Genomic DNA, 72,089 nt, shown 5'->3' with positions numbered 1-72,089 from the left:
ATATCAACTTGAGGTTACTGCTGGGATAAATATTAAAATTGTCTAGGACAGATGGTTTTTCAGATACAGATGAAGGGGAACACTCAAAGAAGAACATAATTAATGCATAACATAAACCAGAGAAGCGGTTTTGCAGGTCTCTGGAAAAAAAAAAAAAGAAAGAAAGAAAGAAAAAAAAGAAAAAAGAAAGAAAGAAATGAAGGGACTGATGGTTAAATTCTTTTCCTGGCTTAATGAGATTATATAACATTTTTTGGCTTCTCTGCTGCCCCCTTCATGCTACAGGAGGGGGAATCATAAATATAAATAGCTGCAGAAAAAGAATATGTACCCCTATATAAAGGAGACAGACTGGGCGTTTGAGCAAGTCTTCTTTCCAGATATGAAATTTGTATAAGCATTTTTTTTCACAAATGAAGGCAAATGTACTTATCCCAGGATAATGTTGCAGGATCCAATCTGATCTTATACTGGAGCCAGAGATTTAGTCTTTCAGACAATGAAGAAGGACATACATACAATTTTGCAGCTACTAAGATTGTTGGATGAGCAGGTACACAAACAGCCAGCAGCTGTGAGCTCATAGAACACAGCCATATGAGTAGCCCTCCACACCATTGCCTATATCACCTTCCACTTTAATATAGATGACAAGTGCATGCACAGAAGGTCAAAGCAATGATGGGAAGATATAATAAATGCGGACATGAAAAATTCCCAGTTGGATCTGGATGCTACATTTGATCACACAAGATGGGGACTTGTTGACCTGAAAAGTGGAACCTTCACTTGTGGGAAAAATGCTAGGATGATGATGAGGAGGAGGAGGAGGAGGAAGAGGAGGAGGAGTAGTTGAGAAACCCCAGGAACACCACAAAGAAGTCAGCATGTGCTTCATTGATTATAGAAAGGCCTCCAGTGGCCAGCATCAAGCAGTGGACTGTGCTCTGAAAAGTGGAGCAACCTGCCCCCAGAAGTTGTGAATGCTCCAACACTGGAAGAGATTGGGCAACCATTTGTCTGAAATGGTATAGGTTCTCCTGCTTGAGCAGGGGGCTGGACTAGAACACCTCCAAGGTCCCTTCCAGCTCCATTCCGTTCTGTTCCGTTCCATTCTGTCACGCTGGATGGGGCGGAAGAGACAACAAGCAGTAATAATAATAAATAATAAACCTTTATTGTCAAAGTACAACATGTGTACATTGAGATTAGCTGAACCTCCCATGTGCTCTCTCCCCCCAACACACAGTGACAACAAACCCTCCATCCCACCACACTATGTGAACCAACTACACCACACACCGGCCTCCCAAGTCAATTCTGCATAAGATTATGTCCCATTTAAAAGCCTAACAGCCCACGGATAAAAGCTATTTTTCAGCCTGTTGGTACGGCTGGCTATACTCCTATATCTCCTACTGGATGGTAGGAGAGTAAAGAGATACCGTCCAGGGTGTGAGTCATCCCTGAGAATCTTCCTCACTCTTCCAAGGCAACGAGCCCTGGCGAGGTCATCCAGTGGTGTCAGGGAACAGCCCACAATGTCTTGTGCTGTGCTCACTACCCTCTGTAATACTTTCCTATCCGCGGCTGTCAGACTAGCATACCAAACCACAATACCATACGAGAGGACGCTCTCTATGGTAGACCGGTAAAAGAGGGTCATTAGCGGTTGTTCTACCCTGTTCTTCTGCAAGACCCTAAGAAAGTGAAGCCTCTGTTGGGCCTTTCTAGCCACCTGAGTTGTGTTAACTTTCCAGGTCAGATCTTCACAGAGGTAGACTCCCAGAAATTTAAAGGAGGAAACTCTCTCTACACAGTTCTCTCCAATGTGAAGTGGGGCAGGTTCCTCCTTTTTTCTCTGGAAGTCTAACACCATGGATGGATTTAATTACAGTGCTGTGAGCATAGACTGGAAGACCTGAAAGACAAAGTTAAGGCCAGACCATCATCTACAATATCTATGAATTAGCAGAAATGGCAAAACCGACCTGTTGGAATAAAACAATCAGTACTTTTAAAGAAGACAACAAACCTTTGATGGACTTTTTGTTAGAAAAAAAAGGAGATTTCTTGATTCCAATAAAGGAGAATATTTGTAGCCCAGGGTTGCAATGGGGGGTCCTTGGTGCTCTCTCAGCAAGCTTTTTTTATTTTCCAAAACACTGGTGATGTTACCTAGTTTGGGTAATGAAACTTCTGCAAGAAAGCAAGCAAGCTCAGATTTGCTGATTGAAAAAGGAATCTAATATGAGAGTTAAGGGATCTCTGTAATGTAATTTGAATCTGAGTGGAGGGATAACAATTTTACTTGTAACTTCTGAAAAGATCAGTAACGGTGTAATGTATTGGCCAAATATATATATATATATATATATTCTCACAAACGAAATGCGCAGTTATTTAAGGACAGTGTTCACTACTAGCCCTCATGTAAGTGAAAGAAGATTTCCGGGTGAAAAATTAACATTTATGGAAATTAGGTGCAGAATTTTAAATTAAAATCACCCAGTTTTCTAAGTTACATTTGGCTTATCGCATAAAATACGCTCTTCCAAGCTGTTCTCAAATGTTGTTGGTGAATTTCATACTCAGAATACTCATTAACTTGCCAGAAAGCAATAGGTAAATTACCGTGGTGTGTTTTTATTTTTATTTTTTTTATTTTTATTTTTCTAATACTACTATAGGGACGCGGTGGCTCAGTGGGTTAGGACGCTGAGCTTGTCGATCAGAAGGTCGGCAGTTTGGCGGGTCGAATCCCGAGTGCCGCGTAACAGAGTGAGCGCCTGTTACTCGTCCCAGCTTCTGCCCACCTAGCAGTTTGAAAGCACGTAAAAATGCAAGTAGAAAAATAGGGACCACTACGGTGGGAAGGTAACAGCGTTCCGTGCGCCTTTGGCATCTAGTCATGCCGGCCACATGACCACGGAGACGTCCTCGGACAAGCGCTGGCTCTTCGGCTATGAAACGGAGATGAGCACCGGCCCCTAGAGTCAGAAACGACTAGCACGCATGTGCGGGGGAACCTTTACCTTTACCTTTAATACTACTATACTTCGAGCCAATGCAATTTAATAGAGAGAGAGAGTGTGAAATATCGTATTTTATTCCTTGCTATATTTTTAATCTGTGACTTGGCAACTGGAAATGCAAATCTCTGGACCAATTATGTAAATACTCCAAATAGTAGAATTTTTATCTGGGGAGAGTTTGAAGCCGGAGGGAATATTCGACGGCAAAGAGTTCAGAACACCCTAGTCGTAAATCAAAGTAGAGTGCCCAATTTGTGCCTTGAAGATTTGGGTATAAACAATTATGCAGTATAATAATATAGTATAATAAACTCCACATGGCATGGGGGCCGGTTAAGGCAGGGGTCCCCAACGCCTGATTTCTAGACCGGCAGCAGGCCAAAAAATGGGCCACACAAACAGGCAGCTAACAAAACTACACCCCCTCCGGTCCGCCTTTCTTTATGAGATTGGTGGTCAATTGTAATAGAAAAGACACATTTAATTTATTTATTAAAGTTATATGCCATCCATCTTGCACTTTGGGGCAAATCTGGGTGGTTTAAGTTCTTGTTGAGACGCTACCATAGATAGAGTAAAACCAGACTGCTTGTTGGAAGCAAGAATAAGAATGAAGTTAAAGCAGGGGTCTTCAAGCTTGGCCCTTTGATGACTTGTGGACTTCAACTCCCAGAATTCCTCAGCCAGGCAGGCTGGCTGAGGAATTCTGGGAGTTGAAGTCCACAAGTCATAAAAGGGCCAAGTTTGAAGACCACTGAGTTAAAGACTCAACTAACGCATAAGTAAGAATCAAGACCTGGATGATTGGAGAAATCAAAGGCAACTGAAAGAAAAGCATGTGGGTGAGCAGCAAAATACTAAGTAGCTAATTGATGGCATGAAGATGTTTAGAAGAACTAAAAGAAACAGTGACAAATAGCCAGTTCTGGTGAAATAACATCTATTATGTCAGGAAGAGTCAGAAAAGACTCAAAATCATGGTTCTAGCCCAATGTTTTCTCACAATGCTGAAAGGAAAATAACAACAATGAATTAATGAAAAAAGAAACAATTCAGTAATATTATTATTATTTTTTCATTCAGAAAAACAAAACAACAGAGTTGGAAGGGACCTTGGAGGTCATCTAGTCCAACCCCCTGCTCAAGCAGGAGACCCTATACCATTTTGGACAAATGGCTGTCTAGTTTCTTCTTAAAAACTTCCAGTGATTGGAGCATTCACCGCTTCTGGAGGCAAGTTGTTCCACTGGTTAATTGTTCTAACTGTCAGAAAATTTCTCCTTAGTTCTAGGTTGCTTCTCTCCTTGACTAGTTTCCATCTGTTGCTTCTTGTCCTGCTTTCAGGTGCTTTGGAGAATAGCTTGACTCCCTCTTCTTTGGGGCAGCCCCTGAGATACTGAAACACTGCTACCCCTCGTCCTTCTCTTCATTAAACTACACATCCCCAATTCCAGCAACCGTTCCCTATATGTTTTAGCCTCCAGTCCCCCAATCATCTTCGTTGCTCTTCTCTGTACTCTTTCTAGAGTCTCGACATCTTTTTTACATCGTGGTGACCAAAACTGGATGCAGGATTCCAGGTGTGGCCTTACCAAGGCATTGTAAAGTGGTATTAGTACTAATAATATCACTGCTAATAAAAAATAATCAATGAGTTCCTAACGATAATAAAGTTGGAAGGGACCTTGGAGGTCATCTAGTCCAACCCCCTGCTCAGGCAGGAAACCCTATACCATTTCAGACAAATGGCTGTCTAGTTTCTTCTTAAAAACTTCCAGTGTTGGAGCATCCACAGTTTCTAGAGGCAGGTGGTTCCACTGGTTAATTGTTCTAACTGTCAGGAAGTTTCTCCTTAGTTCTAGGTTGCTTCTCTCCTTGGTTAGTTTCCGTCTGTTGCTTCTTGTCCTGCCTTCTGACACTTTGGACAATAGCTTGACTCCCTCTTCTTTGGGGCAGCCCTTTAAATATTGGCAGCTCCTCAGCCAAAAGTGCAATTGATCAATCTATTAATTGAACAAACCAAAATTATGGCAAGAATATCCACCAGAGTCAAGCTTATTCCAGAGTCCTGGAAAAATATGTTACAGAATATATATGGTAGATGCCTCAGAATCTTAATTTGTGGTTAAAGTGGACAATTCCCAAGCTAAATGATTTGGGGGAAAAAGGAACAGGTGATTAAATAACTTTCTGAGGAAATATCAATGCTTGTGGAATTCAACAGACGCTGCAGTTGATGAACATTGATGAGGAATTGACACACACACACACACACACACACACAAACAGACACACATACACACACACACACACAAACGAACAAAAACCTTTGCTGGTGGGTTCTTACCTTGTGCTTAGAACACAACCGACTTGAGATATTGTGTTCAACTTGCAAAGTTCATATTCTTCAGCTCTTTCATGGAATTGTGGCAAATGAATGGAGATCATAATGCAAAATTTAATACACTGGCAATGTCTCTTAAACAATAATTTATAAGGATGCTCACCAGGGTCTAATTGGAGATTTACTACTGTAATATTGTTAAGAAAAATAGAAACAATTTGCTCTGGAATACACAGTATATGTCTATCATCTGTATTTTTTTTATTAATTTATTTTCTTAAACTGATAAGATACACTAGAGCGCCATTTAGTTTTCTTGGCAAACATATAGAAGAGTTTTGTCACTGGAAATTGGAAAGAAAAATACAATCTTGGAAAGACAAATGGAACTTCATTGTGCTCTCCTATATTGTGAGATGCACAGTAGAGGTATTTAATACATTGTCATACAATTGTGAAATGACATCATGGGGTACACTGTATTACTTTCCCAAAATGTCACGTCTAAAGAGATGGTAACTCAAACAGATCCAGTGAAGAACAGTTGATGACTTCTCCGTTCTGCTATTGAACTGCTGTCTTACACTGTTTTCCTACATAAATTCATTATCCCATTATCTCCTCTAAATCAATATATAATTTAAATTTAAATAGTGAGTTTGTAAAAAAAAAACTACTTAAAGTGTTATACCATATTGACACATTCTTGGTTGGTCCCAACAAAATGAACTAATATTTAATTGCTAAAAACAACAACAACATTACATTCAGAAAGCCCTTGGCAGTCTTGCTACCTGGTCTTTCGCTGTTCTTTTTTTTTGTCTAAGAGTCAGTCCAAGGTTATCCTGAATAGCCAATATCTCAGAAGATAGGATCAAGATCCAGATGGATTTTTTTTTTAAAAAAAATCCATTTATATCCCGCCCTTCTCCGAAGACTCAGGGCGGCTTGCAAGCTTAGCAGTAGCCTTCATTCTATGTATATGCCTGCTTATTAGGGCTTTCACACACCCACCAAGCGGCATTATTACAAAGTCAGCTTAATTGCCCCCAACAATCTGGGTCCTCATTTTACCTACCTCGGAAGGATGGAAGGCTGAGTCAACCTTGAGCCTGGTGGGATGCGAACCTGCACTAATTGCAGGCAGCTGGTGTTCCTTAAGGAGGCATTAGCCCACTGCTCCAACAAGGCTCTTACCAAGAGCCACCAAGGATTTGAACAGATTTAAACACTAAAGGTAAAAGGTAAAGGTTCCCCCGCACATGCGTGCTAGTCGTTTCCGACTCTAGGGGCCGGTGCTCATCTCCGTTTCAAAGCCGAAGAGCCAGTGCTTGTCCGAGGACGTCTCTGTGGTCATGTGGCCAGCATGACTAGACACCAAAGGCGCATGGAACGCTGTTCCCTTCCCACCGTAGTGGTCCCTATTTTTTCTACTTGCATTTTTACGTGCTTTCGAACTGCTAGGTTGGCAGAAGCTGGGACAAGTAACAGGCACTCACTCTGTTACGTGGCACTCGGGATTCGACCCGCCAAACTGCCGACCTTCTGATCGACAAGCTCAGCGTCCTAACCCACTGAGCCACCGCATCCCTATTTTAAACACTAGAGTCTGGAAAGAGTGCAGAGAAGAGCAACAAACATGATTAGGGGGCTGGAGACTTAAACGTAGAAAAGAATGGCAAGAATTGGGTATGTCTACTCTAGTGAAGAGACGGACTAGGAAGAAGGACTATAGCACTGTTGAAATCTTTGAGGGGCTGCCAGAAAGAAAAGAGTGGTCAACCTATTCTCCAAAGCACTAGAAGGTAAGATTCAAAAAAAAAAAGGATGGAAACTTATCAAGGAGAGAAGGAACCTACAACTAAGGAGAAACTTCCTGACTATTCCAGTTCTATTCTCAGTTCCATATCCAGTTCCCTGTTCTAGTTCCAGCTCCAGCTCCAGTTCCATTCCAATTCTATTCTAATTTGTTCCAGTTCCAGTTCTCTGTTCTGTTCTAGCTCCAGTTCCAGTTCCAGTTGTTCCAGTTCCTATTCCATTCTATTCTTGGTTCCAGTTCCAGTTCTATTCCATTTTTATTCTACTCTAATTTGTTCTAGTTACAGCTCCAATTCCCTATTACGTTCTTTCTAGTTCTAGCTCCAGCTCCACTTCCCATTCCATTCCATTTCGTTCCATTGTTGGTTCCAGTTCCAGTTCCATTCTATTCCAGTTCCAGTTCCCATTCCATTCCAATTCCTTTTTATTTTGTTCCAGTTCCAGTTCCCTATTCTGTTCTAGTTCTAGTTCTAGTCTCAGTTCCAGTTCCAGTTCTATTCCAGTTCCAGTTCCCATTCCATTCCATTGTTAGTTCCAGTTCTTGTTCCATTTCATTCTAAATTCCAGTTCCTGTTCCAGTTCCAGTTCCCAGTCCATTCCAATTCCTATTTTATTTTGTTCCAGTTCCCTATTCTGTTCTAGTTCTATTTCTAGTCTCAGTTCCAGTTCCAGTTCTATTCCAGTTCCAGTTCCCATTCCATTCCATTGTTAGTTCCAGTTCTTGTTCCATTCAGTTCCAGTTCCCTATTCTGTTCTAGTTCTAGTCCCAGTCCCAGTTCCAGTTCTATTCCAGTTCCAGTTCCCATTCCATTCCATTCCATTCCATTCCATTCCATTGTTAGTTCCAGTTCCCTATTCTGTTCTAGTTCTAGTTCTAGTCCCAGTTCCAGTTCCAGTTCAGTTTCAGTTCCATTTCCATTCCATTCCATTGTTAGTTCCAGTTCCAGTTCCCATTCCATTCCATTCCAATTCCTATTTTATTTTGTTCCAGTTCCCTATTCTGTTCTAGTTCTAATTCTAGTCTCAGTTCCAGTTCCCGTTCCATTCCATTCCATTGTTAGTTCCAGTTCCAGTTCCATTCAGTTCCAGTTCCCTATTCTGTTCTAGTTCTAGTCCCAGTCCCAGTTCCAGTTCTATTCCAGTTCCAGTTCCCATTCCATTCCATTCCATTGTTAGTTCCCTATTCTCTTCTAGTTCTAGTTCTGGTTCTAGTCCCAGTTCCAGTTCCAGTTCAGTTTCAGTTCCATTTCCATTCCATTCCATTGTTAGTTCCAGTTCCAGTTCCCATTCCATTCCATTCCAATTCCTATTTTATTTTGTTCCAGTTCCCTATTCTGTTCTAGTTCTAATTCTAGTCTCAGTTCCAGTTCCCGTTCCATTCCATTCCATTGTTAGTTCCAGTTCCAGTTCCATTCAGTTCCAGTTCCCTATTCTGTTCTAGTTCTAGTTCCAGTCCCAGTCCCAGTTCCAGTTCAGTTTCATTTCCATTTCCATTTCCATTTCCATTTCCATTTCCATTTCATTCCATTGTTAGTTCCAGTTCCAGTTCCATTGTATTCCAGTTCCAGTTCCCACTCCATTTCAATTCCTATTTTATTTTGTTCCAGTTCCCTATTCTGTTCTAGTTCTAATTCTAGTTCTAGTCCCAGTCCCAGTTCCAGTTCAGTTTCAGTTCCATTTCCATTCCATTCCATTGTTAGTCCCAGTTCCTCTTCCATTCAGTTCCAGTTCCCTATTCTGTTCTCGTTTTAGTCCCAGTCCCAGTCCCAGTCCCAGTCCCAGTTCCAGTTCCAGTTCTATTCCAGTTCCAGTTCCAGTTCCCATTCCATTCCATTCCAATTCCAATTTTATTTTGTTCCAGTTCCATTCTCTATTCTATTCTAGTTCTAATTCTACTCTCAGTTTTCTGTGGAAGACAATGAGCTGGAATGGGACCCTATGGAGGTCGAGGGAGAGGTGTCTGTGGCTTCAGAGGAATGTGGGGAAGAGCAGGCCGAGGCAGGCCAGGGCCCTTCAGGATTGGAACAGGAGGAGCAGGAGAGACAAGAGTTCAGGCGATGAGCAAGGGCCACCCCCACCTGATCCTAGAGCACGGAGAGTGGAGAGAAGGAGGGAACAATGCAGGCAGGCTCAACTACTCAGGAGGAGAGTGTCCCGCCCCTCTCCACAAGGCCCACCTGGAGACTGAGATTTAAGGAGACGCCGTGGGGAGAGGCATTTGTCAGGAACAAATGCTGATTCCTTGGAGTTTTGTGTGTGTTGTTGCTGATCTCTTGTTCTGTGACTTCTGCTTGGAAACCCGGAAAACTCTGTCCATTGGACTGACTGACAACATTGCTTGGATGTTCAAAGACCTCGGACTGTATTTTGGCTTCCCTTCTGAAACTGCTCAGGGAAGCATGTATTCACACAGACTCATTAGGTTTATGATGTATGTGTCATTCCTTGTTATCTCTGTGGTCTTGAGTAAATTCCTCTTCTAATCAGACTGCATGTGAAACTACTTGCAGCCAGAGGCAGCTGAAGGTGTGTGTGTCTTCCTTTGTTTGGAGGCTTGCCAGAAATGTGGGAGCATTTGGGGAAAACTTGGAGCAATTAAAGGGCGGTTTGAATTGCCAGCTGACTGCATTGCCTCTGTGCTGTGCCCTGGGTCATCACAGGGAATTTCAATCAGATCAAATTAGGTACCCCTTTAGAACTGCTTTTAAACCACTGGCAATATTTGGAGAGAAGATGGAGAAACTTTATGAGGCTGAAGTGAAGTTCTGAAGGTTTTTCTTTTTTAAAAAAAACAAACAAAACAAAACTGTGTTTTGCTTCCACAAAGTAGCAGCCTGAGTGAATCCCAAGGGCATCTTTGGAAATTACAGTGTTTCGATCTCAGCCTGCTGAGTTATATCCCTTAGTGATCGAATCTGAGAAGACCTTGCCCCTTTTTCTTATATTTTGTGCTCGTTTAGGCTGACATGCAAGGCAAGTACTCCTGAATTGAACCGAGTCTATCCATCTCCTCTTTCCAATAATTTAATTTATAGGGGTTTTTTATTATTATTATTATTTCCCTGGAGTGATTCAATTTCAAAAACAACTGCACAAATGTTTTCCTAGCTGGAGGGAAGTGCCTGCTGCACAGGAAGGAAAGGAATGGTGTGTTTGTTTTCTCAGCACAGTGTGCTTGTGTACCACAACATTTGCTGCCTTTTCTTTTCCCCAGTTGGTCCCTCTTATCACTTGTAACTGAACCTCTCCAAGGCAAAATGCTAAGTCAACAGTCCCTAAACTTTTCAATCCGCTCTCATAAATTAAATTCAGGAAATGGTCATTGAAAGTTGTCATACGTTTTAAATGCATGCGTGCAAACAAGGGGGCCTCACCATGAACACTTATACTGAAAAAGCCAACACAGCGCTAGGCTGCAAGGCCTTGTTAAGGCCACACTTGGAATACGGCATCCAGTTTTGGTCACCGTGATGTGAAAAAGATGTTGAGACTCTAGAAGGAGTGCAGAGAAGAGCAACAAAGATGATCAGAGGGCTGAAGGCTAAAATATATAAAGAACGGTTGCTGGAATTGGGTGTACCTTGTTTAATGAAGAGAAGGATGAGGGGGTGACATGATAGCAGTCTTCCAATATCTCAGGGGTTGCCCCAAAGAAGAGGGAGTCAAGCTATTCTCCAAAGTGCCTGAAGGCAGAACAAGAAGCAACAGATGGAAACTAATCAAGGAGAGAAGCAACCTAGAACTAAGGAGAAACTTCCTGACAGTGAGAACAATTAACCAGTGAACAACCTGCCTCTAGAAGTTGTGAATGCTCCAACACTGGAAGTTTTTAAGAAGAGAATGGACAACCACTTGTCTGAAATTTAATTTAATTTAATTTAATAATATTTCTATACCGCCCTTCTCCCTGAGGACTCAGGGCGGTTCACAGGGAAAGAGTAAAATACAAAATACAAATATTAAAAAGAAATTAAATGATTGCCCAATTTTAAAACAATTGATATACAATTATAAAACCCCAAAGATAAAATTAAGAATACAAAAAATAACAAACCCCACCAATCCCCATCAGGCTAGGCCGGCTTGTACAAACAAAAACGTCTTGAGATCGCGACGAAAGGAGCGAAGATGGGGCGCCATCCGGAGCTCTACCGGTAACTGATTCCACAGCTCCAGAGCGCCCACAGAGAAGGCTCTCCCCCTGGGGGCCACCAATCGACATTCTCTGATCGGTGGCACCCTGAGGAGGCCCTCTCTGTGGGAACGCACAGGGCGCAGGGAGCTTGATGCCGGCAGCAGATGTTCCCTGAGGTACTCTGGCCCCCTGCCATGGAGGGCTTTGAACACCATTACTAGTACCTTGAATCTCACCCGGAAGGCAACTGGTAACCAATGCAGCTCACGGAGCAAAGGTGTAACGTGGGAGTATCGGGAGACTCCCAACACAACTCTCGCGGCTGCATTCTGTACCAGTTGGAGCTTCCGGGTGGTCCTCAAGGGCAGCCCCATGTAGAGAGCGTTGCAGTAGTCCAGACGAGAGGCCACGAGCGCATGAGTGACCATGCATAAATCATCCCGGCTTAGATAGGGCTGCAACTGGCGCACCAGGCGAACCTGGGCGAAAGCCCCCCTAGTCACAGCTCCTATATGGTCTTCCAAGGTGAGCCGTGAATCTAGGAGGACTCCCAAGTTGCGAGCCCTATCTACGGGGGGTAATAGTTCACCCCCCATAGCAAGAGGTGGAATGTCCGAATAAACCCGGGATGAAGGTATGCAAAGCCACTCAGTCTTGTCGGGGTTGAGTTGAAGTCTGTTCCTCCCCATCCAGACCCGAACCGCCTCCAGGCAACGGGACATCACGTTGAGGGCATCACTGGGGTGGTTTGGGGTCGAAAGGAAAAGCTGGGTATCATCAGCATACTGATGATACCCAACTCCAAAACCACGAATGATCAAGGTACCATGGTCGATGGTATCGAAAGCCGCTGAGAGGTCTAATAGGACTAGAACAGAGGAATGTCCCCTGTCCCGAGCCCTCCAGAGATCATTCACCAGCGCGACCAATGCCGTCGCATGAAATAGGATAGGTTCTCCTGCTTGAACAAGGGACTGAACTAGAAGACCTCCAAAGTCCCTTCCATTTCTTCTCTATTCCATCCCATCCCATCCCATCCCATCCCATCCCATTCCATCCCATCCAATATTCTATTCTATTCTATTCTATTCTATTCTATTCTATTCTATTCTATTCTATTCTATTCTATTCTATTCTATTCTATTCTATTCTATTCTATTCTATTCTATTCTATTCTATTCTATTCTATTCTATTCTATTCTATTCTATTTTCCAATAAGAGACTGATGGCTGTTACCACCGTTGTGGCATCCCCACGGTCATGTGATCAGATGCTTGGCAACTGGCTTGTATTTATGATAGTTGCAGCATCCCGGGGTCACGTGTTCATCTTTTCTGACAAGCGAAGTCAATGGGGAAACCCCGTTCACTTAAGCACCATGTGACTAACGTCATAACTGCAGTGATCCACTTAACAACTGTGGCAAGAAAGGTCATAAAATGGAACAAATCTCACTTAGCTGTCTTGCATAGCAATGGACATTTGGGGATCAACTGCATGGTCATAAATTGTGGATTATCTGTATATGAGTATTGCATGATTCCTATCAAGATTTCAAAAGAAATACTGTAGATGTGTTGTACGACAATGGTGCTCTACAAACTGGTAAGTCCATATAAGGTTTCTCCATCACCACCGTATCCCACCCAGTCAGTCTGGAATGAAATATCAGCAATTATTTTCATTGGTACTTCAATCAGCTTATCCACCTTGCCATCCTCATCCCTGCAACACATAGACAACCAGGGAGACAGGAAAAAGCCCCAAAGACAGAAAAAATACACTTTCTGCCTATTGCTAGCTAATAAACAATTCCACTTTCAGTGAGCTGGAAGAAAATAAAGCTTGGCTACCAAAGAGCAAAGCAAATTGCTAATAAAACCTCATAGCTGCTTGATATGGATGAACTGAACCTTTATGGAAAAATAGAAGCAGAACTCCTGCAAGGTATTTTAGCTACGGTAGCAGCAAAGCAAGGCAAAATCACTAAGAATAATGCAATTGAAATGCCAAATGGCCAAACCATCAGGAGTCATCAGTGTTGTGATTCAGGGTCAGCCTGTGGGTTCAGCAGTTGGGTCGGATGACTCAGAGGAGGAGGGGGGTGTTGAAGACCTTGCTGAGGGGGTTGAAGATCTTGCTGATGAGAGCCCTCAGCCAGGCCCCTCCCACTTGGTCACCACGGAGACCCAGCTGTGTGAGCCTGACAGCGTGGATGAAGATGACCCACAGCTGGCCCTGTTCAAGGACGCCCGACACAGGAGGCAGTCAATTAGGAGTAAACAGAGGAAGGCAATGGGGCTCCTCGGAAGGAGGCACAGAGAAGCCACGCCCTGAACTCTATATAAGGGGAATGTGTAGGAGGGCTGGTTTGCTGAAGGCAACTGCTTGGATAGTTCATGTTTCTTAAAGCTCCTGTTTCTTGGTTTGTCTTGTTCCATTTGTTTTTGTGGTAATAAATTTGGCAGGTGTAATTCCAGCCTCTTGCCTTCTTGTAAAAGGGGTTGTCCCTGCCTTTTCTGCAGGGCCGGTAGCAGGCTGGTACAGAACAATCAGGATGAAACTTACAAGTATCTTGCCATTTTAGAATAGAATAGAATAGAATAGAATAGAATAGAATAGAATAGAATAGAATAGAATAGAATAGAATAGAATAGAATAGAATAGAATAGAATAGAATAGAATAGAATAGAATAGAATAGAATAGAATAGAATAGACAAATGAAATAATTTCAGCTTTCTTTAATGTAAAGAGGGTCTTTTTTTCAAATCCAAATGATTTACAGCATGTGTATATCACACACACACACACACACACACACACACACACACACACACACACACACACCACTGCTCTGAAAATGAATATAATGTGGCCTGCCAATCTTTTCTTGTAAAAGGTTTTCATAATGAGGACCTTGTTCCCAAAGCACTAGACTCCAAACCATCATAATTTTAGTCTGTTCCCACTCCCTATAGTTTTCTGAACATAGTGATTTTGATTAATGGGCGAGAACTTCCAAACCTAGCATATTATTAAGGATAGAAAATGCAAGTCTTACCAATCTGGCTACATAAAGTTCTAAAGTTCTACAACTTCCCTTCAAAGCTTTTCTCAAAGATGTCAGGGTGACCCACTAGGTTTTGAATTGTAATGAAATGCTTTACTTTAATTCCAAGATTGTAGTGGCAGATCCTGGGGGTGGCATTAAAAGAGGGATCAGCCTAGAATCTCTATGTAGTCACAAGCAACTACAATTCAACCTCCCTTGAATTCCATTCACTCTTCTTCTAACCCTTAGTTGAGACGATTCCTGTGGATAGGCATGAGTAGCAATAAATCTGTTAGGTGGAACTTCACATGTGGATCTGATCTCTTGGGTAAGACAAACATTCACCAAAATTTGTATTCTTCCTTTTTTTGAGTATACAGTGACAATAAAAATGGATATGAATAAAAATATAAATCAGGGGAGAAAAGAAAGGGAAATATATGCAAATTGATAATCATTGCTCTGAAATTTTTGGGTCACCAATGTGTTATAATTTTACATGCTACTGTGTTTGATATAATTTTCATGTTTATATTATATGCTGTAAGGGACACGGTGGCTCAGTGGGTTAGGATGCTGAGCTTGTCGGTCAAATGGTCGGCAGTTTGGCGGGTCAAATCCTGAGTGCCGCATAACAGAGTGAGTGCCTGTTACTCGTCCCAGCTTCTGCCAAACTAGCAGTTCGAAATCACGTAAAAATGCAAGTAGAAAAATAGGGACCACTATGGTGGGAAGGTAACAGCGTTCCATGCACCTTTGGCGTCTAGTCATGCCGGCCACATGACCACGGAGACGTCCTCGGACAAGCGCTGGTTCTTTGGCTTTGAAACAGCCCCTAGAGTTGGAAACGACTAGCATGTATGTGCGGGGGAACCTTTACCTTTACCTTTATTATATGCTGCATCCTGACTTCATTTATGGATGCTGGTTAAATTGTTTTACCACTGCATTTTAACTTTATCTTGAACACTATTTTATTTATCATCTACTAAGATAGAATTCATATATTTATTTATTCATTTATTTATTCAACACAACCTTCCAATTTTGTCTAGAGCAGCTATAACTATTACCACAAAGATAAAACTCTTCAAGTGTGTTGTTATACCGACTGCAATGTATGCTCGTGAAACATGGAAGTGTACAATCTTAAATGTTTTCCAACAACCCTGTGTCAAGTTCCAGCTGAAAAGCCCAATGAAGTGAAACACTGGAGACATGGAGATCTCCAACGTAAAGTTTATTAGGCATAGCATACTGGTACAATAGAAGAAAATCTAGCTTTGGCAATATGGTGGGAAACACATAATTAAAAGAATCAAGCTTTCCCTCTCTCTCTGACAACTCAGGTCAAATTGTTCAATTAACCTTCCAGCAGTTGTTATGAGAAGAAAGCTTCGGTTCCCTAAAATATCTCTTCTGCGGCTTCGGCTCTCACACTAAAAGTGTCAACTCTACAATGAACCTGGCTGCAGCCATTTTGCTCATTCCAGGTTGCCACAAGAATGGGAGGAGGTGTGGAGGATTTTTACTAGTCTAAACATTTTACCGTCCCATGGGAACCAAGGTCATTTCTATCTGTTAGATGGGAGGGGCATGAGCATGTAGTTAGAAAGCCCGCCAAACTTTTCTATTGGGGAATGTAGCAGATAATTGATTGAAATATTTGGGTCTAAATTATATTGTTGTCTTATCCACAAAGATTAAATGTAGCAGAATTGAACTCACCTAGTCAACCAGAAGAAAACTGGCCCGAATTCGTTTCCTGCTAAATATTACGGAAGCCTTTCCAAACCTTCCATTGATTTTTTTTTAAAGCTTCACATCGCCATTTATTCTTTTTTAAAAAAAATACCTGAGAAAATAGAGAGTCCCGAAGTGTTGTCACTTCACAGTCTTCCTTTTCACCCTACTCCACCTCTTGAGATTCAAGCTTTCCCACTGACCTTGTTTGCCACAGGTCACTGAAATGTCATACACAACTTGAAAATTACCACCTGTCATCTCTTTGAGAAGGGGGGGGGGATTAAGATAAAAAGAAAGGATTCCAAATCTATAATTATAGATAAATCCACTGACCTTTCACTATTGCCACAGTTTAAATTCAGCCAGAGAATTAAACGGTGGGGTGGGGAAATGAAGAAAAAGAGATCCAATTAAAAGATTTCTACAGATTTAGCACTGGTAAAACATCCGAGAGTTTTCAGATTTCCCGTCTGTGTTTTAATCAAACAAAGGACTTTTCTACCTGTAAGTAAACTGTTAAGCCAGCTGAAGAAAACATTTACTAGATGGGTATTAGAAGATAGGTCAACATCTCAGTCAAGGCAAGCGTGCAACACTAAGGGTCTTTTTGAAAAGTTCTTCAGATGATTCAAATTGTTTTTCTTTGGGCTAGCCGGCACATTGTAACCATCACACCATACCTCAATTCTCCTGTTCCTTCTCCTGTTCCTCCTAATTTTCCTATTTCTACTTTCTCTTTTAATCTTGCTTTCTTCTGCTTCATCCTCCCCCATCCTGGGATTCCTGAATTCATCATTTCAGATATTCTGGCCTTCACACAGGCTTGAGAAAAACAGCCAAGATGCCCAGAAAACCAGCATGTGGCTTTAGCTATACTCAATAGATCATATATCTGAAAAAGGCTAAATCAGGGCAACTGGACCAAAGTTTAGTAGAACTGAGTCTTTTGACTTGGATGATTGAGTCTTCATTTGCATATTGCATGCCATTTGGGGGAGAAAATTTGCCTAACCAAATTTCCATTTTGATCGAAGGAGTTATTTGGATGAAGAAATGAAACATCTCAGTTTTAATAAGCTTTAGTCCAGTTGCCATGATTTAGACCAGGGGTGTCAAACTCAATTTCATTGAGGGCCGCATCAGCATTGCGGTTGCCCTCAGGGGGCCGGGTGGGTATGGCCTGGGTGGGCGTGGCCTACTGGGTGGGCGTGGCTAGAGTGCGTATGGCCTACTGGGTGGGCGTGGCCAGCTCTACATCGTTCGCATCAAGGGTGCCTATGGGGGCCTGGGCAGGAGTGGGACAGATCTGAGGGTCTCCGGCAGAAGGAGGGTCTCTGGGCCAGGGCCAAGGCAGTGGGGGCCGTTCCCTCACTGTTTCCAGGATGGCTTCACGGGCCGCATGAAACCACTTCGCAGGCCGGATCCGGCCCCCGGGCCTTGTGTTTGACATGTCTGATTTAGACATTTTTAGATGCTTCTGGCTTAGATGATTGAGTCTTCATTTACATATTCACCATACTACCACTACATACTACTTATCTGTCAACATGGAATCAGAATTGGAAGATGAATGTATGATAGGAAGTACAAAACAGACCCACGACAAAGTCGGAAGGTGACTTGGAGTTTTTCCTTAACTATAGTGGGCAGAGTGGACTTATTTGAAGTATTGTGGATTGGGATCATGAGTAACTTCTGACTTCCATTCAGATTCTCAAACTGTAGAAAAGATGTTGGGAAAACATGTAGATTTTAAACCTGAACTTTTATTAGGTATTGTGCCAGAAAAGATTGATAAACAAAGTCTGTATTTGATTTTACATGTGATAACAGTGGCAAGAATCATATTTGCACAATATTGGAAAAAGGAAGAGATACATCAGGAAGAAATAATTTTAAAAAAACCATTAGAATGTGTGGAAATGGAGAGACTTTCTCTGAGGTTGAAAGAAAGAGAAGAAAGAGAATACTGTCAGACTTGGGACTTGTTTTATCAATGGCTGGAGAAAAGAATAAAGGATTAGGAATTAAATTTGTATTAGTGAATGATAAACTCAGACAACACATTGTTGAGTTAGTACTATTGAATTGTATGGAAAAAAATAAGAAAAAAAATACAAAAAAATAAATAAAATAAAATTCTCAAATTGACCAGCTTCTATTTGAAATATATTCCATCAGTATAAAGTGGTTGAAATATATTCCATCAGTATAAAAGGTCTGGAAATAAAAAAAAATAAAAAAATCTTGGAGTCCTGGTGGTCTCCAAATATGAGCCAGCAGTGTGCTGCATCTGCCAAAAAAGCCAACACAGTCCTAGGCTGCATTAATAGATAGCATCAAGATCATGTGAAGTGTTGATGCCACTTTATAATGCCTTGGTAAGACCACATTTGGGATATTGCATCCAGTTGTGGTCACCACAATATATATAAAAAATGATTTGGAGACTCTAGAAAGAGTGTAAAGAAGAGCAACAAAGATGGTTAGGGGAATGCAGGCTAAAACATATGAAGAACGGTTGCGAGAATTGAGTATGACTAGTTTAATGAAAAGAAGAACTAGGGATGTCATGGCAGAAGTGTTCCAATGTCTCAGGGACTGACACAGTCAGTCCAAAGGACCTGAAGTGAGAACAAGAAGCAATGGATGGGAACTAACCAAAGAGAGAAGCAACCTAGAACTAAGGAGAAATTTCCTGATAGTTAAAGCAATTAACCAGTGGAACCACCTGCCTCCAGAAGCGGTGAATGCTCCAACATTGGAACTTTTAAAGAAGAGATTGGACACCCATTTGTCTGAAATGGTATAGGGTTTCCTGCTTGAACAGGAGGTTGGACTGGAAGACCTCCAAGGTCCCTTGCAACTCTGTTCTTCTGTTCTTCAAAATGCTTACCCTAATCTTCCCTTTGAAGATCACATGTTATCCAAGCATGCCTGAATAGACTGAGATAGCTTTGGATTTCTTGCCTTTGACTCCTATAATGGCTAGTTTCAAAAAGAAGTGGGATTGAAGTCTAAATCAAACACATTGGCTAGGGAGAACACATTGCTTTGTGAAGAAGTAGGTATTAGCTGGAGAAATTCGTACTCTAATTCAAGGAATTCTTGATTTAATCGAGATGGCAACTATTTAGCTTTCATCCAATCAAATCTCAGTAGCTTCACTAATGACAAAGTGCAGTATAGATAAGGATGCCACATTCAGTTCACCAAAAGCCAAACTGACAGTGCAATATTTGTGCTCACATGTGATTGGCAGAGTATTATTAAGTCTGCCACGATGAACAAACAAGGGTTGAATTTGGGAGGGTTTCTGAGGTGTCTTAAAACAAAACCAAATAAACCTTTGCTTAAAATTCAGCTCCATCTCAACTTGGTGTCAGATAATCCCCTGGAAATGATGACAATAATAGCTGCCACAGGGGATATACAAAGGCTGCAAAACAACTCTGCAGCATTTTATGTAATCTGATCGTTCTTCAGGCAGATAATTCTCCAAACCAAAGCCAAAACCTAACACTGTGTCAAAGTCTCCCTCACAATTTCTCAAGTTTTCTTCTGCTTTTCTACCTTATTCTCAAGGTACCAGAATCTTTCTTGAAAGCATTTTTTTTGGATGGAATTTTTGAGTGGGTTGCAGTGATGCTCCGTAGAGTTTTCTTTGTTGTTGTTGTTACACACCTTTCCATCACTCAAAATACTCCCCGGCTGTCCGCAGACTTACCCAATCCATCCATCCATCCATCCATCCATCCATCCATCCATCCATCCATCCATCATTATGCCTCCAAATACGAGTTAAAGGAGAAAAATGAGCACAGCTCCATCTCTTGCCATGGGGAGACCCTGGGGGCCACTGTAAAAAGCAAAATATTGGATAAGATGAAACTTGGTTTGACCCAGCAGGGCGATTATGTTCTTAATCTGAAAAAGACCCATATGGGTAATTTCATCTGGATGTTGTTTCCTGGAATTAAATGTATGCTTTGGAAGTCTGACGGAGAAAGGCTTGTTCAATAAAAGACAGATATTTCTCCCTATATGTCTCCCTTGTACAACTTTTCTTTAAAAAAATAATATTCCATTCATTGGCTTGTCTTTTGTGTAGGCAATTTGTGCAAGCAAGGAAAGTGTGTGACTAAGCTGAAACTGTGGTGCCTGATGAAGGAGGCACCTAAGCAGGCTGGACAAAAGGCAGGGATCTTGTCTAAAAGATGCCTTAAGGCAGTTAAAAGGCTCCTGTCAGGCATAAAGGATGAGGACCATCTGCTGAACTGCAGCACAGAAGATTTATTCAAGCTTATACATGCAGGAATCTAGTCAACTGAGGTTCAGCACTGAATTGGTGCCTGATAAGGGTCAATGGAATTCAGGAGACTTAGACCTTTTGTGGGAACATAATGAGTCTAGGCTGATGAGTCATTTAACTCTGTCCCTCAGCTCTGCCTGCTCTTCTCCTAGGGAACCAAGTCATTAAGGAAAGGAAGAAATGACAAAAGAAGTTGAAGCTGAGAATAATGGGAATCCTCCTCAAGTCTCTTCAACAACTACCAGACCAGGAAATAGCAAGGCAAGAACAATCGGAGGTTTTGTGAATCAACAATGCAAGGAATTTGAGGGATAAAAAAGGTACTGAAGTCTGTCCACTCTTTTAGATAGCATCTATCTATCTATCTATCTATCTATCTATCTATCTATCTATCTATCTATCTATCTATCTCTATCATCAATCTATCAATTTATCTCTATCAATCAATCAATCTATCTACCTATCTATCTAATCTATCTCTATCATCAAACTATCAATCTATCAATCTATCTATATCTATCATCTATCTATCTATCTATCTATCTATCTATCTATCTGTCTGTCTGTCTGTCTGTCTGTCTAATCTAATCTATCTCTATCATCAATGTATCAATCTGTCTCTATCAATCAATCAGTCTATCTACCTATCTATCTAATCTATATCATCAATCTATCAATCTATCTCTATCAATCAATCTATCTACCTATCTATCTAATCTATCTCTATCATCAATCAATCTATCTATCTATCTATCTATCTATCTATCTATCTATCTATCTCTATCTATCTATCTATCTATCTATCTATCTATCTATCTATCTATCTATCTATCTATCTATCTATCTATCTATCTACCTAGGCACCATCTACCTAGTGCCTGGCAACCGAGTTGAAAAGCCGCATACCGCTGAATCTGTACCTATGCATTTGGTTTTTCCTGACTAAGCTCAGGACCTGATGTTTCTTACCCTTGCACTGCATCTTGTACTCCAAAGCACCTGAAGGCAGGACAAGAATCAACATATGGAAACTAATCAAGGAGAGAAGCAACCTAGAATTAAGGAGAACTTCCTGACAGTGAGAACAATTCACTAGTGGAACAACTTGCCTCCAGATGTTTTGAATGCTGGAGGTTTTTAGAAAGAGACTGGACAATCATTTGTCTGAAATGGTAAGGTTTCCTTCCTGAGCAGGGGGTTGGACTAGAAGACCTCCAAGGTCCCTTCCAACTCTGTTATTCTATTCTATTCTATTCTATTCTATTCTATTCTATTCTATTCTATTCTATTCTATTCTATTCTATTCTATTCTATTCTATTCTATTCTATTCTACTCTACTCTACTCTACTCTACTCTACTCTACTCTACTCTACTCTACTCTACTCTACTCTACTCTACTCTATTCTATTCTATTCTATTCTATTCTATTCTATTCTATTCTATTCTATTCTATTCTATTCTATTCTATTCTATTCTTCATTCCATTATTCTATTCTATTCTATTCTATTCTATTCTATTCTATTCTATTCTATTCTATTCTATTCTATTCTATTCTATTCTATTCTATTCTATTCTATTCTATTCTATTCTATTCTATTCTATTCTATTCATCTTCATGAATGAAAACAAAAGTGACAAATGGAAAAACCTCCACACTGTCTCTTGACAGGCATGCAAGATGTCAGAACTAGGCCTCAAATAGAAAACAGTGTTTATTGTTCAGTTCAACTACCAATTATATATGACCATGAAAAACTGGAAAAAAAAACCAACCCTTCGGCAATGTAGTTCTCTGGACAGAAGAACAGGATGGAAGCATTGAAGTGGACAATGCTGACAGCCACGTAAGGTTGTTGACATCCTTCTCCTTTCGTGACAACTAAATATATTTCAGGTAGAATAGATGTATTGCCACGCATCACAACATACCAGTGAAAGGCAAGATAAACCAGGACAATGCAGGTTTTGACAACAAAAACACTCAGACAAATATAATGAAGGTAAGTATATAAGAAATATCAGGAAAACATAGTGAGTGGGTGGGTGGAGGAATCCATACCAGAGCAAAATCCTAGACAAATCATGAATTTTAAAAGACCTTAAATGGAATATCTCCATAAAGAGTTTTAAGCTATTTTAAAAAAAAAAAACAAAAACCTGGAGTTTATTTTCTCTCCTGACCTCCTTATGTTGGCTTTCAGTGTGCTGAAGTTGCCTCTGAAAAGTTTGATATTGATCCAGATGAAACATAAAACCGAATAATTCAAAATGGAACAACAACTTGAATTCCACCAGTGATCTTTGAGGAATTTTCCCCAGTATGGTTTGACAATTTATCATAGAGTGGCATTTTCAACCATTCCCAATTTGCTTATGCAAAATTATGCAGAGAAATAAAACTTGAAATGGAACTTGAAAGGTGCATTTAGGTTACTAGATTCAACCTCTTTGTTCAGTGCAGAAATCAAAGTGAAAGCATCACTGGGATTGGCTGATACATTAATTGTCCAAAACTAGGACAAATCAACCTGGTTTGAGGTCTATAGACTCATTGAACATTTAAGACTGCAAATAGATTGGGCAGCATTTTGGCATTCCTTCTAAACTCTACCTGAAAGTTTTAGTACTTGGATTTGCAATCTCCTACTCAGGAATCAAAAGCTTTATCATGAGGGGGGTGGGGAAAGATTTTTTTTAAAAAAAAATCCCGTTTATATCCCGCCCTTCTCCGAAGACTCAGAGTGGCTTACAATGTGCTTAGCAATAGCCTTCATTCTATGTATATACCTGCTTATTAGGGCTTTCGCCCCCCCCCCCCAAAAAAAAGTGGCATTATTACAAAGTCAGCTTATTGCCCCCAACAATCTGGGTCCTCATTTTACCTACCTCAGAAGGATGGAAGGCTGAGTCAACCTTGAGCCTGGTGGGATGCGAACCTGCACTAATTGCAGGCAGCTGGTGTTACTTAAGGAGGCATTAGCTGGTGTTACTTAAGGAGGCATTAGCCCACTGCTCCACCAAGGCTCTATTGAAAGTCAAAAGTTATTTAATTGGTTTTGTGCCTTCCATAAAATAGTTAGCTGAGCTGGACATTCAACAACTTTTGCTTTCTATCAATAATGAAGAAGCACTAATAGGTACTTTATCTTAGGCTTAACACAAGGCTTAATTGTTGGGTTCTTGACAGCCAAACCCAGAAACTATCTTTCCATAGACATTTCAACTGCGGTATAACACAGAACTACCAAAGAGAGGGGGGAAATCAAAATGTGGAATCAAAATGCAGAACCCAAAGCAAATAATCAAGGCTCATTTGCAATATTAGACCATATGTATTGGAGTGGGTCCCTTTCAGTAGAATAGTGGGAGACACCCCCCTGCAGACAAAGAGATAAAAATCATACTTATGCATTTCAGAAAGGAGGGGAAAATGAAATGTGCATACAGATTCATAATTCATAATGTAATAGTTCTCAGGTTATATCCTGTCCTTTTATTATCTACAGGGAACATTGATCTTGGCTAGGACAAACATTTACATCCTGAGCTTCAAGGGTTGCTATGAGAATGTTCCGATAAAACTTAAAACAGGCCCTGTGAATTGCAAGGTCACATTCCTTATATCTCAATTTGTCTATTAAACAATCATATTCCTATGAGGGTTGAAACTAAACATTAAGAAAACTGAGATCATGGCATCTGGCCCTCTCAATTCCTGGCAAATAGATGGGGAAGAAATGGAGGTAGTGACAGATTTTATTTTCCTGGGCTCCAAGATCACTGCAGATGGGGACTGTAGCCAAGAAATTAAAAGACGCTTGCTCCTCGGGAGGAAAGCCATGGCAAATCTAGACAGCACACTAAAAAGCAGAGACATCACCCTGCCAACAAAAGTGCATATAGTCAAGGCTATGGTCTTCCCAGTTGCGATGTATGGCAGTGAAAGTTGGACCATAAGAAAGGCTGAGCGCCAATGAATTGAGGCCTTTGAACTCTGGTGCTGGAGAAGACTCCTGCGAGTCCCTTGGACTGCAAGGCGATCAAACCCATCAGTCCTAGAGGAGATCAACCCTGACTGCTCTTTAGAAGGCCAGATCCTGAAGCTAAAACTCAAATACTTTGGCCACCTAATGAGAAGGAAGGACTCACTGGAGAAGAGCCTAATGTTGGGAAAGGTTGAGGGCAAGAGAAGAAGGGGACGACAGAGAATGAGGTGGCTGGATGGACTCACTGAAGCAATAGGCGTGAGCTTAAATGGACTCCAAAAGATGGTAGAGGGCAGGAAGGCCTGGAGGAAAGTTGTCCATGGGGTCGCGATGGGTCGGAGACGACTTCGCAACTAACAACAATAACAATAGTTGACTCCTTAAGTCTTGTCAATCATTTGGTCACCTTGAATGCACTACTATCGCCTCCTAACACATGCATAAACAAAATGAAAGACACACAGAGAGAAATACACACACACACACACACACACTCACACCTATTTGGGAGATGGACAGGTAAAATGACATTAAGACTGTAGAAAAAGTGCAGAGGAGAGCAACAAAGATGATTAGGAGACTGGAGGATAAGATTGAATGTTTGCAGGAATTGGGTATGTCTAATCTAATAAAGAGGACCCTCCAGAGGTTGTGTGTGCTCCATCACTGGAGGCTTTTAAGAAGAGATTGGACATCCATTTGCCCAAAATGGTATAGGGTCTCCTGTTTGAGCATTGCCATAATGGTTGGATTAGAAGACCTTCAGAGTCTCTTCCAACTCTGTTATACTGAATTGTTAAATGGAAGGGTCACGAGATGGGCAGCAAATAAATCTGATAAATAAATATAGGTAAATAAAATGGTGGTATTGCTGAGGTACAATTGCCACTACTGTGTTAAATCAACCTATACATACATATATATATATATATACCCTGGCCCACATACGTCTGAGACAAGTAGGCCACTGCAATCTCTTGACATCACTGTAGTGCATAAACCAATAATATTCTTCCAGGATACCTTAAGCAAACTCACAGAAATAGCTGCAATCTGCAATGCAAAGACTGTCAAATCCACTACGTCAGACAGAATATTGGCAGAACACCACCAGGGACCTCAATTGGCACTTCAAAGCCATGAAGACATTTCTCAACAAATACAGCCACAATTTCAATTAGGGCCCTGCTGAAATTTTGGAGAAAGTCAAATTGAAAATGCTAAGGGATTTCTGCCAATCTGTAAGGGGGAAGAAAAAAAAAATCTACCAGCCAACACGTAGATACCTTCCATACTTATTTATTTCGAAAGATAACTAATAGTCAAGGAAAGAAGCTAACAGCCCAAGGCACCTCTTCCCTAGCAACCAACACAAATAGAGTCAGGTAATGCTATAGAAACAACACCTTAATCAAGGAAGACCCTTAACGCAAAGTGGAAGGAACACCTTTTGAAAACTCCAGTCTACTGCGCATTGATAACACTATCTAGTCTGCTAAGGAAACTTCTGGTTAAAAACAACCAAGCTCAGAATGACAAGGACACCCCCCAACAACAACAACAACAACAATTACATTGTTACTGAAGAACACCTAACTACCTCGTGTTCTGTTCCAGCCTACAACTGGCCCTGTTCGAATGTCAGGGACAACCCCTTTTTTTATAAACAATAGGCTGGAACTAATCCAACCAAATTTATTTGCAAAAGCTAAACGAAAAAGTTCAAGCAAAATTTAAACAAATACAGAGCAAGACTTTATCAGAAGCTCTTCAAACAGTTGCCTTCAGCAACCAGCACCTCCCACACCTTCCCCTTTTAAACAGCAGTCTCAAGGCGTGGCTTCTCATTGCCTTCTCCCAAGTTGCCTCATTGCCTTCCTCTGTTCTGCTCTGCTAGATTGCCTCCTGCTCCTAGCGTCCCTGAACAGAGCCAGCTGTGGATCGTCTTCTTCCAATTCCTCGTACTCACATGGCTGAGTCTGATGAGGAACAAAATGGGAGGGGCCAGGCTGAGAGTCCTGCAGTGCATCAGAACCTTCCTCTGACATCAAAGGCTCTCCAAACCCCTCCTCCTCCTCTTCAAAATCATCCGACTCAGCTGCTGAAACCACAGGCTGACGCTGAATCACAACACCTAGGTAAGGGGTCAACAACACCTGGTCCACAACTTGGTACCGGTCTGTGGGAACCGGGCTGCACAAGCAGCGTGTGGGCATGCCAAGCCATCCCTTCTCCATTCTTCCTTTGCTGCTACTGCTGGTTCACACAGCCAGAAGGCTGGGGACCGCTGAGCTAAGTGAACTTGCTCTAATCCTATTTCGTGCCGTTCTCTACAACAGGACCAAAACCCACACACAATCCTGACGATTCTGCATAGCTTTATTGCTGTACGACTAGCGTCTCGATAAAAGCGAGGAACTGGGGTGACTAATTAGCCGGAGAACATTTTTAGACACAGCAAGTTCACAATACCATAACCTACCTTTTATGTTGCGCTGTGAAGACCCAAAAGCAGGAGACAGGCAGGATTCAGAGTCACAAGAAGAACCTGTCCAAGGTTGGAGAACCAAAGATGGCAACGACTGGTCCAAATGTCAAGTCCAAGGAGCAAAGTCAAATATCGCAATGACCGGTCCAAAAGTTGCACTAGCAGCACCACTTAGTCTTATATACCACTTCACAGGGCTTTTAGACACCTCTCTGAGCACTTAACAGCGTCAGCAAATTGCCCCCATCAATCTGGGTCCTCATTTTACTGACTTCAGAAGGATGGAAGGCTGAGTTAATCTTGAAATGGTCAGGATTGAACTGCTGACAGTCGGCAGAATTAGCCTGCAATACTGCATTCTAACCACTGTGCCACCATATCAAGTCCAAGGCGCCAATCCAAAGATGGCAATGATTGGTCCAAATGTCAAGTTGAAGGAACAAGGAGGACAGGAAAAAAGACCTGAAGCTTCATAGACTCATAGGGATGGAACGGACCTTGGAGGTCTTCAAGTCCAACCTCCTGCCCTGGACAGGACTTCTTACACCATCCTGGATAAATGGTTGTTCGATCTTTTCTTGAACACCTCCAGCGATGGAGCATCCCACAACTCTGAGAGACAAGCTATGCCATTAATTCATCATCTTCATTTTCCACCAAATTCCTCCTTATTTCCAGGTTGTATCTCCCTCTGAGGATCTTCCACTCATTGCATTTTGTCAAGTGCTCAGGTGCTACGGATAGTAAATCGGGGATCTCTCCCATGACACAGCCCTTCCAGTATTGGAAAAATGCTATCTGGTCTCTGCACAAGGCTAAACATAACTACTTCCCTTAACCAGTCATCATATGATTTAGCCTCCAGTCCCCTGATTGTCTTTGTTGCTCTTCTCTGCACTTTTTCTAGAGCCTCAGCACCTTTTCTTTTCTTTTTTGTATCACGGTGACCAAAACTGACTGATGAGAACAAATAAGTTTGAAATGATCATATCGGTCTCCCTTTATTCTTTGTTAGCAAGCAAAAAAAAATTACACAAATATGAGCTGCCACTGCTGTGGCTACTGCCTGTAGATGGCCTTGGACTAGGCTGAAACAGGAAATAAGATTTGTCCCGTGTATATATATATATATATATATATATATATATATATATATATATATATATATATATATATATATATATATATATATATATATATATATATGTGTGTGTGTGTGTGTGTGTGTGTGTGTGTGTGTGTGTGTGTGTGTGTGTTTGTGTGTGTGTGTATATGAGAGAGAGAGAGAGAGAGAGAGAGAGAGAGAGAGGAGAGACATAGAGAATTATCTTTATAAGGATATAAAGATTTTGTTGTTGTTGTTAGCTGCGAAGTCGTGTCCGACCCATCGCGACCCTATGGACAATGTTCCTCCAGGCCTTCCTGTCCTCTACCATCTTCTGGAGTCCATTTAAGCTCACGCCTACAGCTTCAGTGACTCCATCCAGCCACCTCATTCTCTGTCGTCCCCTTCTTCTATTGCCCTCGATCTTTCCCAGCATTAGGCTCTTCTCCAGTGAGTCCTTCCTTCTCATTAGGTGGCCAAAGTATTTGAGTTTTAGCTTCAGGATCTGGCCTTCTAAAGAGCAGTCAGGGTTTATCTCCTCTAGGACTGACCGGTTTGATCGCCTTGCAGTCCAAGGGACTCGCAGGAGTCTTCTCCAGCACCATAGTTCAAAGGCCTCAATTCTTTGGCGCTCAGCCTTTCTTATGGTCCAACTTTCACTGCCATACATTGCAACTGGGAAGACCATAGCCTTGACTATACGCACTTTTGTTGACAGGGTGATGTCTCTGCTTTTTAGTGTGCTGTCTAGATTTGCCATGGCTTTCCTCCCCAGGAGCAAGCGTCTTTTAATTTCTTGGCTACAGTCCCCATCTGCAGTGATCTTGGAGCCCAGGAAAATAAAATCTGTCACTACCTCCATTTCTTCCCCATCTATTTGCCAGGAATTGAGAGGGCCAGATGCCATGATCTTGGTTTTCTTAATGTTAAGTTTCAACCCAAGTTTTGCACTCTCCTTCTTCACCCGCAACAAGAGGCTCTTTAGTTCTTCTTCACTTTCTGCCATTAGAGTGGTATCATCTGCGTATCTTAGGTTGTTGATATTTCTTCCGGCAATCTTAATTCCAACTTTTGATTCATCTAGCCCTGCCTTTCTCATGATGTGCTCTGCATATAAGTTAAATAGGCAGGGTGACAGTATACAGCCTTGCCGGACTCCTTTCCCAATTTTGAACCAATCAGTGGTTCCGTGTCCAGTTCTCACTGTTGCTTCTTGACCCGCATATAGGTTTCTCAAGAGACAAATAAGATGGTCTGGTACTCCCATCTCTTTAAGAACTTGCCACAGTTTGTTATGATCCACACAATCAAAGGCTTTAGCATAGTCAATGAAGCAGAAGTAGATGTTTTTCTGGAACTCCCTAGCTTTCTCCATGATCCAGCGTATGTTGGCAATTTGATCTCTAGTTCCTCTGCCTCTTCGAAATCCTGCCTGTACTTCTGGTAGTTCTCGATCCACATACTGCTGAAGTCTAGCTTGTAGGATTTTAAGCATGACTTTACTAGCATGAGAAATGAGTGCAATGGTGCGATAGTTTGAACATTCTTTGGCACTGCCTTTCTTTGGAATTGGAATGTAAACTGATCTTTTCCAATCCTGTGGCCACTGTTGAGTTTTCCAAATTTGCTGGCAAATTGAGTGTAGCACTTTTACTGCACTGTCTTTTAAGATTTTGAATAGCTCAGCTGGAATACTGTCACCTCCACTAGCTTTGTTGTTGCTCAGCTTTTCTAAGGCCCACTTCACTTCACATTCTAGGATGTCTGGCTCGAGGTCAGTGACCAACTCATTGTGATTATCTGGGACGTTAAGCTCATTCTTGTATAGTTTTTCTGTGTAATTTTGCCACCTCTTCTTAATCTCTTCTGCCTCTGTTAGGTCCCTGCCATTTTGGTCCTTTATCATGCCCATTTTTGCATTAAACGTTCCCTTCATCTCTCCAATTTTCTTGAAAAGATCTCTGGTCCTCCCTATTCTATTGTTTTCTTCTATTTCTTTGCACTGTTCATTTAAGAAGGCATTCTTATCTCTTCTAGCTATTCTCTGGAATTCTGCATTCAATTGGGCATATCTATGTTTTTCTCCCTTGCCTTTTGCTTCCCTCCTTTCCTCAGCTATTTGCAAAGCTTCCTCAGACAGCCATTTTGCTTTCTTGCATTTCTTTTTCTTTGGGATGGTTTTGGTTGCTACCTGTTGTACAATGTCGCGAACCTCTGTCCATAGTTCTTCAGGCACTCTGTCTATCAGATCTAATTCCTTAAATCTATTTGTCACCTCTACTGTATATTCAACAGGGATATGATTTAATTCATACCTGACTGGCCTAGTGCTTTTCCCTACTTTCTTCAGTTTAAGCTTAAACTTTGCAAGGAGAAGCTCATGATCTGAGCCACAGTCAGCTCCTGGTCTTGTTTTTACTGACTGTATAGAGCTTCTCCATCTTTGGCTGCAGAGCATATAGTCAATCTGATTTCTGTGTTGACCGTCTGGTGATGTCCATGTGTAGAGCCGTCTCTTGGGTTGTTGGAAAAGAGTGTTTGCTATGACCATCGTATTCTCTTGACAAAATTCTATCAGCCTGTGCCCTGCTTCATTTTGTACTCCAAGGCCAAACTTGCCTGTTATTCCAGTTATCTTTTGGCTTCCTACTTTAGCATTCCAATCCCCCATGATGATAAGGACATCATTTTTTGGTGTTAATTCTATAAGGTGCTGTAGGGCTTCATAGAACTGGTCAATTTCATCCTCTTCAGCACTGGTGGTTGGGGCATAGACTTGGACTACTGTGATATTGAATGGTTTGCCTTGGATTCGAACTGAGATCATTCTGTCATTTTGAGGATTGTATCCCAGTATTGCTTTTCCTACTCTTTTATTGACTATGAAGGCTACTCCATTTCTTCTGAGGGATTCTTGCCCGCAGTAGTATACCTGATGGTCATCTGAATTAAATTCACCCATTCCTGTCCATTTTAGTTCGCTGATACCTAAGATGTCGATGTTCAGTCTTGTCATCTCTTGTTTGACCACGTCCAGCTTTCCTTGATTCATGGATCTTACATTCCAGGTTCCTATGGAGAAAAAATCTTTACAGCATCGGACTTTCCTTTCACCACCAGACACATCCACAGCTGAGCGTCCTTTCGGCTTTGGCCCAGTCGCTTCATTCTTTCTGGCGCTACTAGTACTAGCCCTCTGCTCTTCCCCAGTAGCATATTGGACGCCTTCCGACCTGAGGGGCTCATCTTCCAGCGTCATATCGTTTTGCCTTTTGGTACTGTCCATAGGGTTTTCATGGCAAGATACTGGAGTGGGTTGCCATTTCCTTCTCCAGTGGATCACGTTTTGTCAGAACTCTCAGCTATGACCTGTCCGTCTTGGGTGGCCCTGCACGGCATAGCTCATAGCTTCATTGAATTACGCAAGCCCCTTCGCCACGACAAGGCAGTAATCCATGAAGGGGATAAAGATTTACTTGTCTTTTTCTCTTAAATTTTAATATTCTACCGAGTTGGAAGGATTTTTCTCTTTTTACAATGTTCTCTCCCTCCTCTTGAACTGTTTTACTTGGTACACTTTTTATTTCCCTAATTTTTCTTCCTTACTTCACATTTTGTTTCCTTATATGTTTTTATCTACATCTTGACTAGTTTGCAGTCTCTCTCTCTCTCTTTCTCTTCAAGAATAGCTTAAAAACCTTGAGAACAGAATCAAGGAAGGATAGAGAAAGCTGTAGATTACTGTGAAAAACTCAACCAAGTTTTGATATACAGCCTTTCTTTTCTTTCTTTTCTTTTCTTTTCTTTTCTTTTCTTTTCTTTTCTTTTCTTTTCTTTTCTTTTCTTTTCTTTTCTTTTCTTCTTCTTCTTTTCTTTTCTTTTCTTTTTTTCTTTTCTTTCCCCCCCTGAAATCAAAGCAGCCTTACTGTGTCAAAAATCTTTCAGACCTTCAGGTAGCTGCTGAAGCTTTATAATATTTCTTCCATTAATAATCTTTTTGGCCTTCCAATATAATAAGGGTTATATGTTCCTTTCCCCCCCCCCCAAACTATTCATTTTCTACCAATTCAAATGATCCCCTTAGGGAGTAAAAAGCAAGCTTTCCATTAAGTAGCCTTCTTTTTCATGTTGGAAATTTCTGCCAAATGTTTATTGAAATTTGGATAGAGGTGGCAAATTTAGACGTGGACAAACAAAGTGATTTTTGCTTGATGGAGAAAAAAAGCACTTTAGCTTCTGAACTGCTTCCAAAATTAGCATGTGATTGAAGCTTTTCAACTTCTTAATTTTTTTTTCAGCCAAAATGACCATATGTCAAGTCCAACAGTCCAGCTGAGCCAATATGATTGGCAGGATGAGGGGGTGGGGGGGAAGAGAACATGAAAAGCCAAAGAGCTGCAAGACTGATGTTACTTAGCTCCAGGGGTTTGAATATTTCTCACACAAACAGGTTTTTTTCTGCGACCAAGTTAAAATGAAATCCAAGGATGGCTTTTCCGTTGCTCCATTCTCCCAAGTCTCCATCTGAAAAGTGGTGGGATAGTCCTGAGGAGAGGCAGGGACTATGATGCATTTCAAGCAAGAAGAACTTCAGATCAAACTGAAGAAGCACCTCAGACGGAAAACCTATCCTGCATCTGACTGCAGCCAGGTTTAGTCAAACAACTTCGAATCATTTTGAGTTGACTGTATACAAAAAGGGATTTATAATGGATGTGTATGGAGACTCTCAGTCATCCAGGTCCTGGTTGTCCCAAAAATGCTTTTTTCAGGAGGCAACTGGACTTCCTTGTTTTTCCTTTGAAGATGTTTCGCTTCTCATCCCAGAAGCTTCTTCAGCTCTGATTGAGTGGTGGGGAAGGGGAGGATTTATACTCCTTGCAGAGAGCTGGTCATTAGCCTTCTTTTAGAGAGTCATTGAGCCCACTTGGAGGTTTATCTCTGTCCTCAGGGACACCCGAGTAGTGCAAATGGGTGTGTGACTGCAGTGTGTTTTCTGTGTCTTGTGTCCCTTCATCCTGTAGCCAAGAAGCTCCACACATATTTGCACAACTCAGGACACAGAAAACCTCCAAGTGGCCTCAACATCTCTCTAAAAGAATGCAAATGACCAGCTGTCTGCAAGGAGTATAAATCCTCCCCTTCCCCACCATCCAGTCAGAGCTGAAGAAGCTTCGTAGATGAGAAGTAAAATGTCTTCAAGGAAAACAAGTGGCCTCCTTAAAAAAAACACCTTTGGGATAACTTATACCTATTTTTTATACTTAGAATGTTCCCACATCCCCATGGTTACGTGATCACAATTTGGACGCTTTGCAACTGGCATGCATTTAAGATAGTTGCAGTGTCCTGGGGTCATGTGGTCACCTTTTGCGACCTTCTGACAAGCAATAGGAAAGCCAGCTTCATTTAACAACTGTGTTCCTAACTTAAAAACTGCGGTGATTCACTTAACAACCGTGGCAAGAATGGTTGTAAAATGGGGCAAAACTCACTTAAACAATTGTCTTGCTTAGCCACAGAAATCTTGGACTCAAGGTGTAGTTGCAAGTCAAGAACTACCTGTATTGGAGAGAAATTACACTGGTAGAATAGGATGAAGACCGATCTATTCAAACTTCCATGGAAGGTAGCAAATTCTCTCTGTGGCTTCACCTTAGCCTACTCCCAGCATTAAAGAATTTAACAGAATAACAGGGTTGGAAGGAATCTTGAAGGGCTTCTAGTTGAACTCCCTCCTCAAGCAGGAAGCCCTATATCATTTCAGACAAATGGTTGTCCAATTGCTTCTTAAAAACGTCCAGTATTGGAGCACCCACAACTTGTGGAGGCGAGTTGTTCCACTGCTTAATTGTCTTCACTGTTAAAAAGTTTCTCCTTAGTTCCAGGTTGTTTCTCTCTTTGATTAGTTCCCATCCATTGCTTCTTGTCCTGCTTTCAGGTGCTTTGGAGAATACCTTGACTCCCTCTTCTTTGGGGCAGCCCCTCAGATATTGGAACACTTCTATCATGTCACCCCGAGTCCTTCTCTTCATTAAATTAGGTAAAAGGTAAAGGTTCCCCTGCACATGCATGCTAGTTGTTTCCAACTCTAGGGGCCGGTGCTCATCTCCGTTTCAAAGCCAAAGAGCCAGCGCTTGTCCGACGACGTCTCCGTGGTCATGTGGCCAGCATGACTGGACGCCAAAGGTGCACGGAATGCTGTTACCTTCCCACCGTATCGGTCCCTATTTTTCTACTTGCATTTTTACGTGCTTTTGAACTGCTAGGTTGGCAGGAGCTGGGACGAGTAGCAGGTGCTCACTCTGTTATGCAGCACTCGGGATTCGACCCGCCAAACTGCCGACCTTCTGATCGACAAGCTCAGCATCCCAACCCACTGAGCCACCACATCTGTATTCATTAAATTAGACATAACCAATTCCCACAACTGTTTGAAGGGACCTTGGAGGTCTTCTACTCCAACTCCGTGATCTAACTGTCGGGGAATTTTTCCTTAGTTCTACATTGCTTCTCCCCTTGATGAGCTTCCATCCATTGCATCTTGTTCTGCTTTCAGGTGCTTTGGAGAATACATTCTTGTGAAGATGGAAACGAAAAAGCTATGGATGTTGTTCTGAGCTCTTTTAGGGAATGAAATATGCAATTACTCCTGATATGCATGCAGGTCTCATCCAGCTTCTTCCCATCTCCTACACAAGATAATATAACCTTCATTTAATTATTTGACCTCAGAGGTCCTTCTTGAAATTTGAGCAAGGTGATGACTCAGATGAAATGTTATGAGATATTTTTATGTTTTCCCATCACTCCTACCTGTGAAATATGTTTGGTTTTCTTTTTAGTTTCATTCAGAACTTAATAAGCCATTTATCTTTATATGCTCTTTGCTGCATTGGCTTAGCTTAGTTATAGATTGTATTACTATTAATATCCTTAAAATTTATTTTAGTATGGCTGCTTCCCTGTGTGTATTTTTCGATGACCAGTTCACAATTTATTGCAATGATTAGATTTTTTTTTAAAGTACTATTGTTGGTGTTCAGCAGGTTGTTGTTGTTAGTTGCGAAGTCATGTCCGACCCATCGCGACCCTATGGACAATGTTCCTCCAGGCCTTCCTGTCCTCTACCATCTTCTGGAGTCCAGTTAAGCTCACGCCTACTGCTTCAGTGACTCCATCCAGCCACCTCATTCTCTGTCGTCCCCTTCTTCTATTGCCCTCAATCTTTCCCAGCATTAGGCTCTTCTCCAGTGAGTCCTTCCTCCTCATTAGGTGGCCAAAGTATTTGAGTTTTAGCTTCAGGATCTGGCCTTCTAAAGAGCAGTCAGGGTTGATCTCCTCTAGGACTGACTGGTTTGATCGCCTTGCAGTCCAAGGGACTCGCAGGAGTCTTCTCCAGCACCAGAGTTCAAAGGCCTCAATTCTTTGGCGCTCAGCCTTTCTTATGGTCCAACTTTCACTGCCATACATTGCAACTGGGAAGACCATAGCCTTGACTATACGCACTTTTGTTGACAGGGTGATGTCTCTGCTTTTTAGTGTGCTGTCTTGATTTGCCATGGCTTTCCTCCCTAGGAGCAAGCGTCTTTTAATTTCTTGACTACAGTCTCCATCTGCAGTGATCTTGGAGCCCAGGAAAATAAAATCTGTCAATACCTCCATTTCTTCCCCATCTATTTGCCAGGAATTAAGAGGGCCGGATGCCATGATCTTAGTTTTCTTAATGTTTAGTTTCAACCCAACTTTTGCACTCTCCTTCTTCACTCGCAACAAGAGACTCTTCAGTTCCTCTTCACTTTCTGCCATTAGAGTGGTATCATCTGCATATCTTAGGTTGTTGATATTTCTTCCAGCAATCTTAATTCCAACTTTTGATTCATCTAGCCCTGCCTTTCTCATGATGTGCTCTGCATATAAGTTAAATAGGCAAGGCGACAGTATACAGCCTTGCCGGACTCCTTTCCCAATTTTGAACCAATCAGTGGTTCCGTGTCCAGTTCTCACTGTTGCTTCTTGGCCCGCATATAGGTTTCTCAAGAGACAAATAAGATGTTCTGGTACTCCCATCTCTTTAAGAACTTGCCACAGTTTGTTATGATCCACACAATCAAAGGCTTTAGCATAGTCAATGAAGCAGAAGTAGATGTTTTTCTGGAACTCTCTAGCTTTTTCCATGATCCAGCGTATGTTGGCAATTTGATCTCTAGTTCCTCTGCCTCTTCGAAATCCTGCCTGTACTTCTGGTAGTTCTCGATCCACATACTGCTGGAGTCTAGCTTGTAGGATTTTAAGCATAACTTTACTAGCATGAGAAATGAGTGCAATGGTGCGATAGTTTGAACATTCTTTGGCACTGCCTTTCTTTGGAATTGGAATGTAAACTGATCTTTTCCAATCCTGTGGCCACTGTTGAGTTTTCCAAATTTGCTGGCAAATTGAGTGTAGCACTTTTACTGCATCGTCTTTTAAGATTTTGAATAGCTCAGCTGGAATACTGTCACCTCCACTAGCTTTGTTGTTGCTCAGCTTTTCTAAGGCCCACTTCACTTCACATTCTAGGATGTCTGGCTCGAGGTCAGTGACCACCTCATTGTGATTATCAGGGACGTTAAGCTCATTCTTGTATAGTTCTTCTGTGTAATTTTGCCATCTCTTCTTAATCTCTTCTTCTGTTCAGCAGGTACATAGCAACAAACAATTCAACGTTGCAGCCCAACCCATCACAACCCAACTTAAATTTCCTGTGGTGATTAAACCAAATTAACCTCCCTCATCTGCTGAAATGATAATTAGGGGATAATTAGGGGATGTTGGTCAGCTAGCAAATGCTGAATTTCTGCTTCCTTTGGCTAGTAGTGGACGTTAGATACTTATTACCTGTCTCCACATTATCTATCTGTACCTGTCCTTTTTGGTTGCTGTGCCAAACCAGACATTTATAAAAGTACAAATGACAAACTCTGTAATTTCTCTGCAGAACCAGTATCTGAGGGGCTACCACAAAGAAAGTGTGTGTGTGTCAAACTATTCTGCAAAGCATCAGAAGGAAGGATGAGAAATAAACGGATGGAAACTTATCAAAGAGAGAAGCAGCCTGGAATTAAGGAGAAACTTCCCGACAGTGAGGACAATCAACCAGTGGAACAGCTTGCCTCCATAAATCGTGGGCGCTCCATCACTGGAGATTTTTAAGAAGAGGCTGGACAGTCACTTGTCTGAAATGGTATAGGTTCTCCTGCTTGAGCAGGGGGCTGGGCTAGAAGACCACCAAGGTCCGTTCCAGCTCCTATTCTATGTTCTGTACCAGCCTACTACCAGCCCTGCAGAAAAGGCAGGGACAACCCCTTTTACAAAACAGCAAGAGGCTGGAACTAAGCCTGCCAAATTTATTAACGTAAAACAGAGCAAACAGAGCAAAGAGAGTAAACACGAACCATGAAACAGGAGCTATTCAAACGGTTGCCTTCAGCAAACCAGCCCTTCCATGCATTCCCCTTTTAAACAGTTCAGGGCGTGGCTTCTTTCTGCCTCCTTCCGAGGTGCCCCATTGCCTTCCTCTGTTTACTCCTGATTGACTGCCTCCTGCGTCGGGCGTCCTTGAACAGGGCCAGCTGTGGGTCATCTTCATCCACGCTGTCAGGCTCACACAGCTGGGTCTGCGTCGTGACCAGATGCAGAGCCTCAATACTATCCTCAGCAAGGTCTCCAACACCCCCCTCCTCCTCCTCTGAATCATCCGACCCAACTGCCGAACCCACAGGCTGACCCTGAATCACAACGTTCTATTCTATTCTATTCTATTCTATTCTATTCTATTCTATTCTATTCTATTCTATTCTATTCTATTCTATTCTATTCTATTCTATTCTATTCTATTCTATTCTATTCTATTCTACTCTACTCTACTCTACCCTACCCTACCCTACCCTACCCTACCCTACCCTACCCTACCCTACCCTACCCTACCCTACCCTACCCTATCCTTTTCTGTTCTGTTTTGTTCTGTCCTGTCCTGTCCTATTCTATTCTATTATTCTATTCCATTCCACTCCACTCCATTATTCTCTTCTCTTCTCTTCTCTTCTCTTCTCTTCTCTTCTCTTCTCTTCTCTTCTCTTCTCTTCTCTTCTCTTCTCTTCTCTTCTCTTCTCTTCTCCTCTTCTACTCTACTCTACTCTACTCTACTCTACTCTACTCTACTCTACTCTACTCTACTCTACTCTATCCATAATTCCTCTATATCAGAAGCTCCTTAATGATAGTTGTAATGTTAGCATTCCCTTTCAAATCCTGAGAAATTATAGAAGCCAAAAACGTGAAGAGACTATATGTGGCTCAGGGTTGAACTGCAGAGTCCTTCGTACCCTGTAGGTTTGGTTGCTCACTTCCAGACCTTTCCTTACCAGACAAGGTAACATCTTCAGTGCAGTCTGGAAATGAGAGATATGCAGGCAAATCACCAAGTTTAGAAAGGTGAAAGGTGAGTTATCACAAGCAAATGAAGAAAAAAGTAGACATCTTGAAATTATTTACAGACTGTTACTAGGGAAGTCTTGGACTAAGAGCAGGTGTCTTCAAACTTGGCCCTCTTATATGGCTCGTGGACCTTAACTCCAAAATCCCTCAGCCAGCGTGCCTGGTGGAGGAATTCTGGGAGTTTTTTATTTTTTATTTTTTTATTTTATTTTAATCCCATTTATATCCCACCCTTCTCCAAAGACTCAGGGCGGCTTACAATTTAAGCACAAACCAATGTGCTTAGCAATAGCTAAGGTGAAGTCCACCAGTCATAAAAGGACCAAGTTTGAAGACTCCTGGTCTGGATCCAAGCCCACAGTTTCATCAAAATGGCCGACTGAGGAATTTTGGGATTTGAAGTCCAGAAGTCATAAAAGGGCCAAATTTGAAGACCCCTAACTAAGAGTATAAAGAAGTTGTTTGGGTTGTAGAAAAAAAATGGAGGAGGGACTGCTTTTTATGCGCACATGAGATCTTAAAAAGAAACTATATATATATATATAAATATATATATATATATATATATATATATATATATATATATATATATATATATATATATATATATATATATATATATATATATATATATATATATATGTGTGTGTGTGTGTGTGTGTGTGTGTGTGGTGTGTGTGTGTGTGTGTATGTATGTATGTATATGTATATGTATATGTATATGTATATGTATATGTATATGTATATATAAATCTAATATATAAATAATTTTGTCAGAGCCTTTTTTTCTATCTAGAAGGGGGAAAGTGTTTGAAGGATCATAGTTCTTTATTATATAAGCAAGAAGATAAAGCCATTTTTAATCAGGAATTCATATTTTTCATCAATCAGTTATTGGTGACATAGCAAACTATCCGTTCCTATGGTCAGTTTGCTTCTATGGGATTCCAGAAAGTGAATTATTATTATTTTTTTCTTTGCTTCTTAGTTTATATTTTTAACTTTGTTAAAAAGAAAAAAGGGAACTAGTTAAAGATTGTATGGTAAAGTGGGCCCAAAATATTCATGAATCGATTCCATTGGATATATGGGAGGTAATTTGGGTTAGAAATGTAAAATTTACTCAGGCCCAAAATTTAAGAGAAAATTTTTATAAAATGTTTTATAGGTGGCATTTGGACCCTAAAAAGTTGTCTTGTATGTATCCTAATTTACAGTCTAAATGCTGGAGGTGTGGTAGCTTAGATGCTACTTATTTTCATATCTGCTGGACTTGTAGAAATATAAAAGCTTTTTGGATTAAAATTTGGTGGAACATTCAAAAGATTTTTAAGAGAAAGATAAAGTTCACTCCACAGTTATTTTTATTGGGTGTTATTACAGATTGTGATACTAAAGAAATTAATTTAATGTTGAATTTGATAACTGCTGCAAGGTTATTGGTAGGGCAATATTGGAAGAAGGACTGCTTGCCTTTCACAGAAGAATGGACGCTTAAAATGTCAAACTTAGCAGAAATGGCTAAGATTTCTGTTTATTTGAAGGATCATTCACAAGAAAGATACATTTCGGTTTGGAGAAGATGGATAGATTATATCCAGGATAAATATGGGACTAAAAAGTTCCATTTAGCTTACGAGTAAATTTTAGATTGTTATTATTATATTTAGTATTAGTATCGTTTAATAATTTGGATTTTTTTTGTTTGCTTGTATTTACGTTATAGGGAGTTAAAGCGTATTATGTATTTGGTTATTTATATAGTTGGTTAACCTTAGCTAGATTAATATTATTATATATTTGTAACCCTGTAATCAGCTCTGGGAAGTGGGGGGGAGGGTGGGGGGTCAAGGGTGGGTTGGGGGGGATAATATTGTAATTTTTATAAAACTTTTCAATTAAAAAAAAAAGAAAAGAAAAGTTGGTAATAAGCTTAATGCCAGAATCGAAGTTGTTCTGGCCTCCTGTGCTTTAAGCAGTGAGGTTTTAAGCTTCGCCTTCCAACGTTTGATTTTTAAAACATTTACCCTAAATTCTAACCATTGTGAGCCTTATTTTCCTAAGCGGCTTGGGAAAGTAAACAGCACGCTTGCTTCCAAAGTATATATTGTGGGAAGTGACTGCCAATTGCACATTAGATTATTCTTCTTCTGTGGAGGCGGTCTTTAGCCTTCCTGTTCCTCAGGTTCCTGACTAAGAAAAATGACATTTCAAAATCTACAGATTGTGTTTTGGTTTTTTTTCCCCCCTGTGTACCTGTATGTACGGTGTTTATTTTCAAGAGCTATTGAAAAGGAAATAGCTCGGTGTTTCTGGAGCCTTTTCTGCACATCTGCAAAAAAAAACCAAAACCACAACAACAACAACAGCCAAATGATAAATATTAGTCCAAATTGTGCCTCTTTGTATCCCGGGAGGTATAATTTCATAATGGGTCATTGGTTGCTTGGGAAATAATACAGCAAGGTTACTGTGGATTATATTGTTCCATCATTCGTGGCATTTGGTCCTGATTCTGATTTGCTGCAAGAGGCTTATTAGACCCTGTTTGGACTTCCGGAGGGTTTTGTTTTTTTAATTAAAATGCAGTGAGGGTTCAGTAACTTTTTTTTAAAAAAAAATAAATTTACACATCACCCATCTTGCCGTTTGGGGTGACCATGCTAGTTCCTATTGCAGATTCTTTATTATTATTATTATTATTATTATTATTATTATTATTATTATTATTGTTGTTGTTGTTGTTGTTGTTGTTTATGCATTACTTTTTAAAATTGTTGTTAGAATAACTCGTTCTTATTTGTTATTTGTAGAAATGACTCTAGGTGACAAACAAAATGAACACTCCTTCTTCCTTCTCTATTCCCCACCACGATTATCCTGTCCGGTGAATTGGGCCCAGAAAGAGTGACCGGTCAGGGAGTTATCTTTTATGGCTAAAGCAGGACTAGAACTCATGGTCTCCTAGTCATTGTCCCAAAGTCACCCAGCTGGCTTGCATGACCAGGTAGGACTAGAACTCACAGGATCCTGGCAATTGGACCAAAGTCATTGAGGCAGCTTTTATGCCTAAGGTGAAACTAGAACTCACAGGATCCTGGTGATTGGACCAAAGTCATTGAGGCAGCTTTCATGCCTAAGGTGAAACTAGAACTCACAGGATCCTGGCGATTGGACCAAAGTCACTGAGGAGGCTTTCATGCCTAAGGTGAAACTAGAACTCACAGGATCCTGGTGATTGGACCAAAGTCACTGAGGAGGCTTTCATGCCTAAGGTGAAAGTAGAAATCATAAGATCCTAGGGACTGGACCAAAGTCACTGAGGAGGCTTTCATGCCTAAGGTGAAAGTAGAACTCATAGGATCCTGGCGATTGGACCAAAGTCACTGAAGCAGCTTTCATGCCTAAGGTGAAACTAGAGCTCACAGGATCCTGGCAATTGGACCAAAGTCACTGAAGCAGCTTTCATGCCTAAGGTGAAACTGGAACTCACAGGATCCTGGTGATTGGACCAAAATCACTGAGGAGGCTTTCATGCCTAAGGTGAAAGTAGAACTCATAGGATCATAGGGATTGGACCAAAGTCACTGAAATGGCTTTCATGCCTAAGGAGAAACTAGAACTCACAGGATCCTGGCGATTGGACCAAAGTCACTGAGGAGGCTTTCACGCCTAAGGTGAAACTAGAACTCACAGGATCCTGGCGATTGGGCCAAAGTCACTGAGGCGGCTTTCATGCCTAAGGAGAAACTAGAACTCACAGGATCCTGGCAATTGGACCAACTCACCCAGCCAGCTTTCCTGCCCAGGCATGACTAGAACTCATGCTTTCTTGGTTTCCAGCCTTTATGACTAGGCCAAACTGGCTCTCCATGTTTTGAAAGACTCTGAGTGTAAAAAGAGAGAAAGGATGTGGAAAAGCAGAAAGAACTGTGCTGCAAGCTATCTCCTTGAGATTTTTGATTGTTCCTCAAGAAAAACTTTACAGTGTTGGTTGGTTATGAACTCAGCACTGGCCCTCTTAGCACACATACGCACACACACGCACACACACACACACACACACACAAAAACACATAGATTTTTTTTTCACTGACACTCTATCCCTAACTTGATTTTTGGATCTTCCAAAAATGGCACATCAGTGAAAAGGAAATCACACGGGTGCTATCTTCTGTAGGGTTGTTGGTTTTGTTGTTGTTGTTGTTGTTTTGTTTTACTTTGCCAGGCTAGAGAGATGGGGTTGAGATCTACAGAAATGGCTTTGAAGGGCATCTTCAGAAGCCTTTAGAGAAACCACAAGAGCAGAGACCTTCCTTAAGTCTTAGGAAAGGCAGTAGACTTAGGAAGAGTCTCAGACTGGCTTCCGTCTGATTTAACGGGATATAAGGAGGAGGGAAGATTAGCCTACCTCAGGAGTCTTCAAACTTGGCCCTTTGATGACTTGTGGACTTCAACTCCCAGAATTCCTCCACCAGGCAGGCTGGCCCACCTGCATAAAGTACTGCTACAGTGTCTTGTTGTTCAGTAGGCTTTAGGCTTCCTGATCCAATCTACTTCCAACACCTGGCAGATACAGAGAAGCGGGGCACTTTCTAAAGTTAGTTATTGTATCTAGAAATAAAGGAAAGTACATCCCCCCCTTTTAAGATGGTAAATATTGTGACAGGGTATTGGCCATGTAAATGGAATTTGGAATAAAATTATCCTTCCATCCTTCCCCCTCCTCCTTCCTTCCTTCCTTCCCTCTCCCTCCCTCCCTCTCTCTCTCTCTCTCTCTCTCTCTCTCTCTCTCTCTCTCTCTCTCTCTCTCTCTCTCTCTCTCTCTCTCTCTCCCTTCCTTCCTTCCTTCCTTCCTTTCTTTCTTCCTTCCTTCCTTCCCTCTCCCTCCCTCCCTTCTTCCTTTCTTTTTCTTTCTTTCTTTTTCTTTCCTTCTTTCTTTCCTTCCTTCTTTCTCTTTTTTCCTTCCTTCCTTCTTTGCTTCCTTGCTTCCCCTTTCCTCTCTTCCTCCCTCCCTCATCCTTCCTCCCTTCCCTTCCTTCCTTCCTTTTCCTTCCTTCCTTCCTTCCTTCCTTCCTTCCTTCCTTCCTTCCTTCCTTCCTTCCTTCCTTCCTTCCTTCCTTCCTTCCTTCCCACTCCCTCCCTTCTTCCTTTCTTTTTCCTTCTTTCTTTTTCTTTCCTTCTTTCTTTCCTTCTTTCTTTCTCTTTTTTCCTTCCTTTCTTCCTTGCTTCCCCTTTCCTCCCTCCCTCCCTCATCCTTCCTTCCCTTCCTTCCTTCCTTCCTTCCTTCCTTCCCCTTCCTTCCTTCCTTCCTTCCTTCCTTCCTTCCTTCCTTCCTTCCTTCCTTCCTTCCTTCCTTCCTTTCTTCCCTCTGTCCATAACGGTTTTATTGCTCTAATAGCCACTTGTTTCCATTTAGAATCAAATGGCTGAAGTGTCATGAAAGGGAGGGAGGGAAGGAGGGAGAAGGAAGGAAGGAAGGAAGGAAGGAAGGAAGGAAGGAAGGAAGGAAGGAAGGAAGGAAGGAAGGAAGGATTAATAATCGTTTGGAGTTTATCATTTTTTCACATTTTGTTGCCATCTGACTCACTGATGTCTTTATTTATAGTAAGTTTCACCCCTTGTCCAACCTTTTTAGCAAGCTGCTCAGTGCACAATCATACTAATGTCTGCTGTGTATGTTACGAGGCCTTACATTATTAGCAACAGAGGAAAATCTTTTTTTATAAGCTCCAACTACTGTCGCTTTAAATTAGAACAAATTAGATTCCAGCATGCACATTCAGTTAAAGTTAATTTAAATTTAGCCATACCAACATTCAAATGGCTGTGTCCAAATTATACATGAGAATCAATAAGGAATGGGAAAACCCACGTTTGTAGTCTGCTTTTAGGCACAAAAAGCTCCTAAATGGCTTAGGCCAGCCACCCTCTTTTAGCTGTAGACTGCGGGAAAGATCTGTCTGCTACCCACTAACTACTACACTACTACACCCATTACCTTCGATGGACAGGCCTTCATCCTCTCAGAGGAAGGCTGATTATATATCATACTGTAGTACCTTTTTAATGTTCTAACTTTCCATGCCCAACATTTGAATGTTTTTAATCCTGTAATTGTTGTATTCCGTTATTTATGGCATCATTAGCCACCCATAGGAACATGGTGGCTCAGTGGGTTAGGACGCTGAGCTTGTCGATCAGAAGGTCGGCAGTTTGGCGGGTCGAATCCCGAGTGCCGTGTAGCAGAGTGAGTGCCTGTTACTCGTCCCAGCTTCTGCCAACCTAGCAGTTCGAAAGCACGTAAAAATGCAAGTAGAAAAATAGGGACCACTACGGTGGGAAGGTAACAGCGTTCCGTGCGCCTTTGGCGTCTAGTCATGCCGGCCATATGACCACGGAGACGTCCTCACACAAGCGCTGGCTCTTCGGCTTTGAAACGGAGATGAGCACCGGCCCCTAGAGTTGGAAACGACTAGCACGCATGTGCGGGGGAACCTTTACCTTTACCTTTTTAAGCCACCCATGATAGTGAAATGGGTGGCGTACAACTTTAAGAAATAAAGAAATATATTGCATCAAAAGCAAACCCTCCCGATTCTGTGTTATTTACAAAGCAAGGGAAGGACTTATTTTCCTCAATGGCCTCGTGTTCAATTCTCTTCAGAGACCCATTTGCATCCTAATTGATGCCAATATCTATGGCCCTCAAGCTGGGCTGAAATTAAAACAAAAATGGTTGGCAAAACAGCAGTGTATTCCTTGATCATTGTTTATAATTCAAAGGCTAGGCGGTGTTTTTGATGCCTTCTCCAAAAAGTGAATGAGAGTAAAAATGTAGCACCTGTCTGTCACATTGTTATGATTTTCTAAGATTGTCAATTTCAGAATTACCACATCAGGGGTGTCAGTGAGGGAAGTAGAAAAACAATGTCAATATCTTGGAGACCACAACCAAGCCATAATTTTGCATGTGTTACATATACAGATCTTGGCAAACAGAAGGGAAAGAAATGGAAGCTTTTATACATCCAAATTTGGTTAACTTTGAGAAAATTCAGACATGTAGAAATATTCTAAATTCTGAAGAGAATTTAAAATCTAAGCAAGAGATGGAAAATCAGGCTGTAGATCTCTCAAGGTGGACCTACTTATTAATGCAAATTAGATATGATAAAGATGTCAAACTGTATGGATTTTATAAAGAGCAGAACTTATTTGATCAGACATTATTAAACTCTGAGGAGAAACTAATTAAAAAAATCTATATTTTTTATTGAATTTGAAAATGAAAGGTGAACAGGTTAAAGAAACAATGATAACACGGGCAAAGAATATAACATAGAATATAACATAGAATTATAAAAATGGCAAAACCTGTGGGAAAAATTTATAAACTGTCAATGGGAGCTTCTTATAAAGAAAATTTATATAAAATGTTTTATAGATGGCACTTGCCACCAGCAAGATTGGCAAAATGTTTAAAAATATGTCACATAGATTTTGGCAATGTAAACATAAGTCAGGTACATATTATCATGTATGGGGGACATGTGTTAAAGCAAAGAGGTATTGGGGGGGAAAACCACATACTTGGCTAGAAAAGATGTTGGGAAAACTTGTAGATTTTAAACCTGAACTTGTTTTTTTTATTAGGTATTAAGACTACCAGACTTGGGACTTGTTTTATCAATGGCTGGAGAAAAGAATAAAGGATTAGGAATTAAATTTGTATTAGTGAATGATAAACTCAGACAACATGTTGTTGAATAAATACTATTGAACTGTATGGGAAAAATTAATAAAAAATTTACAGAAGAAGAAGAAGAAGAAGAAGAAGAAGAAGAAGAAGAAGAAGAAGAAGAAGAAGAAGAAGAAGAAGAAGAAGAAGAAGAAGAAGAAGAAGAAGAAGAAGAAGAAGAAGAAGACAGTTAGAACCACTAACCAGGGGAACAACCTGCCTCCAGAAGTGGTGAATGCTCCAACACTGGAAGTTTTTAAGAAGAGACTGGACAGCCATTTGTCTGAAATGGTATAGGGTTTCCTGCCTGAGCAGGGGGTTGGACTAGATGACCTCCAAGGTCCCTTCCAACTTATTATTATTATTAAGAAGAGGTGGAGGAGGAGGAGGAGGAGGAGGAAAAAATGGAAGCAATAACAGATTTTATTTTCTTGCGCTCTGACATCGTTGCAAACACTAAAATCTTCGGCCACATTTGTGAGTTCATTGAAGCCTGGCACTCCACAAACAATTCCATCAACAGACACGTTGACCTACCAACAGCCTATGAACCCTTCAGAATCCAAATCAACCACAGAGCCAACCACAGACAGCACCAACCATCAACCATCCTGTGCAACCCCCCTCTTTCCCCATCAGCAGTTCACCTCCCAATGCCCTTGGCCTGATGTAATCTCCCCATCGCAAGGCCCATCACTAGCCTCTCACCGATGACTCACATCTGACCCATCACAACACCCATCCCAAGACCCTCACTTGACACACCCACGCCTGAAGCCCTTATAAACAGAAGAACATCGACAATGCCATGTCCTAAGTTCTGCTGGAGATGTTACCCAGCCTGTAATGAAATGTTCAGAAACAAACTCTCAAGCTAAGCTCAGGGAATGAAACTTCTCCCTTATCCTATCCCCGAGCTACAGATATTCACCACTGTTGCATGCTTCTCTTTTATTGGGATAATGTAAGTCCTGGAATAGAAGGGATGTGGTGGCTCATTGGGTTAGGATGCTGAGCTTGTCGATCAGAAGGTCGGCAGTTTGGCGGGTCGAATCCTGAGTGCCACATAACAGAGTGAGTGGCTGTTCCTCGTCCCAGCTTTTACCAACCTAGCAGTTCGAAAGCACGTAAAAATGCAAGTAGAAAAATAGGGACCACGACGGTGGGAAGGTAACAGCGTTCCGTGCACCTTTGGTGTCTAGTCATGCCGGCCACATGACCACGGAGATGTCTTCAGACAAGCGCTGGCTCTTCAGCTTTGAAACAGAGATGAGCACTGGCCCCTAGAGTTGGAAACGACTAGCATGCATGTGCAGGGGAACCTTTACCTTTACCTTACTAAGTCATGGAATAACCAAATTAGATCTGGTGATGTTGCTTTCAAGGCCTCCTTTCCCAGAATTTGAGAAGAAAGAAGTGAAGACCTCCATTCTTTCAACTAGGAGGAGTGCACCAGTCAGATGCAAAGGGCAACTGTGTGAAAATGGATGCTTTTCTTGGAAGACACTAAGAACCTCACAGAAGGAGAACCTGTCCTGCACCCTGTACTGTAGGTGTGTGCATAGAAATGCATCTGAAGGGCACATTAGTGAACTAATTAACTGTGGGCTTGCCTCATCCCAAGAATCCAGAATGCCTGGTTTGAGCCAGGCTAGCCTGGTAAATGAACTTAGCAAGGCTGGTTTGTAAAATCTGGTTTCTGGCAGATGGGTAGACAGGGATTCCTGGATATGAGCAGGGCTGGGTTTTGTACACATTTATTGTGTCAGGGTGCTTAAGGGATGAAGGGGGTCCCTTAGCCAGATGTTCAGAAAAACTGACCATGTCCTCAGCTACGCCCACTGCTATATATTGTAGTTCAATTATGATTTCTTTTGCCTTGCAGCTCCAACCTAGGAGCATTAAGCGGGGTTCAAGTTGCTGCTGCGATCCATTGTCCATCCATTTGTCAGCAAAAAGAAATTCAAAGATAGATAGATAGATAGATAGATAGATAGATAGATAGATAGATAGATAGATAGATAGATGATAGATATACAAAGATATAGATACATAGATACATAAATAGATGTAGGTAGATACATATACATGGATATAGATGATAGATAGATAGATAGATATAGAGAATGGATGGATGGATGGATGGATGGATAGATAGATAGATAGATAGATAGATAGATAGATAGATAGATAGATAGATAGATAGATAGATAGATAGATAGATAGATAGATAGATAGATAGATGTCCTAAGGTATAGATATACAAAATATATTTAACTCTTGAGGATAAATTAATATTCCAAAAAACATCACTATCTTTCTTTCACTGAAATTCATTTAACACAACTAGTTTTCTAAAAAGTTTTTCATAGTTACTAAAATATGGGAAGAGGTCTTGAAAAATTTGCTTGTCTTTCTAAGGGAAGAAATTCCTTTCAAATCAATCTTGACAAGTTATCGAGAAAATATCATTAAAAAAAAGAACTCAAAGATGGCACTATTCTTCCTTAAAACTACATTCAATTAATTAGCCTTTATGGAGTGTGTAGGAGGCATTGTAATCAGATTGTTACATATTATTAACTCCAGTAGGAATGCTCATTTAATTACTGAGTTTGGTAAAAAGCTTTTGAGGAAACTGTAAAAATACAACAGCTTTTCTTAGTTATAGTATGGAGGTTTTTGTTGTTGTTTTTTTCCTGTCCATTATTCCCAGGCCTTGAAAATGGAATTTTTGAAATTGGATATCATTAATAATTAAAACTATACACTTTTATATACTCCCAAAATATATAAGTCAGTTGCGTAGCTTTTGTTCATTGTTCGTTCATTACCATGCTGTTTTAAAAAATGCAATGTTGGCATGTTTTTTTTAATTAATTTTTTAAAACGTTCTCTGAAGTTTAACTTGTGAGGGAATTATTCATGCTTAATTTGGAACTTATCGGAAGCAAAATGTGGTGACCCTCTACAGATGTTTTGAAACTGTTCCAGAAAAATGTATCCAAACTCTCAAACGTTTCCTCAAAGTTTCCTCACATGGAATCGAATTGGGGTTGGTCCCTGGGACTCATGGACTCATGCTGGAGCCCATCTTCGGGAAACTTCTCTTGAGTAGAATGAGTGCTTTGGGCTGTTCCCTGTGTGGTATTCATGTGGTGCCTGTTGTATGTGGCTTTTTAGAGGTTGGTTGGAATGTGGAGGGTTGGCTATTAAATCATTGGCTGTTATTTCCTTGTGCTGCCAATTTTATTCCTACTAAAATCATGTAACCCTGTTCCCTAATTTAGTTTACATCTTTCCTACATTTAGGTAAAGGTAAAGGTTCCCCTGCACATGCGTGCTAGTCGTTTCCGACTCTAGGGGCCGGTGCTCATCTCCGTTTCAAAGCCGAAGAGCCAGTGCTTATCCGAGGACGTCTCCATGGTCATGTGGCCGGCATGACTAGATGCCAAAGGTGCACGGAACGCTGTTCCCTTCCCACCGTAGTGGTCCCTATTTTTCTACTTGCATTTTTACGTGCTTTCGAACTGCTAGGTTGGCAGAAGCTGGGACGAGTAACAGGCACTCACTCTGCGACAAGCTCAGTGAGCCACCGCGTCCCTTTTTCCTACATTTAAGTAAGGCTTAATGTATGTTTTTTTTATCTCACAGGTAGTTGGACTCTGGCATAAGGCAACATTTCTGCATTTTTCTTGTTCAAGCAATATTTTTAATAAAATCATCAATGCATGACTGTTATCCAGAACAATATAAATTAAGTATCTGAGGGGCTGCCACAAGGCAGAGGGGGACAGGTTGTTCACCAGAGAACCAGAGGGAAGGATGAGAAATAATGGTTGGAAACTGATCAAAGAGAGAAGCAACCTGGAATTAAGGAGAAACTTCCAGACAGTGAGGACAATCAACCAGCGGAGCAGCTTATGCCCAGAAATCGTGGGTGCTCCATCACTGGAGATTTTTAAGAAGAGGCTAGACATTCATCTGTCTGAGATGGTATACCGGTAGGTCCTCCTGCTTGAGTGGGGGGCTGGACTAAAAGAACTCCAAGGTTCCTCCCAGCTCTATTCTGTTCTCGATAAGCTGTTGCTTTTTCAGGAGGCCACTGGACTTTCTTGTTTTTCCTCAAAGATGTTTCACTTCTCACCCAAGAAGCTTCTTCAGCTCTAACTGATGGTGGGGAATGGAAGGATGTTTTGCTGAGGTAAAAACAAGACTTTTCCAAACCATGTTAAAAAAAAGGTTTGGGCTAACAATAAATCAACATTATCTTCTGTACTTAAAATCAAAAGGCTATCGTTATGGAGCAACAGAAGATGACAAAACCAGACTGCAGTGTCATCTCTACAATTTGGAAGACCTTTCCCAAAGGTGCTTTTTCAGGAGGCCACTCAACTTATATAATGATGTAATGCCATGATAGGAATGACTCAGCAGGGTCTGTGTCTCTTTAAGAACCTGAATATAAAAGGGGAGGCTTTTGCTGGAGTCTCTCTCTCTCTCTTTTCTGTTTCCTGATGTAACTGTGATTTTTTGGAGTTTATTGTTCCTGGTGTATGAAATTGTAGATAGTGTAATATAAACCACCATTTAATATAGGCCACTGTTTACTGTGTTTACTCCTGGGTTATCTCAGTGCAATAAGACTGTGCATGCTCTGACAATAGATATGCTTGTCACCTTGAGGTGGCCAGAATATATAAATAGCAGGATAAAAAATATCATCATCAAAGAGCCTTGGTGGAGCAGTGGGCTAATGCCTCCTTAAGTAACACCAGCTGCCTGCAAATAGTGCAGGTTCGCATCCCACCAGACTCAAGGTTGACTCAGCCTTCCATCCTTCTGAGGTAGGTAAAATGAGGACCCAGATTGTTGGGGGCAATAAGCTGACTTTGTAATAATGCCGCTTGGGGGGGGAGAAAGCCCTAATAAGCAGGCATATACATAGAACGAAGGCTACTGCTAAGCACATTGATTTGTGCTTAAATTGTAAGCTGCCCTGAGTCTTCGGAGAAGGGTGGGATATAAATGGGATTAAAATAAAAAATAAAAAAATAAATCATCATCATCATCTCCTCCTCCTTCTCCTCCTCCTTCTCCTCCTCCCCCTCCTCTTCTTCCTCCTCCCTTCTAGCACTGATGATGTTACCTAGCTGGATCATGAAACGTCTGCAAGAAAACCACCAAGCTCAGAGAGCACCAAGGACTCCACAATCCTTCTCCTCCTCCTTCCTCCCTTTAGACAGGATTGATGCTGAAGCAATTTTACAGGCAGGAATCATTAAGAACAGCTTTTCACATCAAGAACAAAAATGTCCTACCAAATCAAATTCCTATTAACTCTGTGGTCAGAGAAGCAATTTGTCACAAATTAGCAGCTACATTTTGTGGCCAAGATGACTCTCCAATGGCTCACCACATATAAGCAGTAACCTAAAAGGAATAAAAAGTTCACACAGTTGCCGCAGGCTGCACCCAGAGCAGTGTATAAATAGAAGCAATCAACAAAGAGTTCAGGACACAACCTATCACAATGTCCAAAGCGTTAAGACGTTTATGAGCTGGTTATTCCTCGAAGGATCCGAAACAATTGGCATCTAATCAGGGAAATAAGATTGCAGAGGAGGAGACAAACATATCTTGTCATTTCTGGCTATCTCTGCTGTTGCAGAAAAGAAGATAAAGGAGAATTTAAATCCTCGGCTGCATTAAAAAAAAACTTGGCTATGTGGTCATCCTTGAAGAAGGAAGGAAAATAATAATAAAAAAATGCTTCAGTTTCATGGGCTGCTGCATTTTGCAGAGATCTCAAAAGAAATCAAAACTTCTGAGAACGAGACTTTATCTGGACTTTATTTTTGCTGTCTATTATTTTATCTCACACATGTCATACAACCCGCCTTGCCTACCCTACAAGGTTCCATCCCAAAAAGGTGCCGGAACTCCGTTCTGGGCGTTCTATGACAAAAAAGCCATCTATCTATCTATCTATCTATCTATCTATCTATCTATCTATCTATCTATCTATCTATCTATCTATCTATCTATCTATCTATCCATCCATCCATCCATCCATCCATCCATCCATCCATCCATCCATCCATCCATCTATCTATCTATCTATCTATCTATCTATCTATCTATCTATCTATCTATCTATCTATCTATCTATCTATCTATCTATCTATCTATCTATCTATCTCATCTATCATCTGTCAATCTATCTATCTGTCTGTCTGTCTGTCTGACTGACTGCCTGTCGTCTATCTGTCATCTATCTGTCATCTATCATTTGATATGGTGAGCCTATAATGAAAAAAGATTTTCATTCAGAAACAGAGCCATCAATTTATCCTCCCCTTCTACACCATGCCAAATTTGATGCACAGTCAGTAAGTCGAAGAAGACTTTTGTTGAATTGATTTCTAAAAAAACCCCTCAGAAGCAGACAGGTAGGATAGGTTGATGTAGATCAGCACCAGAGATTGAAATATAATCCAGACCATATTCAGATATTGTTGCATGCCCCAAATGTAATTTGCTCTTCAAATGATGGGTCCATCCCATTATCAACCAGCTGGATGACGGTGTTAGCACAGCCTGAGTAATCTTCACTCAAGTCATGTGGCTGATGAGATCTCACTAGGGGGTCTGAAGAAAGTCGCCGTTTCTAAGCCCTGCAATCAGAGCAATCAGAAGTGTGGGAATCGCTAAAATAATGTATTAATCTACAAACCTGTTGTTTCACATTTTTTCTGCAAGTCTGAAAAACAGCAGATTGCTTTGATAAGTAGCTGAGAGGTGCAGGACTGGTGTGAGATATGAAACATATGTTCAAAATCATTTTCAAAACATGCAGAGCCTTAAAATGTATATGTAACAGACATTTGTCACACCAACTTTAAGTATGCACCAGTCATTCTTCCATTCTGATTTGTGGATTAAGAATTTTGCTTTCAAAAATCCTGTAGCTACTTGCATTCTGCTGCAGCCACCTCTCTCAAAAAGAAAGAAGGGAGGGAGGGAGGGAGGGAGGGAGGAAAGAAGGAAGGAAGGAAAGAAAGAAAGAAAGAAAGAAAGAAAGAAAGAAAGAAAGAAAGAAAGAAAGAAAGAAAGAAAGAAGGAAGGAAGAAGCAGGGAGGGAGGGAGGGAGGGAGGGAGAAAGGAAGAAAGAAAGAAGGAGGGAGGGAGGAAGGGAGGGAGGGAGGAAGGAAGGTAGGAAGGAAGGAAAAAAGAAAGAAAGAAAGAAAGAAAGAAAAAGAAAGAAAGAAAGAAAGAAAGAAGAAGGGAGGGAGGAAGGAAGGAAGGAAGGAAGGAAGAAAGAAAGAAAGAAAGAAAGAAAGAAAGAAAGAAAGAAAGAAAGAAAGAAAGAAAGAAAGAAAGAAAGAAAGAAAGAAAGAAACTCTCCTCATCCATAACTGTGGAAATGTTCACCACTTAAAAATGCCATTTTCACCCCTGGCTTTTCCAATGCGTTGCTGTTTTAGCACTATTTGAGCAATTTGTGATTCTTTCCACTTTCTTGATTTGTTACTAGGGTGAAGCAAATCAGCTGGGGATCTAAGTGAATGATATCATGGCTTTATAGATTTATCTTTACAGAGGAGAGTAGAGAATAATAGAGTTGGAAGGGACCTTGGAGGTCTTCTAGTCCAACCCCCTGCTCAAGCAAGAGACCCTATACCATTTCAGACAAATGGCTGTCCAGTCTCTTCTTAAAAACCTCCAGTGTTGGAGCATTCACAACCTCTGAAGGTAAGCCGTTCCACTGGTGAATTGTTCTCACTCTTAGGAAATTTCTCCTTAGTTCTAGGTTGCTTCTCTCCTTGGTTAGTTTCCATCCATTGTTTCTTGTCTTGTCTTCAGATGCTTTGGAGAATAGCTTGACTCCCTTTTCTTTGTGGCAACCCCTCAAATTTTGGAACACTGCTATCAATTCGCCCCAGTCCTCCTTTTCACTAGACAAGCTCAGTCCTGCAACCGTTCTTCATATGTTTTAGTCAGATGTTGAGAGTTTGGGAAAAAATCAGAGAAGAGCAACTAAGGTGATCAAAGGCACGGAGACTAAAACGTACAAAGAACGGCTGCAGGACTTGGGTTTGTCTAGTCAGAAGATAAGAAGAATTCCCAACTCCAATTAGCAGTCATAAATCACATTATCCAATTAGTTTGAAATGCAGGCTTCCCCTCCAATTCTCCAGCCCACCAATTCTTATCATCTCTTATTTCAATAACCTTGGTTCCCACATTAGGTTCAGTATTGTTATGTCTAGCTAGACTCTCGTGCACATTCCTCCCCCCAGCATCATCTAACTCTAACTCTAAGAGTAAAACATAAGAAGAAAATGGCTGCATCTCCATCTGTTGTCAAGGCAAAAACCTCCGATGTTAGCAGCGTTGACAGAATGAATGAATGAATGAATGAATGAATGAATGAATGAATCAATGAATCAATGAATCAATGAATCAAAACTAAACAAGTAAATCCTGAATTCTAGGGGAGAAAGGCCAGACCACAATGCAGTCACGCTCTTTATAAAATTGTGGAAGCTGGTCCATGTTCATTCCACCTTATACTAAAGAAAATCAAGATGGAGTTATTGTGAGTTCATTTCTCACATTTTCTTTTCTTGGGGCTGTGTAATCTTTCTGAATCTGCCCTTTATAGCTTGCTTGCTCGCTCACTCGCTGGTTTCCTATCCTCAAGCTCCGCTCTGCAATCCTTCAAACCAGATAATAAACGATCAGTCGCAACACAGAAGGAGAGCATCTGTCTGGTTTCAAACTTCAAAACTCTTTACCTACAAAATGAACGTGCAAAAAGGTGGAATAATAAATGGCCTTTCAAAGCCCAGGCCTTAGTGGAATTCCCAGTTAAAGCACAAAACAGAGCTGAATGCAAGTTACACATATTTTGCAGACTTTCCCTTTCATAGCAACATTATTTCGCTCCGTTCCAGAAGGGATCTGAAACAACAAGCCGCCAGGAGAAAAAAAAAGACACTGCAGAATACAGAGAAATTGATGCAAAGCTGATTGAACAACATGATATTCCTATGTCATTATCTTCAGTATTATAAAGGGGGGGGGCGGGAGGGGAAACACCTTTGTTTGAGGTTTGTATTTATTTTGCAATTAGGGATTAGATGTAACTTTTTGCCCTTCGGTAGGCTTAAATCAGAATAATAAGGAAATACACGTATGTGTTTGAAATGTAACTAATCACATACGTAAACAGATGTAAGAAACAGTGAACTAAGGAAAGATTGAAAAAGATTAAATAAACAGAAGTGCCGAGCATTATTCACACATTTTCCTCCTCAAAAATGGTTAACCTTCAACTAGAAAGAGGAGAAATGTAGTTATATTATGTTTTCCAAAGGAGAATATTTAGGCAAATTTCTAATCTGTGTGGTAAGCTTCTTTTAGTTTTTTTTTTTTTTTAGAAGGAAAAATTACTTCAGGAAGGATTGCAACCTTATACCTATCAACTAAAAACAGGTATGTTTGAGAAATTTATCTCAACAGACTGCTAATATGAAATGCACTGCAAACATTCATATTTTTTTCCAAAATGCTGTGGCCTCATTTCTAACTCAAAATATACATTCTTGGGGGAGGGGGAAGATGCACACATTTGCAATTCACTAATAAAAATGTCTGTGTACAAATTCCACAAGCTGGAAAAAACAACTCTGAAAGCCCATTTGGGAAGATACATGAAGAAGAATCTATCTATCTATCTATCTATCTATCTATCTATCTATCTATCTATCTATCTATCTATCTATCTATCTATCTATCTATCTCAAATCTCTCTACTTAGACTATGATTTACACTCTGTATTATCTCTATCTCTCTCTCTATCTATCCATTTCTTTCTTTCATTCTTTCTTTCTTTTTTCTTTCTCTATCTATCTATCTATCTATCTATCTATCTATCTATCTATCTACCTATCATCCATTCCTATCTATCTATCATCCATCCATCCATCATCCATCATATCTATCTATCTGTCTGTCTGTCTGTCTGTCTGTCTGTCTGTCTGTCTGTCTGTCTATCTATCTATCTATCTATCTATCTATCTATCTATCTATCTATCTATCTATCTATCATCCATCCATCCTATCTATCTATCTATCTATCTATCTATCTATCTATCTATCTATCTATCTATCTATCTATCTATCTATCTATCTATCTATCTATCTATCTATCTATCTATCAATCATCCATTCCTATCTATCTATCATCCATCCATCCATCATCCATCATATCTATCTATCTATCTATCTATCTATCTATCTATCTATCTATCTATCTATCTATCTATCTATCTATCTATCTATCAATCATCCATCCATTCATCCTATCTATCTATCTATCTATCTATCTATCTATCTATCTATCTATCTATCTATCTATCTATCTATCTATCTATCTATCTATCTATCTATCTATCTATCATCCATCCATTCATCCTATCTATCTATCTATCTATCTATCTATCTATCTATCTATCTATCTATCTATCATCTATCTATCTATCTATCTATCTATCTATCTATCTATCTATCTATCATCCATTCATATCTATCTATCATCCATCCATCCATCATCCATCATATCTATCTATCTATCTATCTATCTATCTATCTATCTATCTATCTATCTATCTATCTATCTATCTATCTATAGAAGAAAGAAAGAAAGAAAGAAAGAAAGAAAGAAAGAAAGAAAGAAAGAAAGAAAGAAAGAAAGAAAGTGTCTAGCTTGTGAGAAACTCAAATGAAAGAACTTCATGTCCTTACATGTGTGAGGTTAGAAATATGAAAGTGAAATTCATCAGCAGATTTCTGCATCTTATATGGAAGCAGGAAGCAATTGCGTAGAAAAAAAGATGACGGGGGTAGAATGAGAATCAGGAATATCAATCTACTTTCTCAAGTTGCATGTATATGGAGAAAAATAAGTAAGAAGACTGTGCAAGGGAAATCCTTGATTTAGGACAGTTGCTTTGTGATCATTTAAAGTTACAACCTACCTGAAAAAGGGGGTTTACAACCTGGATCTGAGGTTTGGACAATCATTACACACACACACACACAAACACACACACACACACAATCATGTGACCACTCTACAGGCCCTCGGCAACACAATTGCAGTGATGCCCATTTGCAAGATGCCACTATCACATGACTGCATCATATGAACTGGCCCTTTTAATTTTAAGCAATATGTCACCACAGCATACAATGGGTTCACATGCACGACTGCTGCTTAAGCACTGGCCAACGTACGACTGCAGTGATTCACTTAAGAGGTACCGCCAAAAAAGTCATAAAAGTGGGACAGTCATGTGGCTGACCTGTTTTAAGAATGTTTTGACTTGCAACTGTAATGGGCAGGTTGCATCACCATTGGAAGTCAAGGAATACCTGTACCACTTTTTTGTTTCAACCATACAATCAAAGCCCGTTCTAAAGATGCCACAACCACCTTGATATATTTTTTTTTAACCCTTCACCAATCAGTGTCCCTAGAAGCAGGCACAACACACACTGAATGTCACCAACAACCTTGCAGGATGATCTGGCCAGTTGGTCAGATTCAGAGTCTTTAGTAGGCAGGGATACACACAGTGGTGGCATTCAGCCGGTTCGCACCAGTTTGGTAGAACTGCTAGCTAAATTTTACTGAGTTCGGAGAACTGCTTAATGCACAGTGCTTCTGGAATGCAGTCTAGGCCTCGGAGGTCTGGAAGAGGCCTCCCAAGCCTAGAACGGCCCACTGGAAGTGTGTGGATACCACTTCTGGAAGTCAATTCTAGGCCTTGGAGGCCCAGGACTGCATCAAATAAGAGAACTGGTTGTTCAGGTATTTGAATCCCACCACTGGGTACACATCAGCCAACCTTTAGTAGCCTGGTACATCAATGGCAATAGTGAGAGTGCTTAGACTTATATATTGCCCCACAGTGCTTTATAGCAGTTTTCTGAGCAGTTTACAAAGTCAACATATGTTTCACCCAGCAATCTGGGTCCTCCTTTTACTGGGCTTGGAAAGATGGAAGGCTGAGTCAACCTCAAACCCATCAGGATCGAGCCGCATACAGTGGGCAGAGTTTGTCTGCAATACTCTATTCTAACCACTGTGCCACCAGTGCCCTAGTACTGTAGATTCGTATTCTGTTCAAAAATTCCCAGCCAGGCAAGGAGGAGGGTTCAACTAACCTTGAGCATTTGGTCAGCCACAAAAGACCTAGGACTGACCCCCACCCCCACCCCCCACCCCCACATACTAAGTTCCATGAAACTTTGTTCCCAAGGGAAGGCAATCATTCTGGGGAGATTCTTGTAATATAGGTAGAATGCAATAAAGTAGTCGTCTTGACAAGGGGATCAAGTTGCCTGCACCTGACATATTCTTTTCTTTGCTTAACTCACTTGGGTTTATGTCATGTCTGCATGATTTAGAAGGAAAGTATTTTGTTGGTTTATTTTTACGACATCTTTCGGAGACCTTACTGTTACTTCCACTGTACAATGTATCTGTTGGTGTTATGTAGATGGGCCTATTCTGGTCAAATGAGGATAAGCCTAATTAGTTCGCCATATGCTCACTTTCACTTATAAATTGAAAAATCGGCTTCGTGCCATTGACACATCCACTCTTGTCATCTCCTGCTGCTGTGGATATCACGGAAGCAATCAGCTTCCTTAGCCCAGTGTACGCTCATATGCTATTGCATATGAGACACAATCTTTTTCTTTCTCTCAAGCACACACACACACACACACACACACACACACACACATGAAAGACACTGCTCTCCAGTTTGCTTAATGAAATATTCAGAAGAGCAACAAAGAACTATAAAGAGAGAGAGAGGGAGAGAGAGAAAAAAAATTGCCCTGAGCAGAACGGCTTATTAGTTATGCCAAGATACCTTTTCAATTGCCTGAACTGAAAGATAAGATGAGAATCATTAAAAGGTGCGTTTGCATTTGCCAGTTTTCATATATTTATTGCGCTGGTCCTTCTGCTTTTTCCGTTAAAAAGGGAGGCCAACATGCCTGCGGGGTCATCAATTAGGATGAAAAAAATAACAATCAAAGGCGCTTGCTTCGTGGGCTGCTACAGTACATCAACATCTTAAACAGAAAGCGCAGAAGTAGCTTTATTAGGCTGGATATTGGAGATCTTACCGGGTCATTTCTAGATGTGATAACACGCAAATGTTTGCTTGGAGGGTGTGTTTTTTTTGTCAGCTCTTCCCTTCCATGGCCCTGGAGAACAGTTTCCCCACTGAAATGATTTCTAGTCCCTGAACCTTCAAATCTTATCCCTCGAACCTTAAAAGCCAGGGGTCCCCAACCCCCAGTCCATGGACCAGTACTGGGTTGCTGGCATGCCAGCAACCGGTCCACACAAACAAACAAAGCTCCATTGGCAGGCTGCAGGTTGCATACAAAACCACGCCCCCTCGAGTCCACAGAACCGGTCCCTGGTGCCCAAAAGGTTGTGGACATCTATTCAAAGCAGCTACAAGCCTTGCTAAAAAGAATTAAATTGCTGCACTCTTCTTAGCCGAAGGGAAGATGCAAAGCCATCAAGCCACCTTTCCCCTTAAAAGACCTTCTGTTAAGCTCAGAAGCCAGGATTAGCGACGAGATGAGAATTCCTTCACATAATTTTTTTTAAAAAAGACATAAGCTTCATTGGAAAACAACAGCAAAGCTATCCTTACTGTGATTTCAATTACAGTACAGCTGGGGCAGAAGGAAATTCGGATGAAAAGAGGGAACAACATATGTTCTAAAATTCTCCACCAAATGTTGGGGGGCAGCAACTATGTTTTTTTTTTTTGGAGTGTGTGTGTGTGGATTTTTCCTAGGAAAAGGAAAGATTTTTTTTATTCTTCATGTCATTACAGAAAATGCCCAGCAGGAATTTCTTTCTTGATGTCTTTTCTTGATGTTGCACTGAAGGGTAGGAAGTCTTGAAATCCCGGATTGATTGAAGGGAGTCTTATGGCACAAGAAGCAGAATATTCATCCTTGGCACCATTATAAAATCTGCAAGAATATTGTTGTGGTTAGCGGCGAAGTCGTGTCCGACCCATTGCGACCCTATGGACAACGTTCCTCCAGGCCTTCCTGTCCTCTACCATCTTCTGGAGTCCATTTAAGCTCACGCCTCCTGCTTCAGTGACTCCATCCAGCCACCTCATTCTCTGTTGTCCCCTTCTTCTCTTGCCCTCCACCTTTCCCAGCATGAGGCTCTTCTCCAGTGAGTCCTTCCTTCTCATTAGGTGGCCAAAGTATTTGAGTTTTAGCTTCAGGATCTGGCCTTCTAAAGAGCAGTCAGGGTTGATCTCCTCTAGGACTGACCTCTGTTCAAGTCCATTTCTCCAAAATTCTTCTCCTGTGGAGTTTTTCATCACATTGTGTGAAAACTGGTACAAAAAAACCCCTGTTTTTCCTCTATGTTTTTCCCCCTCTAATCATCCTTGCAGTCATTAACACAGGGAGCTTTAAGGAACTCAGGACTTTGCCAAAAATAGATTGTGTAGAGAGTAGTAAAAGATATATGATTTTTCCATATCTCTCTGCCTTCTAAGGTGGGTTTTGATTTCTTAAAACAAACCACTTTCTCTTGCAAGCAACTGGAACAAACCAAACAGAGACTTTAGAGGTCATCTAGTCAAACCCCCTGCTCCCGCAGAAGACCCATAGTATATAGAATAGAATAGAATAGAATAGAATAGAATAGAATAGAATAGAATAGAATAGAATAGAATAGAATAGAATAGAATAGAATAGAATAGAATAGAATAGAATAGAATAGAAAATGGAATTGTATAGAAATAGAATAGAATGGAATATATGGAATAGAATAGAACAGAATGGAACAGAATAGAATAGAATAGAATAGAATAGAATAGAATAGAATAGAATAGAATAGAATAGAATAGAATAGAATAGAATAGAATAGAATAGAATAGAATAGAATAGAATAGAATAGAATAGAATGACAGAGTTGGAAGGGAGAAATTAGCAGATTTTGTAAAGACAGAGAAAAAGAAAAAAAAATATCTGCATCTATCTGCACCGGCCATATTAAATTGCAGCAGCAATTTCCGACAGAAAGACAATTATGTTCCTATGTGCCATGGAATCTTGGATAGGTATCCATGGAATTTGAGGCTTTCATCAAAATCACAAAATCAAGCTCCACTTTGCATGCATCATGATGCACATACAGAAGAGGCAGAAGTCATATTGCAGGAGGGAGGTAGGGAAGGAAGAGAGGGGGGGAGAGAGAGGAAGAGTGAGAGAGCAAGAGAGAGAGAGAGAGAGAGAGAGAGAGAGAGAGAGAGAGAGAGAGAGAGAGAGAGAGAGAGAGAGAGAGAGAGGAAGGAAGGAAGGAAGGAAGGAAGGAAGGAAGGAAGGAAGGAAGGAAGGAAGGAAGGAAGGAAGGAAGGAAGGAAGGAAGGAAAACAGGGAGGGAGGGCGGGAAAGGAAGGTATGGAAGAGAAGGAGAGAGAGAGAGAGAGAAAGAAAGAAGAAAGAAAGAAAGAAAGAAAGAAAGAAAGAAAGAAAGAAAGGAAGGAAGGAAGGAAGGAAGGAAGGAAGGAAGGAAGGAAGGAAGGAAGGAAGGAAGGAAGGAAGGAGGAAGGAAGGAAGGAAGGAAGGAAGGAAGGAAGGAAGAAAGAAAGAAAGAAAGAAAGAAAGAAAGAGGGAGGGAGGGAAAGGAAAGTATGGAAGAGGGGGAGAGAGAGAGGAAGAGAAAGAAAGAAAGAAAGAAAGAAAGAAAGAAAGAAAGAAAGAAAGAAAGAAAGAAAGAGGGAGGGAGGGAGGGAAAGGAAAGTATGGAAGAGAGGGGGAGAGAGTGGGGAAGAAAGAAAGAAAGAAAGAAAGAAAGAAAGGAAGGAAGGAAGGAAGGAAGGAAGGAAGAAAGAAAGAAAGAAAGAAAGAAAGAAAGAAAGAAAGAAAGAAAGAAAGAAAGAAAGAAAGAAAGAAAGAAAGAAAGAAAGAAAGAAAGAAAGAAAGAAAGAGGAAGGGAGGGAGGGAGGTGAGATAAGAGGGAGGGAGGGAAGGAAGGAAAAAGGGAGGGAGGGAGGAATGTAAAATCAGAAGCACAAATTTAGCTGAATATAAATATTCTGGGATGCATATGCAGATTTTTTATGAGCAAAACATCTCTGTAAAGATGAATAAATCTGCCTACTTTGCTTTCCCTGGCCTTTTGAAGACTCATTCGGAGTCTTTCCTTCAGGTTTCCGAAGACGTGGGCAAGTTTGCTAAGCATGTATTATAAGAGAACTATAACAACAACAAAAAACTAAACAATGTTCTCATCAGTTCCCTAATTGGCTTCAGAAAATCATTCAAAGAAAGCGTAACTCTCAGGGCTTGTAGGGTTGTTGTTGTTGTTGTTGTTGTTTTGTTTTTCAGAAGCATCTGATTTGATACAGTACTTGGAGAAAGAAGTGGCTACGATAGACTCGCTTAGATCCAGCAGAAGTCTTAATGTTTTTAATAATATTTTGCCCCCAACCATCACAGCCCAGCGGATAGATGGATGAATGGATAAATAAGTAGAGTTATAATTTAAATGGACATCTCTGCCTTTTGGTTTTAAAAAAAAATCATATTAATTCCTTCTCGCCCCTTTAATTGCTACAGAGCCAAGTTGCGGGATGTTATTTTTTGTGCAATAAATGTCATTTCGCATTAGGGCAACCAAAGATTGTGCAAAGGATCAATGAATGCTAATGTCATCAGAGCAGAGAACTGTTTAAGATTGCCGTATTTTGTTTAGAGTTATTGCTTTATTGAAAAAATTCAACCTATCTTAAAATGTTAATGATTCATGCGTATTCCCTTAGTGGTTTCACATAAACAATGTCTTTCCTCATTCGCTTTAATAGCCACAGTCAAGCCAACCTGTAGCTTTGCATTAAAATACAACTGCCTTACATAGAAAATGCTTGGTGTTCATATTTTTCTACTCTGCTTGATCTTGATTTCCAAACTTTAGCCATGAAATAGCATTTTAAAAAATAAAATAAAATAAAAACATAAAATAAAATATAAAAGAAAATAAAAATAAATAAAATAAAATAAAATAAAAACATAAAATAAAATATAAAAGAAAATAAAATAAAATAAAATATAAAATAAAATATAAAATAAAGTAAAATAAAATAAATAAAATTAAAAAATAAATAAAATATAAAATATAAAATAATATAAAATATAAAATAATATAAAATATAAAATATAAAATATAAAATAATAAAATAAAATAAAATAAAATAAAATAAAATAAAATAATAAAATAAAATAAAATAATAAAATAAAATAAAATAAAATAAAATAAAATAAAATTAAAATAAAATAAAATAAAATAAAATAAAATAAAATAAAATAAAATAAAATAAAATAAAATAATAATAAAATAATAGGGACATTTCATTTATTTATTTTTCACATTTCGGAACCTCCCAATTCACAACCCTTTCAACTTAGATGGCAACATTGAGCTACCTTCAAGGTGATTTCTATGTTCTTTTATTAATAATATTTATTATTATACTGCCTGGGACGCGGTGGCTCAGTGGGTTAGGACGCTGAGTTTGTCGATCAGAAGGTCGACAGTTTGGCGGGTCGAATCCCGAGTGCCGCATAACAGAGTGAGCGCCTGTTACTCGTCCCAGCTTCTGCCAACCTAGCAGTTCGAAAGCATGTAAAAAATGCAAGTAGAAAAATAGGGACCACTACGGTGGGAAGGTAACAGCGTTCCGTGCACCTTTGCCGTCTAGTCATGCCGGCCACATGACCACGGAGACGTCCTCGGACAAGCGCTGGCTCTTCGGCTTTGAAACGGAGATGAGCACCGGCCCCTAGAGTTGGAAACGACTAGCACGCATGTGCGGGGGAACCTTTACCTTTACCTTTTATTACTATACTGCTCAAAAAAATAAAGGGAACACAAGATAAGACATCCTACTATTAAATACAGTACATTGTGTTGTTTAAGTGTTCCCTTTATTTTTTTGAGCAGTATATTAGTAATCATCATCTCTCTAGCTTTCGGGGTTCCTCCCACCTCTGCACCAAAGACGGATGTTAAAAAGATCAAGGGAGTCCTCCATATTGAACAGACAATTCAACAACATTTGTGTCAACAACTCCATTTGCTGAGTGTCCAGGTACAAAGTTTGCCACTTTTTATGGATGATCTTAATCTGCAGGAGTAAGACACCGACGGCTTCCAGACCTTGATGATCTATGAACCTCACTTCTTAGTACAGGTGGCTCTCAACTTACAACAGTCCATTTAGTCCAAGGTCCCTTCCAACTTTATATTATTATTATTATTATTATTATTATTATTATTATTATTATTATTATTATTATTATTATTATTATTATTATAGTGGCCGATCAAAGTTACAACATCGCTGAAAAAAAAGTGATTTATGACCCTTTTTCACACTTGCGACCATTGTAGCTTCCTCGGGATCACGGGATCAAAAAATTCAGACGCTTGGCAACTGACTCACATTTATGACAGTTGCATTGCCCTGGGGGTGGGGGGGGGTCACGTTATCCCCTTTTGCGACCTTCTGACAAAAAAAAAATCAATGGCGAAGCCAGATTCACTTAGCCACCTTATTACTTACTTAACAGCTGCAATGATTCACTTAACAACTGCAGTAAGAAAGGTCATAAAATGGGGTAAAACTGACTTATAAAAGGTAATAATAATAATAATAATAATAATAATAATAATAATAGTAATAATAATAATAGTAATAATAATAATAATAATAGTAATAATAATAATAATAATAATAATAATAATAATAATAATAATAATAATAATAATAATAATAATAATAATAATAATAATAATAATAATAATAATGTTGGAAAGGCCTTGGAGGTCATCTAGTCCAACCCCCTGCTCAGGCAGGAAACCCTATACCATTTCAGGCAAATGGCTGTCCAGTCTCTTCTTAAAAACTTCCAGTGTTGGAGCATTCTCAGCTTCTGGAGGCAGGTTGTTCCACTGGTTAATTGTTCTGACTATCAGGAAGTTTCTCCTTAGTTCCAGGTTGCTTCTCTCTTTGGTTAGTTTCCATCCATTGCTTCTTGTTCTGCCTTCGGGTGCTTTGGAGAATAGCTTGGCTCCCTCTTCTTTGGGGCAGCCCCTGAGATATTGGAACACTGCTATCATGTCACCCCTCGTCCTTCTCTTCATTAGACTAGACATTCCCAATTCCAGCAACCATTCTGTATATGTTTTAGTGTCCCACCAAGTTGTAATTGAGCCACCTAGAAGCTAAAAATTCTGTCACATATTGGAAGCATGATAGGATGCATCAATGGAAAGAACCCAGTATTTATTTAAACAAATATATATTTGGAGAGGATTCAAATAAAGGTTACAGTGAAAATCAGTTAATAGACTGAGGTTTAGAGCTGATGCTTGCGTAACGTGCAGTCTGCATGTAGATTAACTTTTATCTTCTCTTGGCCAAAATTCCAATACACTATAATAAAAAGGAAAGGTCATATGTAGATATTAGAGTTCTTGAAAAGGAAGCAGGAAATATAATGATTTGTATAAAGGAGACATAGTGGACTATTTGATTTTGGCTAAATTATAGCAGTATGAAACTCAGGCAGGGTATATCTGTTAAGAATATGGGAAAGAATAATTTGATTTTAAAAGATTCATTTCCTCTACAGAAAACAATAAACTGAAGGGTAAATAATGCATTTTCATTATTGGGGAAAAAAAACACCTTTATTTTCTCCCCTAAAAAGTGCCTAGTGTAAAATCCTAAATAATATAATTGCTATATGCTTTCCAAAGTCACATCTCAAAGCATTTTACAAATAAACTAAAATATCTTTGGAAATAGAATTGTTTAAACCAGCAATCTGATTATGAGAAGGAAATTGCTAATTAAATGACTACTAAGTCTAATTATAAGATAAAATGGTTTGCTGAAATAGAACTGTATGGACAGATAGATTAAACAATATTGGTATAAATTAGTTTTACCACTGTTATTATTTTTTTCCAGACTCTCTTTGTTTTTTTTTTTAGTTTTCTATTTCTAATTTCCCTTCTGTGCACTAATAATGTTGCTTAGCCCCAAAGGGGGGAAAAAACATAATGGATATATGTATGAATGTTATGAATACTTACTTCCTAGTAGTAGATCCACCCTTGGTTTTTATGCATCATAATCAGGTATAAGGTTAATCTGGGAGATCAATTTATTTATTTATTTTATTAGATTTATATACCGCCCTTTCCCGAAGGACTCAGGGCATTTTAAAATCACACCAATACAAAATACAAACTTAAAAGACAAATAAAAGATTAAATTATCCCTGAAAATAAAACCCCAGTTAAAATTCTCAGCCTTGGCCAGAGAGCTCAAAGAGCCAAGTCTTCAGGTCTCGGCGGAATGAACGTAGGTCGGGGGCAGTCCTGAGCTCCACGGGCAGCTGGATCCAGAGGGCGCAGCCACAGAAAAGGCCCTCCCCCTGGGTGTTATCCGCCGGCAATCTTTTACCGCCGGCACCCTGAGAAGACCCTCCCTGTGTGAGCGCACTGGATGAAGGGAACTTGATGCTGGCAGCAGGTGTTCCCTCAAATATCCCGGACCCAAGCCAATTGCAAACTTAAACCCCAAAACTTTTCGGGGGGAAAAAAGCTAGACAATTTATCTTGCCTCCAGAAATTGTGGCTGCACTAACACTTGAGGGGTTTAGGAAGAGATCAGACAACCATTTGTCTGCAATAGTAGAGGGCCTTCTGCTTGAGCAGGGGGTTGGACTAGAAGACCTCCAAGGTCCCTTCCAACTGTATTATTCTGTTATCTCCATTAATGTTTGCGTTGATCTACCAAGGTTATTTTGCTTCCTTCAAAATTTCTGGACTCTTTTAGGTGAAATTTAGAAAAGACTATTCGTTCCAGAAAGGAAGGAAAAAAAAAAACCCTTTTGTATTTTGTGACAGCTGCCTTTGAGTGATATCTAGCCCTTTTTGACAATATGTATTTCATCGTGATCTTGCTATTTCTACCCCCCCCCCAAATTTTTACTATCTTTAATTAAACTGTCAGAAATAAAAGAGACTTTTTCTAGAGTCAGTGGCCAGAACACAGTTATAGTTCAATGGAAGATAGTTGCTTTAGTCATTTTGTTTTAACCTTTATGTTAATTAGCTTGGGTAACAGAACCTTCAAAGCATTGGATGGCCTACATTAGAATATGATACAGATGTAATTGTTCTGATTTGTTTGTATTTCATCTTGCCGTTCTTCAGTGCTTGCAGAATTACTTGTAGCACTTCCATCACATCATTCAAAATATCAGCAAAGCAAAATGGCCACCACTATCACCAGTGGCGTAGCGTGGGGGGTGCAGGGGGACCGCCCGCACCGGGTGCAACATCTGGGGGGGGCGCGCTCGCAGCTCTCTGCCCCTGCCTGGCTCACTCTCTCTCACTGCAGTGCTGGCTGTGTGAATCTGATCCGAGGCGCCGGGTCGCCGCCCACTGTGGAGGGGGGGGTGCCAGGCGTGCGGTTAGGGGGGGCAAATTACTTGCCTTGCCCCGGGTGCTGACAACCCACGCTACGCCACTGACTATCACCAAGCCACAGCTAGGGGATTCTTCCATTTCACTTGCTCTCACTTGTAATTGTGTGCGTGTTATTATGTTCCTAAACTGACATTCAGAAAACAAATAGTTTCCAAAGTATTTATCTCAACAGATACTGTAGATCATAGCGATAGTTAAGAGACTTGACCTTCCTGGTTTATATGCATATTTTGCATTCAAGCTATTGAATTGCAACATACAGCTCGATGCAGATCTGTTACACTCTAATTTTCTATTCACTCTGCACAGTGCAACACTTTTCAACTTAGAAATGCCTTATTCTGAACATAGCCAGATTTTGAGAAAGGTAGTGGGAATAGTAGTCAGAATAAGTAGATAAGGCAAATCTCACATCTTCTAGTGCAGAACACTTTCAGCACCCTGGAGAGTTCCATAGAAAGAAATACTTTTTACTGAGCTCTCCAAGGTCCTGAAGCTATTGTTCCAATACCTGTCTATATTCAATTGTGGCTTTTAAAAGGTTGCATTGCCAAGTGATGGTTCATCGTTTTTCCACCCTTTTCAACCTTCTGAATGTCTCTCCAAGAGTGGTGCTAATATTTGCATCTTACCAATGTCTCCTTCAGTCAATTGGAGTCGGGCCATTTCAATGAATGAGTGAGTAAATAAGTAATAAATATACCAGTTTGGATGTTCCAAGGGTGCTTTTTCAGGAGGCAACTGGACATTGTTGTTTTTATTTGAAGGCATTTCGCTTCTCCTCCAAGAAGCTTCTTCAGCTCCGGCTGGGATGGTGGGAAATGGAAGGATTTATACTCCTTGCAGACAGCTGCATCATTCGTATCCTTTTAGCAAGTCGTTGATGCCACTTGGAGGCTTATCGGTGTCCTCAGGGTCATCCAAGTAGTGCAAATGGGTGCAGGATGATTTCAAAGGAAAAAAAAAACACAAGAAAGTCCAGTTGCCTCTCGAAAAAGCACCTTTCGGACCACCACGATTTGGGTGAGTGAGAATCTCCATAGACATACCAGTGTGGATCTAGGCTCAATATCCCTCCTATCAATCATCCCAATTATATGTCTGTCCTACCTTACTACAGACATGTACATATCTCTGTCTAACTTTGACAAATCCTGCTGCTAAATTCTGAGTCTTCTGATGCTGACCTCTTTTGCAGAGTATCTTCTATAATGTGTTTTGCTACTGAGACTAAGAGAACAGACGTTACACAGGTACCCTGCACAGCCACAGGTGCTTCCTATGTTCCTCATTTGAAAGGGCAAAAATGGGAGCTTTGACATTTTGGTTTCTTTAAAGTAAAGGGAGGGGTGGTGGTGGTAGACCTTTGAACAGTAACAATAAAAGGGTGGAAGCAATGTGAATTTGAATGTAGGACAATCTTATGGAGGAGGTTTCAATTCAATTCTTTTATTCTTTTACTTAATTTTATTACAGGGGTTATGCGAGAGAAGGGCAAACCATCGTTATTAATAATTTTGTATATTTTGCAAGGATCCCAGCAACCTGGGGCAATTTCTCTATTAACATTTTGAAAGCCGTCTTTAGTTTGCCTTTTATAAGTAGTTATCTTTCAGGTCAGCTGACTCCTGCCCTGACATTGAGAAGTTTCATCGGACTCCTCTAAGTAATTAAGAGAGATGTCCTTAAATCGAAGCAGACATATGACCTGGAAAGTTAACACAACTCAGGTGGCTAGAAAGGCCCAACAGAGGCTTCACTTTCTTACGGTCTTGTGGAAGAACAGGGTAGAACAACAGCTAATGACCCTCTTTTACCGGTCTACTATAGAGAGCGTCCTCTCGTATGGTATTGTGGTTTGGTATGCTGGTCTGACAGCCGCAGATAGGAAAGTATTACAGAGGGTAGTGAGCACAGCACAAGACATTGTGGGATGTTCCCTGACACCACTGGATGACATCGCCAGGGCTCGCTGCCTTGGAAGAGTGAGGAAGATTCTCAGGGATGACTCACACCCTGGACGGTATCTCTTTACTCTCCTACCATCCGGTAGGAGATATAGGAATATAGCCAGCCACACCAACAGGCTGAAAAATAGCTTTTATCCATGGGCTGTTAGGCTTTTAAATGGGACATAATCTCTGTGAACTTATGCAGAATTGACTTGGGAGGCTGGTGTGTGGTGTAGTTGGTTCACATGGTGTGGTAGGATGGAGGGTTTGTTGTCACTGTGTGTTGGGGGGAGAGAGCACAAAGGGAGGCTCAGCTAATCTCAATGTACACATGTTGTACTTTGACAATAAAGGTTTATTATTATTATTATTATTATTATTATTATTATTATTATTATTATTATTATTATTATTATTATTATTAGATAACTATGGGCTCCTTGGTGCTCTCTGAGCTTGGTTGTTTTCTTGTGGATGTTTCATTACCAAACTAGGCAACATCATCAGAGCTAGTAACATATCATTACCTAGTTTGGTGATGACAGGTCTGCAAGAAAACAATCCAGCTCAGAAAGTACGACATATTCTACCCTGAGCTACAAACCATTTTCTTGTATTGATATGGTAACTACTTGGATATAATAAATTGGGAACAAAAGGGAACTGAAATACTTTTAAACTTCCCAATGTAATTATTCTTTGGTGAGCAAACAACCAGGCATTGACCAGGCCATCTCTGCTTAGCTTTTGAACACAAAGTAAGGATTGTTCTCTATTTTTTCCCCCCATCAGAATCTTCTTAATTTCACTCCACAGTCTTCACTTTCCTTTGACTATCTTGTTCCTGATAATCCATTCATGTATTTATCTACGTGATTATTAACTATGGTTTACTCGACACAATATTCTGTTGGATAGAACCACAGATTGCTAAGCACCCACTAGGCTCAATTGTGCATTGGCTACTTTGAGGGTGCAACGTGGCTTGGTACTGCAGCCATTACTTCATACTCCTAAGAACTTCTCACCGTTCTCTACTTGGTTTTAAATAACATATAATCACTGCCCGACTAAATATTGCTCTTTCTCTCATGGGAAACGATTGGCCAACAGTATGTTCCAAGGGTGCCTTTTCAGGAGGCAACTGGACGTTGTTTTTATTTGAAGGCATTTCGCTTCTCCTCCAAGAAGCTTCTTTAGCTCTGACTGGATGGTGGGGAATGGAAGGATGAAGTTGAAAATTCCACACTACTTCAGTGTCAGAAGGTTTCACTGACAGAATTTTTTTATTTTTTATTTTATTTTAATTCCATTTATATCCCGCCCTTCTCCGAAGACTCAGGGCGGCTTACAAGCTTAGCAGTAGCCTTCATTCTATGTATATGCCTGAGTTTTGTTTTTTTTTTTTTTTGCAATTCTTGTTATGTCACATTCATATTATTTCCACCCCCCCTTTCTTTTGTTCATTTTGAAATATTCCTTCATATGATGTGTGCTGTTAACATGGGAGGTGAGCTCTATAATATTTTAACTATTTTTAAGGGGCCATACACACAAGAAAGACTGGACTACCTATTCATAAGCAAAATGCCTTCAGCCATAGCCCCACAGAAGATTTGAACTGATGGGATTAGAAAAAACAAAGACATCCAAGGACAGAACATGACCTTTAGGACATAATAGGATTAAGCCACCACTATTAGAATACCAAAAGCTCAGGTCAAAGTACATGACACAGGAACTACTCCAAACACAACCCCCCCCCCGCAAAAGGTATAAAACCCCACCCACTCCCAGCTCCATTTTGTCAGCCAACATGCTTTGCCACTGAAGTTTTTGGCAATTCGATAAACAGAACCTTATTTCCTAAGCTGCCTCCGTTTTGTTTATTCCCGGCTTGGACTGGACCCTGATGAAGATTTTTTCTTTCAACAGAGGCTTACCAAATCCAAATTTAAGATGGTAGCTCCCCTGCAAATCTCACAGGCAAACCCATCAAACTTGTGTGTACATCTGAGCTAACTTTAACAGAAGTGACCTAGAAGAGTAATAATAATTTGATTATTATAGTAATCTCAGAAAACGTCATTTAGCAAGCCAGAGAGATAGAAAGAGGAGAGAAAAAAAGGGGAAAAAATAATTTGTTCCCAAAGAATTATTCAGTCGTATATCTCCATCAAAGAACGTAGCTGCCGTCGCCCCAGCTTAGAAAACAAATAAGCAGTTTTACAGCAGTTCTGTGCTTGTTATG

General features: G+C 40.5%; 1 long non-coding RNA gene across 1 annotated transcript; it reads left to right on the top strand.

Annotated features, from left to right (window-relative positions):
- The first annotated feature begins 53,070 nt into the window (after positions 1-53,070).
- Positions 53,071-62,311, top strand: LOC308671191. The gene is made up of 2 exons (XR_014027162.1): positions 53,071-53,665; positions 62,162-62,311. It is a non-coding gene; the product is annotated as an uncharacterized lncRNA (long non-coding RNA).
- Positions 62,312-72,089: the final 9,778 nt, after the last annotated feature.

This window comes from Vipera berus (assembly GCF_964194415.1).
Source record: "Vipera berus genome assembly, chromosome: 7".
In the NCBI taxonomy this organism is placed as follows: domain Eukaryota; kingdom Metazoa; phylum Chordata; class Lepidosauria; order Squamata; family Viperidae; genus Vipera; species Vipera berus.
The sequence above is the reverse complement of the archived record's forward strand: the minus strand, read 5'-3'. Positions and strand labels throughout refer to the sequence as shown.